Raw genomic sequence first — 72,089 nt, 5'->3', positions numbered from 1 at the left:
CATTAGGTGGGGAAAACCAGCGCTGAAAAAATTTGTTGATGTTCTCGCCAGGATTCGCACCCAGGAATTCAGCGTCATAGGTGGATATGCTAACCTCTGCGCTACGGTGGCCACCATTTGGCTGATATCTCACGCATAAATTCTTCGACGTTGTCTTCCAAAGCGTCAATTAAAGCGTACTTGTTCAACATGAGCTTTAACATAGCCCCACAAAAAATAGTCTAAACGCATTAAATCGCACGATCTAGGCGGCTTGAGAAACCACATGTCATGCAAGTCAAGCTCTTGCATTTTGGGAAAAAAAAATTTTTTGGATATTATCTCATGGTAGCGCTTACCATTCACAGTTACGTTGTGATTCGCATCACCTTTGAAGAAGTACTGTCCAATGATGCCACCAGCCCATAAACCGTAACTTTTCTGGATGGATCTAGCTGCTGTATAGACCGATCTCTCGATTTAAGGTTTTTTGGCCCATAAAAGGCGCATTTATTATCCGGTTTTGCCAAAATTTAGGACAGTAAGTTGTGTTAGGCCCCTTGACATCTTTTTGGAACTTAGCGGAGATCGGTTCAGATTTGGATATAGCTGCCTTATAGACCGATCTCTCGATTTAAAGTTTTGGACCCATAAAAGGAGCATTTATCATCCGATTTTGCAAAAATTTGAGACAGGCCCTTTGACATCCTTCTTCAATTTGGCCCAGATCGGTCCAGGCTTAGATATAACTGCCATATAGACCGATCTCTCGATTAAAGGTTTAGGACCCATAAAAGGCTCATTTATTGTCCGATGTCGCCGAAATTTGCGAAATTGAGTTGCGTAAGGCCTTTAGACAACTTTCTGCAATTTGGCTCAGATCGGTACAGATTTGGATATAGCTGCCATATAGACCGATCTCTCCATTTAAGGTTTTGGGAACATAAAAGGCGGATTTATTCCCCGATTTTGCCAAAATTTGGGACAGTGAGATCTGTTAGGCCCTTTGACATTCTTCTTCAATTTGGGTCAAATCGGTCCATGCTTGGATACAACTGCCATGTAGACCGATCTCCCGATTTAAAGCTTTGAGCCTATTAAAGGCGCATTTATAGCCCGATATCGCCGAAATTTGCGAGAGTGAGTTGCGTTAGGCATTTCGACAGCTTTCTGCAATTTGGTTCAGATCGGAACAGATTTGGATATAGCTGCCATATAGACCGATCTCTCCATTTAAGATTTTGGGAATATAAAAGGCTTATTTACTGTCCAATATCGCTGAAATTTCGGACAGTAAGTTGGGTAAGGTCCTTCGACATCTCTAAGGTCCTTCCGATTATGACGAAAGGTGGTTTACATTTATACCCGAAGTGGTGGGTATTCAAAGTTAGGCCCGGCCTAACTTAACGCCTTTCAAATTGTATTGGGTTGCACAAAAAGTAATTGCGGATTTTTCATATAGTCGGCGTTGACAAATTTTTTCACAGCTTGTGACTCTGTAATTGCATTCTTTCTTCTGTCAGTTATCACCTGTTAATTTTAGCTTGCTTTAGAAAAAAAGTGTAAAAAAAGTATATTTGATTAAAGTTCATTCTAAGTTTTATTAAAAATGCATTTACTTTCTTTTAAAAAATCCGAAGTTACTTTTTGGGCAACCCAATATAACTTTAAACTTGGTAACCGCATGTGGACCTTTGTTGCGGCAAATTTATTGTAAATTTTGTCACTAATCTAACTCATGCATAAACAGTAAGAAAAGGCAAAAGTCTGGCGGAGCCGACTATATAATACCCTACACCACCTAGTCCATGTACTTCTTTTAATATATAGAACTTATTTCCAAATCAGACTAAGTCAGATCAGTCAGACTCTACAGCCTTAGTAGGACATATCGGTTAAAAGATATTTATGGGAGCAATATCTAAATCTTAGACGTCAAATATAATATTGAAGAGATCTGACCAAAATTGTGGCTTCTGCTGCCTTGAAACTCCATATCGGATGAAAGATATATATGGAAACTATATCTAAATGTGGATAGATTTTTTTGAAATTTTGCACAACTAGATCGGACCAAAAGATCGGACCAAAATTGTGCCTGTTACAGCCTTGAATTTTCATATCGGAAGAAAGATATATATGGGAGCTATATCTAAATCTAGACCGATTTTGATGAAATTTTGCACACATTTGTGGACCTCAATTAAAACTCCTCGTGTATAATTTTGTAAGGATTGGACCAAAATTGTGGCTGTTATAGCCTTAAAATTCCGCATCAGATAAAGGATATATATGGGAGCTATATTTAAATCTGGACCGAACGTTTATATACGTCAAATAAAATATCTCTTTGTAAATTTTTTAAAGATCAGACCAAAATTGTTGCTGTTACAGCCTAAATAGGCCATATTGGATGAAAGATGTATATCCAAATCTGAACCAATTTTTTTAAAAATCAATGCGTCCGTCCTTGGGTCAAGGAAATGATATGTGCAAAATTTCATGACAATCAGACCATAAATGCGACCTGATCACAAGAATATATGGACAGAGAGACAGACGGACATAGCTAAATCGAATCATGAAGTGATTCTAAGCCGATCGAAATACTTACCCATGGGTCTAGCTCTTCTCCTTCTTAGCGTTGCATAGAGATTTTGCAGCTCGAGCAGTTTTTCGAAATGCCGACGAGACCAACATTGGGTGCCTTCCAAGAGGACTACCTAGGGATTTGAAATTTTGCACACGATCTCAATAACACCTCAGCTCCAGCCATTTCAAAGATATCTCTAACCGTTCTAACACGGCATATTTTTTACTAGTTTTTTTTCGATTTTCTCCCACTGTGCGTCACTCCGTGTTTTCCCTACCAAAACTCATGAAAAATATTTTAATATAGGCTTCTTTTATTATGAAATTTTAAGTTCCAGTACAACTATTCTATTCAACTACAATCCACATTCTATAAATCCACATTTCCATTAGCCATACCAGCGCACTGCTGCCCCATCCAATGACCAATATCAACCAAATAAAAAATAAATCCTCCATACTTAGCTGTGAAAATTCTTTGACGGGATTGAGATCTTCTATGGAAACCAACTTCAGTCTCAACATATCCAAGAATAATTGGTCATGCCAAACATGCATGAGGCCAACAGCATGTACCTGATGTATGAGTTGATTCAATGGCTCCAGATAGGGTGAGTTGTGTTGCAGCTGAAATCCCCAGGGAATCATGCCATACAGCACGGTTTCAGGGGGAGAATGAAAAGTTGGGCGAGAGGAAAACATCTGCTTTCGCCACAATATGTTGTAGGTCTGTGTGGTGGCACCATAAACGAAGGCAGGATTCAAATTCTGGCGATTCTCATGCACAAAGGATGTATTCGAGCTTATCAATAGAGAGTTTTTGACTGGTGCCAAGATGTCATTGATGCCCATTTCTCGTGCGTCGTCGCTGGGTAACAAAAATTTTAAAGATGAATGCTCCAGATCCTCAAAAGTTCGAATATTCTTGAGTGCTGGAGGTGAAGTGAAAAGCGTTTTGGTCTTGGCCGAATAAAGGGTAGCAAAATTCAAGCCTATAAAACCCACAAAGAAGTAGAGGATTTTCAAACTACTCGTGGTTTTCAGCTTAAGCGTGGGAAAGGACTGACCCAAAATTCCCGGAAATATTTTGTCATTGACTATAAAATCCAAATGATGATATAGGCCATAACGCAGGTATACTACCATGGAATGTAGTGTGGAAAATAGCAGGGAAGCCATTAAAAGGCATCCAAAGAAATAGCCATTCAATAGTACCCCAAAGATCTCTCTTGCCGTAAGAACCTTGCCCAGAGGTATCAAAAGTCTTATCTGATTGATTTCGTAGGTATCTGTAATGCAGCGAAAATAGACGTTGATTAAAGGCACCAAAGTAATGGGTATATCCAGGAGCTCATCAATGACCATTTGATTGATGACACTGAAATGTGTCTTATTGCCCACCTGCAGGGGATAGAACATACTGAGTGTGGCATTATAGTGTTCGGCGGATAAAAGTACGAGCTTGGCCACAAATCCACTCATCTGTAGTTGTCCCTGCGAATCGGCGTAGACAAGGGTACGCGAAGCTGTCTGCTCTACAAAAGTCATCAGTGTTTTATTCTGTAAATTATGCCAATGTTTCGTAAAGAACCCATCAGCCGTAGTTGAAACACTTTGCCAATGATATTCCGGATAAGGTTGAAGTTTAAAGTACAGCCACTGGTCTTGGTATGACAACACCAAGAGGACATTTGTCATTTTTTGCATTTGAAGAAAACCCAAGAGCTTGGTAAAAAATGCCTTTGGGGTGAGGACATTTTCTGCCATTATCAGCATTCTGCTTTGGCGTGTATAATTTAAGGTATTTGCTGTGGTCTCTAACAAGGCCATGTCCAATTTAGAGGACATCTTCATCACCACCAATACTTCAGAGTTGAAGAAATGTTTGAAGTAAAAAGTACCATTCAATGTTAAAAGGACTTTTGGTATAGCAAACTCATGAAATGCCGCCAGATCTTCGCCATATTCTCGATGCACTAAAAGCATGGTTTCATAGGCTTGCTCCTTGTAAATTTCCTTTAGCAGATTTTTGTATATCAAATTCACATCACTTTGCTGAGCTGGGAGTATGGCATCAATGCCAAGGGAACCTTTGCTCCACAAAACCGTAGTGAGAATTACATATAAGACAGTGCTGTGTGAGAGTTTCATTATGACTAGCGTTAAAGCTTATTGTATAGATTTTCATGAGATTATCACAGGCAATGTTAAGGCGCTGTATATAAACATGCCATAGGTATCACCTCGAAATGGCTGGGCTAGGGGATGATGGTTATAAGGTAAAGGTTCTAATTGTCTTTCCCTATGCAAAATGCACAACAATCTTAGTTGCTCCTTCATTATAACCTCCACCATAGGATGGGGATATACCAATATGGTCATTTCGTTTGTAAACAAGCAAAACGACGTTATGTTCGGCCGGACAGAACTTTGGATACCCATCACCTCGGGTATATATATTTAAACCAGTTGTCATCATAATCCGGTGAAAAAATGCATAATTTATGCCCCTACATTCGGCACGGACATTGATTGGTCTAATCAGTACAAGTCATTGTTCAATTTTGTACAACAAATTATTGGTCTTTTAGGTAGCTAAATCCAAATAAAGACCATATACTACACGGATGTCGAAAAGCCTTACATAAGTCACTGAGCCAAATTTCAGCGAAATCGGATTATGAATGCGCCATTTATGGGGCCAAGACTTCAAATTGTGAGGTCGGTCTGTATGGCAGCTATATCCAAATCTGAACCGATTTGGGTCAAATCGAAGGGTCCACCACAACTCACTAAACCAAATTTCGGCGAAATCGGACAATAAATGCGTCTTTTATTGAAATAAGACCTTATACCGAGAGATCGGTGTATATGATAGCAATATCCAAACCTGGACCGATCTGGGTCAAATTGCAGAAAGATGTCCAAGGGCTATACACAACTCTCTGTCCAAAATTTTGTCGAAATCAGACAAAAAATATGCCTTAGATGGGCCCAAGCCCCTTAATCGGCGGATCGGTCTATATGGCAGCTATATCTAAATCAATACCGATTTGGGCCAAATTGAAGAAGGGTATTGAAGGGCCCAACACAACTCACTGCCCCAAGTTTAGGCAAAAATGGACAATAAATGCGCCTTTTATGGGCCCTAGACCTTAAATCGAGAGTTCGATTTATATGGCAGCTATATTCAGATCTGGACCGATCAAGGCCAAATTAAAGAAGAAAGTCGAAGGGCCCAACACAACCCACTGTCCCAAATTTCGGCGACATTGGACAATAAATGCGCCTTTTATGGGCCAAAAACCTTAAATAGAGAGTTTTGTCTATATGGCAATTATATTCAAATCCAGACCGATCTAGGCCAAATTGCAGAAGTATGTCGAAGGGCTTAAGTTAACTCACTGTCCCATATTACGGCAACATCGGACAATAAATGCGTCTTTTATGGGGCCAAGACCTTAAATCGAGAGATCGGTCTATGTGGCAGCTATATCCAAATTTGAACCGATCTGGGCCAAATTGAAGGACGATGTCGAAGGGCCTAACTCAACTCACTGTCCCAAATTTCGGCAACATTGGACAATAAATGCGCCTTTTATGGGCCAAAAACCTTAAATCGAGAGTTCGGTCTATATGGCAGTTATATTCAGATCTGGACCGATCTGGGGTCGAAGGGTCTAACGCAACTCACTGTCCCAAATTTCGGCAACATTTGACAATAAATGCGCCTTTTATGGGCCAAAAACCTTAAATCGAGAGTTCGGTCTATATGGCAGTTATATTCAAATCCAGACCGATCCAGGACAAATTGCAGAAGTATGTCGAAAGGCTTAAGTTAACTCACTGTCCCAAGTTTAGGCAACATTGGACAATAAGTGCGCATTTTATGGGCCAAAAACCTTAAATCGAGAGTTCGGTCTATATGGCAGTTATATTCAGATCTGGACCGATCTGAGTCGAAGGGCCTAACATACACGCCTTTTATGGACGCAAGTCCTTAAATCGAGAGATCGGTCTATATGGCAGCTATATCCAAATCTTGACCGATCTGGGCCAAATTGAAGTAGGATGTCGTAGGGCCTAATGTAACTCACTGTTCTAAATTTCAGCAAAATCGGATAATAATTTTGGCTTTTATGATCGGTCTGTATGGGGGCTATATCAAGACATAGTCCGATATAGTTCATCTTCGAACTTAACCTGCTTATGGACAAAAAAAATAATCTGTGCAAAATATCAGCTCAATATCTCTATTTTTATTCGTCTCTATTCTATTCGTCTAAGACCCCATAACTTATACAAATTCTTGATTGTCATGACATTTTAAGTCGATCTAGCCATTTCCGTCCGTCCGTCTATCGAAAGCACGCTTACTTTCGAAGGAGCAAATCTAGGCGTTTTAAATTTTGCACTAATATTTCTTATTGGTCAAGGTCAGTTGGAATTGTAAATGGGCCATATCGGTTCATGTTTTGATATAACTGCCATATAAACCGTTCATGGGTTTTGAGTTCTTGGGCTTCTAGCGAGCGCAATCTTATCCGATTTGGCTGAAATTTTGCATGACGTGTTTTGTTGTGATATCCAACAACTGTGTCAAGTATGGTTCAAATCGGTCCATAGCCAGATATAGCTGTCATATAAACCGATCTTGGGTCTTGACTTCTTGAGCCTCTAGAGTGCGCAATTCTTATCCGATTGGAATGAAATTTTGCACAACGTGCTTTGTTATGATATCCAATAACTGTGCCAAGTATGGCTCAAATCGGTCCATAACCTGATATAGCTGTCATATAAACCGATCTGGGGTCTTGACTTCTTGAGCCTCTAGAGGGCGCAATTCTTATCCGATTTGAATGAATTTTGGCACGACGTGTTTTGTTATGATATCCAACAACTGTGCCAAGTATGGTACAAATCGGTTCATAACCTGATATAGCTGTCATATAAACCGATCTGGGATCTTGACTTCTTGAGCCTGTAGAGGTCGCAATTATTATCCGATTTGCCTGAAATTTTGTACGACAGATTCTCTCATGACCGTCAACATACGTGTTTATTATGGTCTGAATCGGTCTATAGCCCGATACAGCTCCCATATAAATCGATCTCTCTATTTTACTTCTTGAGCCCCCAAAGGGCGCAATTCTTATTCGAATTGGATGACATTTTACCGATTTGGTAATATATGGTTTTCCAAACCAGACCATATCTTGATATCGCTCTAATAGCAGAGGAAATCTTTTCTTATATCCTATTTTGCCTAAGAAGAGATGCCGGGAAAAGAACTCGATAAATGCGATCCATGGTGGAGGGTATATAAGATTCGGCCCGGCCGAACTTAGCACGCTTTTACTTGTTTTTTCTTGCCTCTATTTCAAAACAAAACAACAAAACATTTGTGGTGTCTAAACTGTATCAAGGGGCGGGCTGCAATGATCGCGATTTCGGCCTTTGCCAAAGGCCTCGTCAGACTGCTATGCCACCAAAAAATTACATGCTTCCACCTACCCACTGATTATTGAGCAGTGCAATGGTAGAAGCATGCCCTCTGAATGATATGTTTGGTCTTCTTATTCAACCTCTTCTTATAGCGCAGTAAGAAAAAGTTAAATTCTAACAGACAACATCTCTTCAAAGAGACATCTAACATCAACAACATACACAAAGTTAAAGACTTGTTATCCAGACAAACTTCGCTTGCCATAGAATAACTTTTCAATATGTGCATATTAAGCCCATATTTCTCGACGAGTTGATAGGGCTTTTATTCATTCTTTTGCGCTTCTTTAGTTTGGTCACAAATTTTCATTTGTGTTTTTATTTCTTGCTTCTATTTCAAAACAAAACAACAAAAACACTTTAAAGAGTCTCAACATTTGTGGTGTGTTAAATGTATCACGGGGCGGGCTGCAATGATCGCGATTTCGGACTTTGCCAAGGGCCTCGTCAGACTGTTATGCCACCAAAAAATTACATGCTTCCACCTACCCACTAATTAGTGAGCAGTGCAATGGTAGAAGCATGCCCTTTGAATGATATGTTGGGTCTTGTTATCTAAAATATGGTCTGAATCGGTTATAGCCTGATACAGCTCCCATATAAACCTATCACCCTTTTTGAGCCCCTAGAGGGCGCAATTCTTATTTGAATTGGCTGAAATTTTACACCATGACTTCTTCTATGATCTCCAACATTCTATTCAGTTCGATTCGGACCATAACTTCATATAGCTCTAATACCATAGCATTTATTTTCTTTTATCCTTTGTTTGCCTAAAAAGAGATACCGGAAAATGAACTCGACAAATGCGATCTGTGGTGGAGGGTATATGAGATTCGGCCCGGTGGAACTAAGCACTCATTTACTTGCTTTTTACTTTATTTTGTCCTTATCTTCCCCCCATGTGGCTTAACAGATCCATACGCATTCTAATCATTTGTGCCAATGTTTACCTAGACAAATTACCTTAGCTAAAGCGTCAACATTATTATCCCAAAAATTTTAATGCTTAGGAAATTGTTTAACATTTGCTTGTCTTTGAGCAATCGGAGGAGATACAGAAGTTATGACTGTAGGCAAGATGCATGTGTTACGGTTCACAAGAGATTTATTTTTGGTGATAGTAAAATTTTCCTTAATTGACATTGACAAGTTTTAGGCTTCTCCATAATAAGAAGTATGGACAAAAACAAGTGAAAATCATTTAACAATGCTCAACATCAAATCAGTTGCTCTATACGGCTGGAAAAGATATCACTAGAGTGGGTTTATACCATAGTTTCTATTTAAACTCACAAAAATGCCACTACTTTTAAAGACTCTGCCGTATATCTGGTTGGCATTTTGTGTAGTTCCCTTATTGGCCTTTAGAAATGTGGAGGATTACCACAAATTATTGCAAAAGATATTCGAAGAGCGTTCCTTCGATACAATTTTGCTGTTGGATAGAAACTCAACAGCTTCATCATGCGACTTAGGGCAGGCCATCCTCCAGTATCCAGTGCCTAAGGTGGTTGTCACTAACAGAAAGGCGACATTTATCTACAAGCAGAAGTTCAATGCAGAAATTTTGGTCACCACCATCATGATGACAACTATGGATCTGGAAGTAATGGAAACCATGGCCCACATTTTGGAATACATGCGACAGACCAGAATTCTCACCCTGGCCATTGATGTACAAATGGAGGACAGTTTTAAAAATCAGCTACTCGAATCCTGTAAGAGTTATAACATGACCAACAATGTTTTACACATCATCAACTCAAATGGTAAGGACGAGGGGAAATTCTTTATACTCAAACCCTATCCTCGGTATCACTGGCACTCAAGTGGTGAGCAACGAGGAACAAAGAATTTCTTATATTACCCTCAACATTGGAGAAACATGCATAAGAAAACCCTGCTGACCTTTGCCGACCAAAGCAACACCAGGGTCATGTACTTCAAAGATCCTCAAGGGAATTTAAAAATGAATGGCATTTGTGGAAGATTGGTGATGCTTTTTGCCGAGCATTACAATGCATCGCTGCAGATGGCTTATCCTTTGAGTTTGACCCAGCCTCCACATTTTACGGTGATTTTGGAGACTATGATTAAGCCAAATTTATTGGATATACCTATGGTGCCCTATACAGCTATTGCTGGCGACTATTGGATAAACTCTTCGGATGTTTTTGAATACGATCAGGGCCTAATTATGGTACCTTGCGCCCAATTGCGAACCCTGTCGGAGGTCTACGATGCCATACTTACAGATGAGTATTTCTGGGGTTACCTCATTACGGGCACCACACTTTTATCATTTGTCCACTCATTAATCGATTATGTGCTGGATGAAATTTTCCCCAGAAGCCGAATTTTGTTCAGTGAACGCATATTTCCCGGCTTATTGGGTCAACCGTTTGTGGCTCGCTGTACCAAGAGGCATAGCTTAAAAATCCTTTATCTTTTACTCTTCATAGCTGGTCTCAACTTTAATTGCCTCTTCTCGGCCGAAGTCAGAAGTCTATTTACCAGTCCGGGCTTTTATCCTGAAATTCGAACCTTGGATGATCTAAGTCGTTCGCCCTACAAGCTGTTGCTCCATGAGGTAGAAGCCAAATACATAATGCCCGAAATTAAACTAAACGAGGATTCCATTGCGACCACCCAGAATTTGACCTATTTGTATCGGCTGAGACAGGAGCTGAATTTAACCTATAGCTATTATTGCTCCTTACTTGGCTGGAAATCAATTGAACGCAAACAAGAAATAATAGGCAAAAAGGTCTTCTGCACCTATGAAAATTTGACTGTAATACCTTCAATACTCTGGAGTATGCCTTTGCAGCATAATTCGCCATATAAGGAGGCCCTGAATTATCTCATCCATTTGGTGCATGATTTTGGTCTAGCGCAAGCTTGGTTTGCGAGCACATTTTCGGATTTGCTAAAGCTACAGGAGAACAACATCAAGCATACGGTTCGTGAACCACAGACCAAGTCCCTGAGTGTAGAGAACATGCAATGGATATGGATATTGATGGCAGGTGGTTTGCTAAACAGTGGACTTGTGTTCCTATTGGAATTGGTATGGGGAGGCAGAAATCGATGCTGGCATTGCAGAAACCGATACTGGCATTCTTTCAAGTTATTTGAAAGAAGAAAAATTACAAAGTTATTTTCACAAGACAAAAAAACGTGAATATATGTCAATGCAAAGAAGTTAAGAGAGGATTAGTTTATTGACACATATACATATCTGAAAATTAAAATATGTATATACCTACATTATCCGTGGCAATATAATGAGTTATAGGCATTGTTTATTTTCTATGCACTTATGTGTCCTTAAGGATACCTCATCTTAGTAATATACCACATGATATAGAAATATTCTTATAATAAACAAGTAAAAAGCATGGATACCCACCACCTCGGGTGTATATGTAAACCCCCTTTCGTCACAATCCGATGAAAATTCGATAACTTATGCACCCAAATTCGGAACGGACATTGAGTGGTCTTATAAATATAAGTGACTGTTGAATTTTGTATATCAAATTTCAACAAAATCGGGTAATAAATACAGATTTTATGAGCTTCAGTCCCTTAACCAGCATATCGGTCTATATGACAGCTATACCTAAATATAGTCCGATCTGAACCACACTCAAGTCAGATGTCGGGAGACTGAAAATAACCCACTGTTTTAAATTTCAGCGAAATTGAACAATAAATAAAGCTTTTATGGGCTTTAGACCCTTTATCGGCAGATCGGTCTATATGGCAGCTATATCTACATATAATCTGATCTGAACCACATTTGGAACAAATGTTTAGAGGCCTAAAACTACTCAGTGTTTCAAATTTTATCAAAATTGGTCAATAAATAAAGTTTTTATGGGCTTCAGACCCTTTATCGGCAGATCGGTATATATGGCAGCTATATCAAAATATTGTCCGATCTGAACCATACTCAAGTCAGATGTCGGGAGACCGAAAATAACCCACCGTTTTAAATTTCAGCGAAATTGGACAATAAATAAAGCTTTTATGGGCTTTAAACCCTTTATCGGCAGATCGGTCTATATGGCAGCTATATCTACATATAATCTGATCTAAACCATATTTGAAACAAATACTGAGAGGCCTAAAACTACTCGCTGTTTCAAATTTCAGCGAAATAGGGCAATAAATAAAGCTTTTATGGGCTTCAGACCCTTTATCGGGAGATCGATCTATAGGACAGCTATATCTGAATATAGTCTGATCTAAACCATACTTAAGTCAGATGTCGAGAGGCTTAAAATAACCCACTGTTTTAAATTTCAGCGAAATTTGGCAACAAATAAAGCTTTTATGGGCTCCAGGCCCTTTGTCGGGAGATCGGTCTATATGGCAGCTATATTTAAATATAGTCCGATATGAACCATATTTGGATCAGATGTGTATAGGCCTAAAACTACTAACAGTTTTAAATTGCAGCGTAATTGGGCAATAATTAAAGCTTTTATGGGCTTCAAACCCTTTATCGGGAGATCGGTCTATATGACAGCTATATCTCAATAAAGTCCGAACTGAACCATACTTAGGTCAGATGCCGGGAGGCTTAAAATAACCCACTGTTTCAAATTTCAGCGAAATAGGGCAATAAATAAAGCTTTTATGGGCCTCAGTCCCTTTATCGGCAGATCGATCTATATGGCAGCTATATCTAAAAATAGTCCGATCTGAACCATACTTGGGTCAGACGCCGGGAGGCTTAAAATAACCCACTGTTTCAAATTTCACCGAAATCGATTAAAAAATAATGCTTTTATGGACTTATGACCCTTTATCGGCAGATCGGTCTATATGGCAGCTATATCCAAATATAGTCCGATCTGAACAATATTTGGGTCATATGTTGGTTCGCCTAAAACTACTCCTTGTTTTAAATATCAGCGAAATTGGGCAATAATTAAAGCTTTTATGGGCTTCAGACCCTTTATCGGGAGATCGGTCTATAGGACAGCTATATCTAAATATAGTCTGATCTGAACCATACTTAGGTCAGATGTCGAGAGGCTTAAAATAACCTACTGTTTTAAATTTCAGCGAAATTGGGCAACAAATAAAGCTTTTATGGGCTTCAGACCCTTTGTCGGGAGATCGGTCTATATGGCAGCTATATCCAAATATAGTCTGATCTGAACTATCTTCGGGTCAGATGTTGGTAGGCTTAAAACTACTCGTTGTTTTAAATTTCAGTAAAATCGGGCAATAAATAAAGCTTTTATGGGCTTCAGACCCTTTATCGGCAGATCGGTCTATATGGCAGCTATATCTAAATATAGTCCGACCTGAACCATACTTAGGTCAGATGCCGGGAGGCTTAAAATAACCCACTGTTTCAAATTTCAGCGAAATAGGGCAATAAATAAAGCTTTTATGGGCTTCAGTCCCTTTATCGGCAGATCGGTCCATATGGCAGCTATATCTAAATATAGTCCGATCTGATCCATACTTGGGTCAGACGCCGGGAGGCTTAAAATAACCCACTGTTTCAAATTTCACCGAAATCGATTAAAAAATAATACTTTTATGGACTTATGACCCTTTATCGGCAGATCGGTCTATATGGCAGCTATATCTAAATATAGTCCGATCTGAACAATATTTGGGTCATATGTTGGTTCGCCTTAAACTACTCCTTGTTTTAAATGTCAGCGAAATTGGGCAATAATTAAAGCTTTTATGGGCTTCAGACCCTTTATCGGGAGATCGGTCTATATGACAGCTATATCTCAATATATTCCGAACTGAACCATACTTAGGTCAGATGCCGGGAGGCTTAAAATAACCCACTCTTTCAAATTTCAGCGAAATTGGGCAATAAATAAAGCTTTTATGGGCTTCAGACCCTATATCTAAGTATAGTCCAAATTTAAACCATATTTGGAACAGATATTGGGATATTGGGAGATATTGGGAGCTTAAACAAAATCGGATGAAAAATTAAGTTTTTATGGGCATTAGACTCTTTATCGGATAATCGGATAATCGGTCTATATAGCAACTTTATGCAAAGATGGTCCGATTTGGCCCGTTTAAGAACTTAACCAGCGTGCATTAAAAAGACGTATCTGTGCCTAATTTCAGCGCAATGTCTTAATTTTTGAAGCCTGTAGAGTGATTACAACAGACGGACGGGCAGACACACGGACATCGTTAAATCGTCTTAGAATTTTACGATTATCCCAAATATATATACTTTGTAGGGTCGGAAATTGATATTTTGATGTGTTGCAAACGAAATGACTAAATGAATATATCCCCTATCCTACGGTGGTGGGTATAAACTCTTGCTGTAGTGCATTGTAAGTGTTGAACAGTTTGTGGCAATTGTTGATCGTATAGAGGGTAAGGCATAGATTTTGAAGAATAAATTATAAATTCAAACCACTTAACACTGTGATATTCCAATAGTCAAAAAATAAGAGCGTGCCAAGTTTGGCCGGGTCGAATCTTATATACCCTCCACCATGCATCGTATTTGTCGAGTTCTTTGAGTGGTATCTCTTTTTAGGCAAACAAAGAATAATGAATAAGAACTGTTGTGCTATTGGAGCAATATCAAGTTATAGTCCGATTCGGACCATAAGTGAAATGAATGTTGAAGACCATCGTATAACTCATTGGGTAATATTTCAATCCATTCAGATGAGAATTGCCCCTTGTAGGTGCTCGGAAGCAAAATAAGGAGACCGGTTTCTATGAGAGCTGTATCAAGCTATAGATTGATTCAGACCACATTGCACAGGTATGTTGAAGGTCATGGGAGAAGTTGTTGCAGAAAAGTTCTGCCAAATCGGATAATATTTGCGCCCTCAAGGAGTCAAGATCCGCGATCGGTTTATATGGCAGCTATACCAGGTTATGAACCGATTTAAACCATACTTAGCACAGTTGTTGGATATCATAACAAAACACGTCGTGCTAAATTTCATTCCAATCGGATAAGAATGGCGCCCTCTAGAAGCTCTAGAAGGCAAGACCCAAGATCGGTTTATATGGCAGCTTTACCAGGTTATGAACCGATTTGAACCATACTTGGCACAGTTGTTGAAAGTGACACTAAAACACCACGAGCAAAATTTCAGCCAAATCGGATCAATTCTTATCCGATTTGGCTGAAATTATCTTATAGAGCCCTCTAGAGGCTCTATAAGTCAAGACCCAAGATCAGTTTATATGGCAGCTATATCCATACATGGACCGATTTGTCCCATTTACAATCCCAACCGACCTACACTAATAAGCTATATATATGCCAAATTTCAAGTATCTTGCTTTACTCCTTCGAGAGTTAGCATGCTGTCGACAGACTGACGGACATAGTCCAAATCGGATGAACACATGTATACGAGCTATATCTTAATTTGAATCGAGTTCTTTAATTTTCAATAGGCTTCGCCTGTAGGCAAAAAAGAGGTCTGTGCTAAATTTCAAGATGATCGGAGGAAAATTACGATCTGTACTTTGATTGCAACTGAACATGGACAGGCAAGCAGGGAGACAGGCGGACATAGATTGAGTCTATTGGTACACCTATCAATGGGTTTAGTTCTCTTCTTCCAGGCTTAACAAACAAATGTACTAAGTTATAATACCTTGTATCTCAGTAGTGGTGTAAGGAATAGATAGAATTAAGCGTTTACCTAGTAATCCCTCCTATTATTTCATCAAAATTACCAATATGTCTTTTTTTAAGCATCCTTCAAAGAAAGTGTTTGAGCGATAATTGGAATGGACATCTTTATTGGAGATTTTTCTGTTTCGGAGATGGTCTATCTGGCAAACCTACTCCAAATATTACAACTCCGTTCTGCAATTGAGATCAACCCGGGATCATGGTGCTTTCCATTGGATAAGAGTAATTTTGTTAAAACTTTCCTTGAATAAAAGTAGTTTTAGAAACCTTTACCTTGGATACGGGTAGTCTTAGTAGTAAAACAACCCTTACCCAAAGGAAACTTACCCATAACAGATCGTTACACCTATCGATGGGTCTAGCTCTCTAATAATAATAATATCCTGTACCACAGAAGTAGTGTCAAGTATAAATAGAATAAAACGTTAACATTTACGTTTATGGGCTTTAAACCCTTTATCGGCAGATCGGTCTATATGGCAGCTATATCTACATATAATCTGATCTAAACCATATTTGAAACAAATACTGAGAGGCCTAAAACTACTCGCTGTTTCAAATTTCAGCGAAATAGGGCAATAAATAAAGCTTTTATGGGCTTCAGACCCTTTATCGGGAGATCGATCTATAGGACAGCTATATCTGAATATAGTCTGATCTAAACCATACTTAAGTCAGATGTCGAGAGGCTTAAAATAACCCACTGTTTTAAATTTCAGCGAAATTTGGCAACAAATAAAGCTTTTATGGGCTCCAGGCCCTTTGTCGGGAGATCGGTCTATATGGCAGCTATATTTAAATATAGTCCGATATGAACCATATTTGGATCAGATGTGTATAGGCCTAAAACTACTAACAGTTTTAAATTGCAGCGTAATTGGGCAATAATTAAAGCTTTTATGGGCTTCAAACCCTTTATCGGGAGATCGGTCTATATGACAGCTATATCTCAATAAAGTCCGAACTGAACCATACTTAGGTCAGATGCCGGGAGGCTTAAAATAACCCACTGTTTCAAATTTCAGCGAAATAGGGCAATAAATAAAGCTTTTATGGGCCTCAGTCCCTTTATCGGCAGATCGATCTATATGGCAGCTATATCTAAAAATAGTCCGATCTGAACCATACTTGGGTCAGACGCCGGGAGGCTTAAAATAACCCACTGTTTCAAATTTCACCGAAATCGATTAAAAAATAATGCTTTTATGGACTTATGACCCTTTATCGGCAGATCGGTCTATATGGCAGCTATATCCAAATATAGTCCGATCTGAACAATATTTGGGTCATATGTTGGTTCGCCTAAAACTACTCCTTGTTTTAAATATCAGCGAAATTGGGCAATAATTAAAGCTTTTATGGGCTTCAGACCCTTTATCGGGAGATCGGTCTATAGGACAGCTATATCTAAATATAGTCTGATCTGAACCATACTTAGGTCAGATGTCGAGAGGCTTAAAATAACCTACTGTTTTAAATTTCAGCGAAATTGGGCAACAAATAAAGCTTTTATGGGCTTCAGACCCTTTGTCGGGAGATCGGTCTATATGGCAGCTATATCCAAATATAGTCTGATCTGAACTATCTTCGGGTCAGATGTTGGTAGGCTTAAAACTACTCGTTGTTTTAAATTTCAGTAAAATCGGGCAATAAATAAAGCTTTTATGGGCTTCAGACCCTTTATCGGCAGATCGGTCTATATGGCAGCTATATCTAAATATAGTCCGACCTGAACCATACTTAGGTCAGATGCCGGGAGGCTTAAAATAACCCACTGTTTCAAATTTCAGCGAAATAGGGCAATAAATAAAGCTTTTATGGGCTTCAGTCCCTTTATCGGCAGATCGGTCCATATGGCAGCTATATCTAAATATAGTCCGATCTGATCCATACTTGGGTCAGACGCCGGGAGGCTTAAAATAACCCACTGTTTCAAATTTCACCGAAATCGATTAAAAAATAATACTTTTATGGACTTATGACCCTTTATCGGCAGATCGGTCTATATGGCAGCTATATCTAAATATAGTCCGATCTGAACAATATTTGGGTCATATGTTGGTTCGCCTTAAACTACTCCTTGTTTTAAATGTCAGCGAAATTGGGCAATAATTAAAGCTTTTATGGGCTTCAGACCCTTTATCGGGAGATCGGTCTATATGACAGCTATATCTCAATATATTCCGAACTGAACCATACTTAGGTCAGATGCCGGGAGGCTTAAAATAACCCACTCTTTCAAATTTCAGCGAAATTGGGCAATAAATAAAGCTTTTATGGGCTTCAGACCCTATATCTAAGTATAGTCCAAATTTAAACCATATTTGGAACAGATATTGGGATATTGGGAGATATTGGGAGCTTAAACAAAATCGGATGAAAAATTAAGTTTTTATGGGCATTAGACTCTTTATCGGATAATCGGATAATCGGTCTATATAGCAACTTTATGCAAAGATGGTCCGATTTGGCCCGTTTAAGAACTTAACCAGCGTGCATTAAAAAGACGTATCTGTGCCTAATTTCAGCGCAATGTCTTAATTTTTGAAGCCTGTAGAGTGATTACAACAGACGGACGGGCAGACACACGGACATCGTTAAATCGTCTTAGAATTTTACGATTATCCCAAATATATATACTTTGTAGGGTCGGAAATTGATATTTTGATGTGTTGCAAACGAAATGACTAAATGAATATATCCCCTATCCTACGGTGGTGGGTATAAACTCTTGCTGTAGTGCATTGTAAGTGTTGAACAGTTTGTGGCAATTGTTGATCGTATAGAGGGTAAGGCATAGATTTTGAAGAATAAATTATAAATTCAAACCACTTAACACTGTGATATTCCAATAGTCAAAAAATAAGAGCGTGCCAAGTTTGGCCGGGTCGAATCTTATATACCCTCCACCATGCATCGTATTTGTCGAGTTCTTTGAGTGGTATCTCTTTTTAGGCAAACAAAGAATAATGAATAAGAACTGTTGTGCTATTGGAGCAATATCAAGTTATAGTCCGATTCGGACCATAAGTGAAATGAATGTTGAAGACCATCGTATAACTCATTGGGTAATATTTCAATCCATTCAGATGAGAATTGCCCCTTGTAGGTGCTCGGAAGCAAAATAAGGAGACCGGTTTCTATGAGAGCTGTATCAAGCTATAGATTGATTCAGACCACATTGCACAGGTATGTTGAAGGTCATGGGAGAAGTTGTTGCAGAAAAGTTCTGCCAAATCGGATAATATTTGCGCCCTCAAGGAGTCAAGATCCGCGATCGGTTTATATGGCAGCTATACCAGGTTATGAACCGATTTAAACCATACTTAGCACAGTTGTTGGATATCATAACAAAACACGTCGTGCTAAATTTCATTCCAATCGGATAAGAATGGCGCCCTCTAGAAGCTCTAGAAGGCAAGACCCAAGATCGGTTTATATGGCAGCTTTACCAGGTTATGAACCGATTTGAACCATACTTGGCACAGTTGTTGAAAGTGACACTAAAACACCACGAGCAAAATTTCAGCCAAATCGGATCAATTCTTATCCGATTTGGCTGAAATTATCTTATAGAGCCCTCTAGAGGCTCTATAAGTCAAGACCCAAGATCAGTTTATATGGCAGCTATATCCATACATGGACCGATTTGTCCCATTTACAATCCCAACCGACCTACACTAATAAGCTATATATATGCCAAATTTCAAGTATCTTGCTTTACTCCTTCGAGAGTTAGCATGCTGTCGACAGACTGACGGACATAGTCCAAATCGGATGAACACATGTATACGAGCTATATCTTAATTTGAATCGAGTTCTTTAATTTTCAATAGGCTTCGCCTGTAGGCAAAAAAGAGGTCTGTGCTAAATTTCAAGATGATCGGAGGAAAATTACGATCTGTACTTTGATTGCAACTGAACATGGACAGGCAAGCAGGGAGACAGGCGGACATAGATTGAGTCTATTGGTACACCTATCAATGGGTTTAGTTCTCTTCTTCCAGGCTTAACAAACAAATGTACTAAGTTATAATACCTTGTATCTCAGTAGTGGTGTAAGGAATAGATAGAATTAAGCGTTTACCTAGTAATCCCTCCTATTATTTCATCAAAATTACCAATATGTCTTTTTTTAAGCATCCTTCAAAGAAAGTGTTTGAGCGATAATTGGAATGGACATCTTTATTGGAGATTTTTCTGTTTCGGAGATGGTCTATCTGGCAAACCTACTCCAAATATTACAACTCCGTTCTGCAATTGAGATCAACCCGGGATCATGGTGCTTTCCATTGGATAAGAGTAATTTTGTTAAAACTTTCCTTGAATAAAAGTAGTTTTAGAAACCTTTACCTTGGATACGGGTAGTCTTAGTAGTAAAACAACCCTTACCCAAAGGAAACTTACCCATAACAGATCGTTACACCTATCGATGGGTCTAGCTCTCTAATAATAATAATATCCTGTACCACAGAAGTAGTGTCAAGTATAAATAGAATAAAACGTTAACATAGTAATCCCTCTAATTATTTTCGCAAAAGAATCAATATGTCCTAATTTTCAGAAAACTTCGGTAGGAAGTGTTTGAGCGATAATTGGAACTTCATTGGATTGGAAGATTTTTCTGTTTCGTGTATATCTGGCACACCTGATCAAAATTTTACAACTCCGATCTGCAATTGAGATCAACCCCTGACCATGGCTCTTTCCTTTGAATAAGGTACAATGGCTAAGGGTAGTTTTGGCACCCTTTGATATGGTAAATATGGCTTTAATACCATTTCCCTTGGGTAAGCGTAGTTTTAGTACTATTTTTATTGGGTAAGCATTGTTTCCATTGAGTAAGGGTAGCTTTACTACATTTTCCCTTGGGTAAAATTCGTTTTACTACCCTTTCCCTTCGCTAAGGGTTGTGTTACTACACTTTTCCTTATATAAGGGTAGTTTTACTACCCTTTCGCTTGGGTAAAGGAAGGTTTATTACCCTTTCCCTTGGATAAGGGAAGATTTACTACCCTCTTTCTTGTGTAAGGAAAATTTTAATACCCTTTCCCTTGAGTAAGGGTGGTTTTAGAACCCTTTCCCGTGGGTAAGGGTAGTTGTAGTACCCTTTTCCTTGGGTAATGGTGGTATTAGTACCCATTTTCTAGGGTAAGGGTTATTTTTGGTACTCTTTTCGTTTGGTAATGGTGGTTTTAGTACCCTTTCTCTTGGGTAAGGGTGGTTTTAGTAGCCTTTCACTTGGGTAAGGGTGGTTTAAGTACCCTTTTCCTTGGGTAATGATGGTTTTAGTACACTTTTCCTTAGAGAATGGTGGTTTAAGTACCCTTTTCCTTGATTAATGGTGGTTTTAGTACCCTTTTTCTTGGGCAAGGGTGGTTTAAGTACCCTCTCCTTGGGTAAAGGTGGTTATAGTTATAGCATTTTCCTAACTAATCATTGTTTTAATACCCTTTCTCTTGGGTAAGGTTGGTTTTAGTAGCCTTTAGCTTGGGTAAAGGTGGATTTTGTACCCTTTCCTTGGGTAAGGATGGTTTTAGTTGCCTTTCCCTTGGTTAATGTGTTTTTAGTAGCCTTTCTCTTGGGAAATGGAGGATTTAGTACTCTTTCTCTTGGGTAAGGGTGGTTTTAGAACGCTTTAATTTGGAGAATGCTGGTTTTAGTACCCTTTTCCTTAGAGAATGATGGTTTTAGTACCCTTTCTCTTGGGTAATGGTGGTTTTAGTACCCATTTTCTTAGCTAAGGGTTATTTTGGTACCCTTTCTCTAAAGTTAGTGTGGTTTTAGTAGCCTTTCCCTTAGACAAGGGTGGTTTAGTACCCTCTTCCATGGCTAAAGGTGGGTTTAGTAGCCTTTCCCTTGGTTAAGGGTGGTTTTAGTACGCTTTTCCTTGGGTAATGTTGGTTTTAGTAACTTTTCTCTTGGGTAAGGGTGGTTTTAGTACCCTTTTCCTTGCGGAATGGTGAATTTAGTACCCTTTTTTTGAGTGAGGGTGGTTTTAGTACTCATTCCTTTGGATATAGGTGGTATTAGTAGCCTTTCCCTCAGATAAGGGTGGTTTTAGTACCCTTTCCCTTGGGTAAGTATAGTTTTAGTACCCTTTCCCTTAAATAAAGGTGGTTTTAGTAGTATTTTTCTTGGTTAATGGTGGTTTTAGTACCCCTTCCCCTGGGTAAGGGTGGTTTTAGTACCCTTTCCTTTGGGTAAGGGCGGTTTTAGTATCTTTTCCTTGAGTAAGTGTGATTTTAGTACCCTTTCTCTTGAGTAAGGGTGGTTTTAGTACCCTTTCCTTTGGGTAAGGGTGGTTTAATACCCCTTTCACTAGAATAAGGGTGGTTTTAGCAACCTTTTCCGTGGGTAAGGATAGTTTTAGTACCCTTTCCCTTAAATAAAGCTGGTTTTAGTAGCCTTTCCCTTGGGTAAGGGTGGTTTTAGTACCCTTTTCCTTGGGTAATGGTGGTTTTAGTACCCCTTCTCTTGGGTAAGGGTGTTTTTTTTTTTTGCCTTTTCCCATGGGTAAGGGTGGTTTTAGTAGACTTTCCCTTGGGTAGTAGTGGTTTAAGTACCATTTTTTCTGGGTAAGGGTGGTTTTCGAACCCTTTTCTTTGGAGAATGATGGGTTTAGTACCCTTTCTCTTGGGTAAGGGTGGTTTAAGTAGCCTTTTTCTTGGGTAAAGATGGTTTCAGTACCCTTTCCCTTGGGTACGGGTGGATTTAGTAGCCTTTCCCTCAGGTAAGGGTAGTTTTAGTACTCTTTCCCTTAAATAAAGGTGGTTTTAGTAGCCTTTCTCTGGGGTAAGTGTGATTTTAGAACCCTTTAACTTGGGTAAGGGTGGTTTTAGTAGTCTTTCCCTTACGTAGGGGTGGTTTAAGCACCCTTTTTCTTCGTTAATGGTGGTTTTAGTACCCTTTTCCTTGGGTAAGGGTGGTTTTAGTATCATTTTCCTTGGGTAGTGGTGGTCTTAGTATCCTTCCTCTTTGGTAAGGATGGTTTTTGTAGCCTTTCCCTTGGATAAGGGTGGTTTTAGCACCCTTTTCCTTAGAGAATGGTGAATTTAGTACCATTTTCCTCGGGTAGTGGTGGATTTAGTACCCTTTCCCATGGGTAAGGGTGGTTTTGTAGCCTTTCCCTTGGGTAAGGGTGGTTTTTTTACCCTGTTCCTTGGGTAATGGTGTTTTTGGTACCCTTTCCTTTTGGTAAGTTTGGTTCTAGTACACTTTTCATTGAGTATGGATAATTTTAGTACCCTTTTCATTGAGTATGGATAATTTTAGTAGCCTTTCCTTGGATAGGGGTGGCTTTAGTACTCTTTACAATGGATAAGGGTAGTTTTAGTACCCTTATCTATAAGGGTAATTATGGTTTCAGTACCCTTTCCCTTGAGTAAGGGTGGTTTAATACCCTTTTCCTTGGGTAAGGATTGTTGTAGTAAATATTCCCTTGAGTAAGTGTGGTTTTAGTATCCTATCCCTTAGACGAGGGTGGTTTTAGTTCCCCTCCCCTTGAGTAAGGATGGATTTAGTACCCTTTGCCATATTGAAGGGTGGTTTTAGTACCCTTTACAATGGATTGAGGTAGATTTAGCACTCTCATCCGTAAAGGTAGTTGTGGTTTCAGTACCCTTTCCATTGAGTAAGTTTGGTTTTAGTACCCTTTCCCTTGGGTAAGGGTGGTTTTAGTAGCCTTTCCCTTGGATAAGGGTGGTTTCCCTTGGGTGAGGATGGATTTAGTATCCTTTCCCATGTTTAAGGGTGGTTTTAGTACCCTTTACCTTTAGTTATGTTGGCTTTATTACCCTTTCCTTTTAGTAAGATTGCTTTTAGTACCCTTTTAATTGAGTATGCATAATTTTAGTACCCATTTTCATTGAGTATGGATAATTTTAGTAGCCTTTCCTTGCATAAGTATAGTTTTAGAACCCTATCATTTGGATAAGGGTGGTTTCGGTACATTTTCATTTGGATATTGGATGTTTTAGTACCCTTTCTCTTGAATTGGGAATGTTTTAGTGCCGTTTCCCTTTTTAAGGGTGGTTTTAGTTATCTTTGCCGTAGGTAGGGATAGTTTTAGTACCTTTTGCATGGTGTAAGGGGTTTTCTTTTAGAAAATAGTACTACTGATAAAAATATGAGAAACAAAGTCTCTAGGAAAGACAATATGGCTACCAAATAAATAAATTCAACATTCCAGCTAATATTCACATATATATTTCATATTTTGTTAATAATTAAAACATAAATCTAACGATGGCGCCCCATCCACAACTCAATCATGAACACAATAGTGCTGCTGGTAAATCCCACAATCGCAATCATCCATATCCCAAATAAATGCATAAACCCAAGAACTTCTACGCCTCGAGAGTTTGGCGGTTTACTAAGGTGAATTTCTTTGGATCTCAGCTGATCATAGAACACCTGACTACGCCAAATGTGTTCCAAGCCTGCTGCATGGATGCGATGCATCAGATAGTTCAGTGCCTCCTTGTATGGTGAGTTGTATTGCAGGTTGTAACACCATGGCATCAAGGGGTGTATGACCATGGCACTGGGGGTATGAAAGGTAAAATAGCATGAGAACTTTTGTTTACGCCACAGAATATCGAAACTGGTTGTGGTGATGGAATATGCATAGGACGTATTCAGTTTTGTACGATGTTCGACCACTATGGTTCTGTTGTCAATGACTTGAACTGAGTTTCTTATGGGCTCTAGAAATTCCTGCAACTCATTGAAATCTTGCTGGGATGTCAGATATTTTAGAGAGGACCTACTCAAATCATCAAAAGTTCTTATGTCTGCATGGAGGGGGGGTCTGGTAAAGAGAGATTTATTATTTGCGGCAAATAAAGTGGTAATGTATAGACCAAAAAATCCCAGCAGCATATAAACCATTTTTAAACTTGTCCTAGGTCGAGATCTGCAGGGGAATGATAGTCCCAGAATTCCTGGTAAAATTCTATTACTTATCATCAAATCCAAACGGTGCCATAAGCCATACTGCAGATATTCCATTATGCTATGGACCATGGAAAACACCAAAGTAGCCATCAATAAGCTGGCAAAAAATTGTCCACTCAAAAGAGCAGCATACAGCTCTTGCACTGTCAGCGGTTTGGCCAGGGGGATCATCATCAATACCTCATTCACCTCATAGGCATCGGAGGTATTACGCGGCGAAATTTGATATAATGGCGTAAGGCCCATGGCAAAATCCAATAACTGGTTCTCAACCATTTGATTAACCACTAGATAGTGAGACTTATTGCCTGGGTTCTGAGGATCCAGCATGCTAAGCGAAGCATTATAGAGTTGGCCAAAAAGCAAAATCATATTAGCCACATATCCACTAAATTTGAAGTTTCCCTGGGAGTCTTTAAATATGAAGGCTCGCGAAGAGGTCACCTCGACAAAAGTCTTTAGGGATTTATTGCCAAAATTTCGCCAATGCTCTGTATAGTAAGGGCTCTGCGCCGCCAACCAATTTCGCCATTGGTATTCGGGATAAGGATAAAGCATCAAATATTTGGATGTCCATACTTCGTCTTCTTGAAGTTGGGCAAGTGTTAAAAAAACATTTGTCATTTTGTATAGCTCAAAAACTTTAAGCAGATGTGCTGTGAGCAACTCCTCTTGCTGGATATTCTCCGCCAGCATTAGAATTCTGGTTTGACGCATATAATTCAAGATATGAGCAGCACTCTCCATTAAATCCAAATCCAAGCCAGAGTGTAATGTGAAAATTACCAAAATTTCCGAGTTGTAGAAATCTTTAAAGCAGAATGATCCATGCGAACTTATGATGACTTTTGGCAGGCTAGGGAGGTATAAATTTTCAAAGGTTTCACTGTTCGTAGCACTTTGTTGGAACAAAAGTATCGAATCAAATTTTTGTTCCCGATATATATCCATAATAAGACTTGCATATCTCAATCCCAGTTGGTCGTTTACTTCAGATGGCAATGGTATTTGATATGGCTGCCTCTCTACTTGGCCTTTCACTATGCCTTGTGTATTTGCCGCCACCAAAAAATAAAGAAAAATGTTGTACAAAAACTTCATGACGACTGCATGTGGAAACTCAAATTGCTATTTGCAATCTCAGTGGGGACATGTTTAATAAGCCTTTGAGTCAGTTAATTACTGGTAAGTTAAGTAAACAAGTCTACAGACTAGTCCCATCTTATTTGATAATCAATTTAATTAAACATGTGGCCAATGAGTAAACATCAATTTGCAGACTATTTTTTATTTGTACGAAAAGTACGATTTTCCATAATGAGGTGAGTTGTTTAAGGTAGACTATTCAAGGGCTTGAAAAGTTGATGGGATAAGGGTTGCTCATAAAAAAATTGTCTATGATGTCACAATTCAATACACTTAGGATGACAGGTAGGTAAGAAGAAAAAATTATTTAGACTGTATGGTGCAAAGCAATAGAAAGACGCCTTACTAAGTAGGAATATTGGACTTGATTATTTAGATGGCCGATGCCGAGCCAACTATTCCATTGACAATAACAACAAGTAAAAGCGTGCTAAGTTCGGTTGCGGAATCTTATATACCCTCCACCAAGGATCGCATTTGTCGAGTTCGTTTTCCGGTATCCCTTTTTTGGCAAACAAAGGATTAAAGAAAACTAGTAAAAAGGCGTTAAGTTCGGCCAGGCCGAACTTTGAATTCCCACCACCTCGGGTATATACGTAAACCACCTTTCGTCAAAATCCGTTGAAAAATGCACACCTTACGCCCCGCAATATGTTCCGATTTGTACCAAATTCTAAAAAGTATAAGTCATTGTTCAATTGTGTATAACAAAATATTGATCTCTTTAGTAGCTATATAAACCGATGTGAACCATATACGACACGGATGTCGAAAAGCCTAACATAAGCCACTGTGTCAAATTTCAGTGAAATCGGATTATAAATGCGCCTTTTGTGGGGCCAAGAACTTAAATCGAGATATCGGTCTATATGGCAGCTATATCCAAATCTGGACCGATTTGGGTCAAGTTTCAGACAAATTTCAAAGAGCCTAACACAACTCACTGTTCCAAATTTCGACGACATTCGACAATAAATGTGCCTTTTATGATCCCAAAATCGTGAATCGAGAGATCGGTCTATATGGCAGCTATATCCAAATCTGGACCGATCCGTGCCAAATTGAAGAAAGATGTGCAAGGGCCTAACACAACTTACTGTCCCAAATTTTTTCCACATCGGACAATAAATGCCTCTTTTATGGGCCCAAAGCCTTAAATCGAGAGATCGGTCTATATGGCAGCTATATCCAAATCTGGACTGATCCGGGCGAAATTGCAGAAAGACGTCGAAGGGCCCAACATAACTCTTTGACCCGAATGTCGGCAAAATCGGACAATAAATGCGCCTTTTATGGGCCCAAAACTTTAAATCGAGAGATCGGTCTATAAGACAGCTATACCCAAATCTGGACCGATCTGAGCTAAATTAAAGAAGGATGTCAAAGGGCCTAACACAACCCACTGTTCCGAACGTCGGCAAAATCGGACAATAAATGTGGCTTTTATGGGCCCAAAATCTTAAATCGAGAGATCGCTCTATATGGAAGCTATATCCATATCTGGACCGATCCGGGCGAAATTGCAGAAAGACGTCGAAGGGCCTAACACAACTCACTGTCCCGAATGTCGGTAAAATCGGACAATAAATGCGCCTTTTATGGGCGCAAGACCTTAAATCGAGTGATCGGTTTATATATCAGCTATATCAAAATCTGAACCGATCTATCCAAACTTGCAAAAGTATGTGGACGGGCTTAACATAACTCACTGTCTCAAATTTCAGCAAAATCGGATAATAAATGTGGCTTTTATGGGCCCAAGACCCTAAATCGGCGGATCGGTCTGTATGACAGCTATATCAAAATCTGGACCTATCTGAGCAGAATAGAAGAAATATGCCGAGAGGCCTAACACAACTCACTGTCCCAAATTTCAGCAAAATCCGATAATAAATGTGATCTTTAATGGCCCAAAAACCCTAAATCGGCGGATCGGTCTATATGGGAGCTATAACCAAATCTCGACCGATCTGAGCCAAATTGAAGAAGGATGTCGAAGGGCCTAATACAACTCACTGTCCCAAACGGAATGACAAAATTAATATAGCCTATCCTTTGGTGGTGGGTATAACTATAAAAGTTCGGCCGTGCACAATTTCTTCCATGGGCTCATGAATTCAAATCGGGAGATCGGTTTATATAGAAGCTATATCATGTTCTTGACTAATTCAGACCGTACCTAGCACAGTTGTTGAGAGTCATAACAGAATACTACATTCAAAATTTTCGTCAAATCGGGGCTCAAGGGCTCAAGAAATCAAATCGGGAGATCGGACCTTCTATAACTCCTTCGCACGCGTCCTCTTCCCTACGGCGTCTTACCATACCAGCGCTCCATAGGCCAGTACTGGTCTCACGATGGCCCTATACAATCAATTTATCATCTTGGGAGTCAAAAAGTCAAAAAGTCAAATCGGGAGATCGGTTCCTGTGGGAGCTATATCAGGTTATCGACCGACTTGGACCGTACTTAGCACAGTTATTGAAAGTCATAAAAGAACACCACATGCACAATTTCAGCCAAATCGGACAAAAATTGCGGCTACCGGCGGCTCAAAAAGTCAAATCGGGAGATCGGTTCTTATAGGAGCTATGTCCAAATCTGAACCGATATGGACCATTTGCAATTCCCTACAACCTACATCAATTATAAGTTTTTGTGCAAAATTTCAAGCGGCTGGCTTTCGAGACGATCCTGAATATATATTCTTTATGGGGTCTCAGATCAATATTTCGAGGTGTTACAAACTGAATGGCTAGATAAGTATACCCCATCCTATGGTGGTGGGTATAATGATTATGGAAAATAAACATTCAGTGGTGAGACACTGAGACACATTTACATGTGTTCTATTTTTTTACCCACCACCATGAGATATGGATACACCAATCTAGTCATTCCGATTGTACTACCTCGAAATATTGATCTGAGACCCCATAAAGTACATATATTCTGGATCGTCTCGACATTCTGATTGGATTTAGCCATGTGTCCATCCGTCCGTCTGTCGAAATCACGATAGCAGTCGAACGCGTAAAGCCAGCCGCTTGAATTTTTGCAAGTATACTTTAAATTGATATAGGTCTGTGAAGTTTGCAAATGGGCCATATCGGTTCAGATTTGGATATAGCTACCATATAACCGATCTCCTTATTCTAACTTCTTGAGCCCCTGGAAGCCGCAATTTTTGCCCGATTTGGCTGAAATTTTGCATGTGGTGTTCTGTTATGACTCCTAATAACTGTGCCAAATACGGTTCAAATCGGTTTGTAGCCTCATATAGCTCCCATAGAAACCGATCTCCCGATTTTACTTCTTGAGCCCCTGGAAGCCACAATTTTTGTCCGATGTGGCTGAAAATTGATACATATTGTTCTGTTATGACTTCCTACAACTGTGTTAAGAATGGTCCGAATCGGTCTATAACCTGATATAGCTCCCATATAAATCGATCTTCCGATTTGACCTCTTGAGCCCCTGGAAGCCGCAATTTTTGTCCGATTTGTCTGAAAATTAGCACATAGTGTTCTGTTATGACTTCTAACAACTGTGCCAAGTACGGCCAAAATCGGTATATAACCTGATATATTGGGTTGCCCAAAAAGTAATTGCGGATTTTTTAAAAGAAAGTAAATGCATTTTTAATAAAACTTAGAATGAACTTTAATCAAATATACTTTTTTTACACTTTTTTTTTTAAGCAAGCTAAAAGTAACAGCTGATAACTGACAGAAGAAAGAATGCAATTACAGAGTCACAAGCTGTGAAAAAATGTGTCTACGCCGACTATATGAAAAATCCGCAATTACTTTTTGGGCAACCATAGCTTTCATATAAATCGATCTCCGGATTTGACTTCTTCAGCCCTTACAAGCTGCACTTTTTGTCCAATTTGGCTAAAATTTTCCATGTGGTGTTCTGTTATGACTCCTAATAACTGTCCCAAATACGGTTCAAATCGGTCAGTAACCTCATATTGTAGCTTCCATATAAACCGATCTCCCGATTTGACTTCTTGAGCCCCTGGAAGCCGCAATTTTTGTCTGATTTGGCTGAAATTTTGCCCATAGTGTTCTATTAGGACTTCCATGTGGTGTTCCGTTATGACTTCCAGCAACTGTGCCAAGCACGGTCCAAATCGGTCTATAACGTAGTATGCCTCCCATGTAAACCGCTCTCTCGTTCATCCATGTTTGGTTCCTAGAAGCTTTAATTTTTGCTGGTTTGACAAAGTTTGGTATGTAGAATAAAATTATGCCCTTCAACTAAATATATTTTGTGGTGGTGATTGGTTCCCAAGATTCGTCCCGGCCGTCTTAGCACGCTTTTACTTGTTCTTTCTAACATCCCCTTCATAATTATGCAGCAGTAATTTTCAGCAAACAACAGACTTTTCAGCAGTAAGCCTGCTATTCTGAAGTTGCAGTACTACTGCTGTGAAGGCCACCGTAGCGCAGAAGTTAGCATGTCCGCCTATGACCTGAACGCCTGGGTTCGAATCCTGGCGAGAACATCAACAAATTTTTTCAGCGCTGGTTTTCCCCTCCTAATGCTGGCGACATTTGTGTGGTACTATGCCATGTAAAACTTCTCTGCAAAGAGGTGTCGCACTGCGGCTCGCCGTTCAGACTCGGTTATAAAAAGGAGGTCCCTTATCATTGAGCTTTAACTTGAATCGGACTGCACTCATTGATATGTGAGAAGTTTGCCCCTGTTCCTTAGTGGAATGTTCATGGGCAAAATTTGCATATTTGCATTGCACTGCTGTAATAGCACAACTACTGCTACGAAAGCAGCAAAATTAACCACTAGTATTCAGCAGACAGTGTTTGCTATTTTCAGCAAACTTTTTTCTATGAGTGTTTCAACAAAGGTAGCAGTGTTACCAATATTAAGTGTTATTAGGTAGTTATTTTTCAAGAATTCTGCCAAGGCTTGGCCCCTCTTATTAATGTTGGTACCACCGCACGAAATGTGGTGAGAGTTTGCATCGCACCCTATTAGTACCTCATGGTGGTGGCTCTAACTAGGCTTTAGTAAGATTATGTTTTCCAGAACGGGATTACTTCAGCGCGAAGGAAACCTCTTGTTTCAGTACCAGTTTAAGGATAGAATCAGTCTGTTGGTCCTCACATTGCTAAAGGTTTCTAAAATGTCCTTGTATACCGACAACGTGTACATCTTGCCATCGAAAGATTACACATGAAGACATAATCATTACCATTGACATTAATCACAGCTCCTTGAGAATTTTGGAAGAAAGGCAGACCAATCCAGCCACTTGCCTAACCAAACAGTGAGGAAAAATTTAATTTTCCATGGGTTAATGTTCATCTAAGCCCCATTGGATGAATCTTACACGTATTGGATGATCTGTGGATTCAGCTCATCTACCATTTATATGCCCTGTGCTTACAATTGGATTAAATAAAGAACACAATGTCAATGTATTTACATTTATTAGATGCAACTATCCAACTAATTGATGTGGTAAAGAATATATGAGTTGCCCAAAAAGTAATTGCGGATTTTTCATATAGTCGGCGTTGACAAATTTTTTCACAGCTTGTGACTCTGTAATTGCATTCTTTCTTCTGTCAGTTATCAACTGTTATTTTTAGCTCGCTTTAGAAAAAAAGTGTAAAAAAAGTACATTTGATTAAAGTTCATTTTAAGTTTTATTAAAAACGCATTTACTTTCTTTTAAAAAAATCCGCAATTACTTTTTGGGCAACCCAATACAAACTCTGTATTCTAATTGAGCGGCGCTATACGATGCTTCCCTTTGTAGCATCCTTAAATTTCAAATTATTACCCTTTGTTTGACAACTCTTTTTTCTCGCATTATTTTCATATTTCGTATCAAAGAACCCAAAATAATTTCCAATAGAAAGACCATACAGCTTGCCACAAAGCCTATTATGACCATTATCCAAATCCAGAAAAGATCATTGACGTTAAGCGCCATGGGACCCCTTTTCACATATGGGTCCCGCAGTGACATCAATCTCAATTTCAGCATATCAGCTAAGGTGCTGTAAACCCAGGCATGCATGAAACCAAAGTCATGGACTTGATGGATGAGATGGTTCAAGGCCTCTTTGTAGGGTGAGTTCGGTTGCAAAGGTATGGCCCAGAGTAGATTTTTAAAGAGAGTTAAATTGTCATAGGTACAGAATGCAGGATGGCTATAGAACTGCTGTTGCTGCATCAATATATCCCACAAACCCGAAGAGGTATAGTAACTGTAGGTGGTATTAAGGTGCAGTATCATATCTCTCATATAGGTGTAATTCTTGGTTGTAATGAATGAGTTCTGGTAATCCCGCATAAAGATTGATAGGATTTCCGTGTTGGCTTCATATAGGAGTACCTTTTTGGGTGATTTGACCACATCTTGCATGCTTTCAATTTGCTGGTGGTAAGGTGGACGGGTGAATAGGGTGTTGACTTTGGCCGAAAACTGGGTATTAATGTACAGACCGACAATGAAAAGCAGAAGATAGATAATTTTCAGACTACCACTTTTGCTGGCACGAACTTTAAAGGCTTGACCCAAAACTCCTGGCAATATACGATCACTTAGCAGCAGACGGGTAAGTTGTAGAAAATCATCATAGACATAGTCGATTAAAGAATGGGCCAGAGATAGCAAAACGGTGCTGCTGATGACACATGCCATGAAGTAAATATTCAACAGTATGCTATAGACTTCCTGGGTGGTAAACTTTTGGGCACAAGGCACCATCAATAGGCCCTGGTCGAATTCATAGACATCTGTCCAGGGTAACAATTCATGACCATCGGTAGTGGTATCCAATATCATGGGAACATCTAACAAATTCTTGCGTACCATTTGCTCCAGAATCACAGAATCATGAGTGGGATTTGTAATGCTCAAGGGAAAGGCCATTTGCAGGGAGGCATTAAAAAGTTGAGCAAAAAGTAACACAAATCTGGCCACATAGCCATTGAGCTGCATATGACCCAGGGCATCTTCATAGTAAAGCGATCTTATGTCACTCTCATCGACATATGTCATCAGGGTTTTGTTGTACATATTTCGCCAATGCTGTTGATAGTAGGACTGCTTATGAGATCTGACTTCATACAAGTCTGCTTCCCAATGATATTGAGGATAAGGTTTAAGCAAGTACAAGCTACTGCTAAGGATTTCTTCTTTGGTTTGCATGAATTGCAGTAAAACATTGGTCATGTTGTATTGCTGACAGATGAAGAGAAATTGTTCCTTATACTCTTCTTGCTATAAGACATCCAGCGCTATGTTGAGTATCCTTGTTTGGCGTACATAATACAGCAAATCAGCCAATAGTTTCAAAAGTTCATAATCAACCAATGAACTCATGACTACAATGGATAAAATTTCTGTATTAAATTTCTTTTTCAATAAAAATTTTGCCTGATTTTTGGTTACTATTAGTTGTGGTATTTGAATCTTTCCAACTGCTTTCAATATAGTGGTTGGTAGTCTTTGTCCATGATGGAGCATGAGTATGGAATTAATTTCTTGCTGCTCATTGATACCTTCCAAGAGTGTGGTATACAGCGGTTCATCATTTGGATGGGCAAGCACGGGTGCTGATATCAGTGATTTTCCTTGCCCGGACACATTCGCAGGTAACATCATTGAAATAAAACTTAAGGCAAGGCAAATTGCCATTTTCTTGTCTTAGGAGAAACTTAAAACCTTTAAATTTGTACTTCAGTTGCTGGCAAAGTACATGCGTTTCTTTGGAAATATGTTACAGAACTGTTTGCCCTATTATGTCATGGAATTCTTTCCAGGCACAAATTTTTTTTTATACAAAAAACTACATAACCTATGAAAGTTTCACTTCTATATTGAGAAGTGGAATTCATGCATCATTGAAAGCACCATTGACAATGACAAAAAACAAATAAACATAATTCAATTAACTCTTTGTTATGTTTGTTTCCCAAGCAGCCAGTGTATGTCTGTAAACCTATCCCATTAGATAGTTAACAAGGCGAATTACACAATCTAGAGTGTCACACCAACGCACAGTGGATCAAAAGGAGAAAAAATTGGAAATGTGTTCACAACTGGTTAACTGTTGTTGTAGACATTTGTAGAGGAGGACAAAGGCTTTCAGGCAAATGACATTGTTTGTGTACATCTTTAATACAGGGTAAGTTACAGGGCTTCCAAGTTGATCACTTTCCCATTCTCTAGCATTCAAGGGCCTATTACTTTTGAACTACTGAAACGATTTACATGATTTAGGATTTTGTAGAGAAAGCCTTGTGAGATCTAAAGAATTTTTCTGAAAAGGTGTGTCCTTCTCCACAAATGTCTAGAACATTTTTTACCGCTCAGCTCAGCAGATAAAAAAAAATTATGGCCTTGTTTCTATTTTCTTTTTGCCGTTTGGCCCTCTCTGCCACGTGAGAGAAGCATTAAGCATAGGCCAACGTAGAGCAGAGGTTAGTATGTCTGCCTATGATGCAAAACGCCTGGGTTTGAATTCTGACGAGAATATTAGAAACAAGTAAAAAGGGGTTAAGTTCGGCCGGGCCGAACTTTGGATACCCACCACCTCGGGTATATAGATAAACCACCTTTCGTCAAATCCGGGGAAAAATGCATACCTTATGACCCCTAGCAGCTATATAGAAATATGTTCCGATTTGGACCAAATACTAATAAGTACAAGTCATTGTTCAACTGTGTAAACAAAATTTTGCTATTTTTAGTAGCTATATCTAAAAATAAACCGCTCTGAACCATAAACGACACGGACGTCGAAAAGCCTAACATACGTCACTGTGTCAAATTTCAGTGAAATCGGATTATAAAAGCGCCTTTTATTGGGCCAAGGCTTTTCATCGAGATATCGGTCTATATGGCAGCTATATCCTAATCTGGACCGATTTCAACCAAGCTGCAGATACATATCGAAGAGCCTAACACAACTCACTGTCCCAAATTTCGGCGAAATCGGACAATAAATGCGCCTTTAATGGCCCCAAAACCTTAAATCAAGAGAAGGGTCTATATTGCAGCTATATCCAAATCTGGACCGATCTGAGCCAAATTGAAAAATAATATCGACAGTTTTATCACAACTCACTGTCCCAAATTTCGGCGACATCGGATAATAAATGCGCCTTTTATGGGCTCAAAACCTTAAATCGAGAGATCGGTCTATATGGCAGCTATATCCAAATCTGAACCGATCTGAGCCAAATTGACAAAGGATGTTGAGGGGCCCAACACAACTCACTGTCCCAAATTTCAGCAAAATCGGATATTTAATGTGGCTTTTATGGGTCTGAGACCTCAATATAATGGGCTATATCTAGATATAGTCCGATTTGGCCCATCTTCGAACTTAACCTGCTTATGGACAAAAAAAGAATCTGTTTCAGAAAAGAAAAGTTTCAGCTCAATATCTCAATTTTTGAAGACTGTAGCGTGATTTCAACACACAGACGGACAGACATGTCTAGATCGTCTTTTTTTTACTGATCTTTTTACGCTGATCAAGAATATATATACTTTATAGGGTCGGAAATGGATATTTCGATGTGTTGCAAACGGAATGACAAAATGAATATACCCCCATCCTTAGGTGGTGGGTATAAAAATTCTCAGCGGTGGCTGCTATCCCACTCCTAATTCTGGCGACATTTGTAAGGTAGTATGCCATGCCAGGTGGCACTGACTCTTACTTAAATACTGAGTGCCAATGATACTCGAGATGACATGGCGAGTTATTGGCGCCTTTAAATAGCCAATGGCCAGCCTCAGCGTCTCTTAGGGGCGGCAGGAGGCGATTGTCGGATCTAGGAGTAAGCGGCTCACGACACCCAGAGATACATGTGTGATCCCACAAAACAAATGCGGGGCGCTGAGCCTGTAACCCACCCCCTTGAAATAACAATTTCTCTGAAACAAAGGAATTTAAACCAATAACAAGTAAAAGCGTGCTAAGTTCGGCCAGAGCGAATCTTATATACCCCCCACCATAGATCGCATTTGTCGAGTTCTTTCCCCGCAATCTCCTTTTGGACAAATAAGAGATAAACGAAAAGAATTACTATGCTTATTGAACTGTATGTCGGAGAACACAGTAGAAGTCTATGTGTAAAGTTTCAGCCAAATCGAATAAGAATTGCGCCTTTTAGGGGCTCAAGAAGTAAAGTCGGGAGATGGGTTTAGAGGAGAGCTGTATCAGGCTATAGACTGATTCAGACCATATTTGACACGAACGATGGAGGTCATGAGGGAAGCCGTTGCACAAAATTTCAACCAAATCGGATAATAATTGCGCCTCCTAGAGGCTCAAGAAGTCAAGATCCCAGATCGGTTTATATGAGAGCTATATCAGGTTATGAACCGATTTACGCCATACTAAGCACAGTAATTGGAAGTCATAACAAAACACCTCATGCTAAATTTCAGCCCAATTGGATAGGAATTGCGTCCTCCAGTGGCTCAAGAAGTCAAGATCCTAGACCGGTTTATATGGCAGCTATATCAGGTTATGAGCCGATTTCAACCATATTTGGCACAATTGGTGGAAGTCATAACAAAACACCTCATGCTAAATTATAGCCCAATCGGATAGGAATTGCGCCCTCTGGAGGCTCAAAAAGTCAAGATCCTAGATCGGTTTGTATGGCAGCTATATCAGGTTATGAATCGATTTGAACTTTATTTGACACAGTTGTTGAAAGTAAGAATAAAATACGTCATGCAAATATCAACCAAATCGGATAGGAATTGCGCCCTCTAGAAGCTCAAGAAGTCAAGTCCCCAGATCTGTTTATATGGCAGCTATATCAGGTTATGAACCGATATTAACCATACTTGGCACAATTGTTGAAAGTCATAACAAAACACCTCATGCTAAATTTCAGCCAAATCGGATAAGAATTGCGCCCTCTGGAGGCTCAAGAAGTCAAGATCCTAGATCGGTTTATATGGCAGCTATATCAGGTTATAGGCCGATTTCAACCATATTTGGTACAATTGTTGGAAGTCATAACAAAACACCTCATGCTAAATTTCAGCCCAATCGGATAAGAATTGCGCCCTCTAGTGGGCCCAAGATCGGTTTATATTGAAGCTATATCAAAACATGAACCGATATGGCCCTTTTACAATCCCTACCGACCTACAATAATAAGAAGTATTTGTGCAAAAATTCAAGCGCTTAGCTTTACTCCTTCGAATGTTAGCGTGCTTTCGACAGACAGACGAACGGACGGAAGGACGGACATGGCTAGATTTTGTAGAACAAAATATTGGTCTTTGTAGTAGCCTTGTCGAAAAAAAGACCACCATATACGACGCGGATGTCGAAGAGCCAAACAGCCTTACTGTGTCAAATTTCAGCTAAATCGGATTTTAAATGTGCCTTTTATGGGGCCAAGCCTCTAAATCGAGAAATCGGTCTATATGGCAGCTATATCCAAATCTAAATCAATCTGGGCCAAATTTAAGAAGATTATCGAAGGGCCTAACACAACTCACTGTCCCAAATTTCGGCAAAATCGAACAATAAATGCGTCTTTTATGGGTTCAAAACTTTATATCGACCCGATGATTGGAACGTCAGCATACTATGTCCCTTACACAAGACGGGATATGCCAACTACAGAGGAATAAGTCTCCTCCTTATCGCATACAAGATACTCCCGAGCATACTGTGTGAAAGATTAAAACCTAAAGTCAGTGCGATAATTGAGGCCCATCAAAGCGGCGTCAGACGTGGTAAATCCAGCATAGACCAGATATTCGCATAGCGCCAAATCTTGGAAAAGACCCGAGTAGGACAAATCAACACCTACCATCTCTTTGTTGACTACAAAGCCGCCTTCGATACTCCTTTACGTTCAAAGGTATTTCAAGCCATGTCTGAGTTTGGTATCCCTGCAAAATTAATAAGACTCTGCAGGATGATAGTTGCTGATACACGTTCCTCAGAAAGAATAGGAAAGAATCTCTCCGGACCATTTAATACTAAAACGAGGCTACAGACAAGGAGACGGCTTATCGTGTTTTATCTCTTTAATATCCTGCTGGAGAAGATTATAAGAGATACAGATGTGAATAGATATGGCAGACTAATCACAAGGAAACACATGCCACTCGCCAATGCCGATGACATCATAGGTCGGTCACCGAAAGTACTAACTGCAGCCTTGGAAAGAATCGAATGAGAGTCAGTGAGAATGGGTCTGACAGTAAATGGAGATACAACGAAATGGATGGTATCAACTTCCAAAACGCCTTGGGTAACCGATTAGATAAAAAAATGGAGAAATTTGGGAACCACAACTTTGAGTTAGTCAGCAACTTTATATACCTCGGGTATCGTAATTCCAATCGGTTCAATCAGGAATAGTGGTACAGTACTTTTTATCAAAAAGCGGCTAAGGTAGGGTATAATCCACAGTGCCTGGAACATCGGATATTGTATCATGGAAAACACAGTGTCCGTAGCTGCCACATGACCAATGAGAGCAGTAGGTGGACTTTTGAAGCGCCGTCCACCAGATCACAACACCATATAGCATTATAGGTCTAAAAACTGCAGTATATACCCAATGCATGACACTCGGTCTAAATCCTCAACTTTTGCCGATGGCTCTCTTTTAGGCGTATAGGAGTAGAGTGGCCTTTATTGACCTATCCAAAATGTTGGATTTGAAGTTAAATTTCCTGTCCAGCAAAACACCCAGGTATTTTGCATTTTCTGTAAATGGAACATTTTCTCCAACCAAGGAGACAGGTTCCACTGTAGGCAACTTGTATCTTCTGCTGAAAAGAACTACTTCTAGACATTGCAAGGTCGACCTAAAATGTCATGGCGATCAAGAATAAATATACTTTGTGGGTTCTTAGACCAATGTTTCCATGTGTTACACACAGAATGACCATCCTATGGTTGGGGGTATTTAAAGACTCATTATTTTAAATGTTTCATTTATTTTTTTTATGGCACAAAGGTTTGCTGTATTGTACATTAACTTAATCAACATGGTAGTTTAACAATGATGTAGTTCTTGGTTCAAGGCAACTGCTCATTTCTGGATAACTTCAGCCCCATATTCAGTAATTTCCTCATCTTTTATTGAGAAATGCCTTCTCGCATTGCCTCCAAATAAGCTCCAGCCAACAGACCAAACAGCTGATAAGTAAACCAATCATCACCATTATCCAAGTCCAGAATAGATCATGCATCGTTATGGCTTTGGGACCCTTCTTCACTTGTATATCAAGAAGAGTCATTATTTTGAGCTTTAACATATCATAAAATGTGCTGGATACCCAGGCAGTTGTCATGCCCATATCATGAACTTGATTGATGAGTTGATTCAAGGCTTCCTTGTATGGCGAGTTCGGTGGTAAGGGTATTGCCCAGGGTAAGCCAGGAAATAGAGTTAGATTTTCAAAGGTGCAAAATGCCTTGTTGGTGTGGAACTGTTGTTGCTTCATTAGAAATTTCCAACGGCCCGATGGGGTGTAATAACTGTAGGTGGTATTAAGCTGTAGCTGCATATCTTCCACAAAGCTAAAGTTTTCCGTTGTTACAACTGAGCTCTTGTAATCGCCTATGAAGGGGGCCATGATATCGGCATCAGCCTTAAAGAGAAGAATCTTCAAAGAGGATTTCACAAGATCATCGATAGTTTCGATTTGCCTATGGCGGGGTGGTTGAGTAAAAAGGGTTTTGACAGTGGCCGAAAATTGGGTATTGATGTGCAGTCCCACTATAAACAATAAAAGATAGACCACTTTCAGACTGCGACTATGGGTGAGGCGGGCTTTGAAGGCTTGACCTAAAACTCCAGGAAATATTCTATTGCTGAAGCATAGATGAGTTAACTGCCATAAGCCATCAAAAGTATAATCGATCAATGAGTGCATCAGAGACAGTAGTATGGTGCTAACAAAGAGACAGCCCATGAAGTATTCATTCAATAGTATGGCATAGACCTCCTGTAGGCTAAGGGCTTGGGCACAAGGTACCATAAACATGCCCTGATCATAATCATAAACATCTGACCAGTCAAGCCATTCATCGCCTTCAGAGCTTGTATCCATTATCATGGGAATATCTATTAGATGAGTTTTCACCATATGCTCATGTATTACCGAATAGTGTGTGGGATTGCTAAGACTCAAAGGATGTGCCATTTGCAAGGAGGCATTATACTTTTGAGCAAACAGTAAAATCAATCTAACCACAAATCCATTGAGTTTTAGGTTACCCTCAATATCTTTGAAATAAAAAGATTTGAGATCGCTTTTATCCACATAGGTCAATAGGGTTTTGTTGTGCATATTTTTCCAGTGTTGCTGATAATATTGATTTGTATAGTTGTGATTCACATTATCTTCAATAAAAGTGTCCCAGTGATAATAAGGATAAGGTTTCAATAGGAAATATTCTGTAGCAGCAGTTTTCTCCTTGGATTTTTTGAAGTATAGCAGAACATTGGTCATATTGAAGCTTTGACAGGACAATAACAAATGTTGCTTGTATACATCTTCATCGCATACATCATAAGCAATACTGAGTATTCTTGTTTGGCGTATATAGTTCAGCATACCAGCTATAAGTTTCATTAGTTCAACATCAAAAGTGTAACTCATTACAATTATGGCCAAAATTTCTGTACTAAAATTTTTTTTCACAATAAAACTGTACTGTGCGTTGGTAATCAGCAAAAGTGGTATTTGAAATCGTTGAACTGCTTGCACTAGGGCTTGTGGAGCATCTTCCTCTTGGTGCACTAGAAGAATGGTGTTGATTATTTGCTCTTGCTCAATATCCTTCAACAATTTCAAGAAGAAATCCTTATGCTGGTTATAGGCAATCTGAATTGAAGAAGTTAGGATTGATTTTCCAAAGGTTTGGCTATAATCCACTGCTGCTATAGCAATATACATAGTCGTAAATATCAGATAAGTTGCCTTAACACTTGTGATGCTTCCATACATTATGCATTGAATTCCCAAATTTGGTAGATTTATTTCGATGAATTCGAGGTATGTGTAAATCTACGTAAAACGCTCTTTCAACTGAGTGCTTCAAAATTCGAAAGAACTTACTTTAGTTTGCTTTAAGTGGAGTGGCTGGCATGACCATTACTTTGTGTTTTCTTTATCAACTTAAAAGTAAACATAATTAAAGGAATTGCTTATGAACTGAATATTTATATATTTAGTAGAACATATTGAACAATATGAGAGTGAAGGTAGGTTAGGTTAGGTAAGAGTGGCAGTCCTTTACCGACTCGCTTAGACAATTTTAAGTCCATTGTGATACCACAGTAGCGACAGAACAAGGCTTCTGGCGGGAATCGAACCCATGACCCCCTGCACTGATAATCCAAGCAAGCTACCAACTCGGCTACCGGGGCGCCCAAAGGTAAGGTAGGGTGTGTCAATGGCAAACTCATGTAGCTGAATGCGATTAGTCCATATATTAAGATCTGAGTATGTAATGTAGGCTAACAGTTTCACTGTCCATAGGCATTTCAGTAGAGATGTAATAAAGAGTGTTCTTTTAAACGTTTGGTTTTCAAACTTCATTTTACCTATCTAGCAATAGCTGGATGAGTATTGGGAATAGGTTGAATTCTGTGCCTGCAAGTAGCCAGCCTAGTTTTACTCTTCAAGGGAGAAGGGCTAAATGGATTCGGAAGTCCAGGTAGATGAAAACCCATTCTCCCTTGAATCCCAGAAAATTGATTGCTCCCAGTGCTGTAGGTAAATTGGTTTACTCGGGCACTTGGCGATACCGTTTTAGCGATACAGTCACTTCCTGGAGGTGTAATAGATGAGACAGGTAAGAGCGTGCTAAGTTCGGCCGGGCCAAATCTTATATACTCTCCACCATGGATCGCATTTGTCGAATTCAATGCGCAGCATCTCTTTGTAGGCAAACAAAGAATATTGAATAAGAACTGTTATGCTATTGGAGTTATATCAAGTTATAGTCCGATTCGGATCATAAATGAATGCTGAACATTATAGAAGCCATATTTTAGTTCATTCGTATAAAAATTGCGCCTTGTAGGGGCTGAAGAATTAAAATCGGGATATCGGTTTATATGGGAGCTGTATCAAGCTATTGATCGATTCTAACCATATTACACACGTATGTTGAAGGTCAAAAGAGAAACCGTTGTACAAAACTTCTTCCAAATCGTATGAGAATTGCGCCCTCTAGAGGCTCAAAAAATCAAAACCCAAAATCGGTTTATATGGCAGCTATATCAATTTATTTACCGATTTGCACCATACTTAAAACAGTTATTGAGAAATATACCAAAAGAAATCACGCAAAATTTCAGCCAAATTGGACAAAAAATTGCACCCTCTAAAGGCTCAAGGAGATGCCAGAAAACCACTTGAAATTTTTCAGCCAAATCGCACAAAACTTGCGCCCTCTAGAGGCTCAAGAAGTCAAGATCCAAGATCGGTTTATATGACAGCTATACCAGATTATGAACCGATTTGAATCATACTGAAAGCAGTTGTTAGAAATGATACCAAAACACCACGTGCAAAAATTCATTCTAATCGGATAAGAATTGCGCCCTCTAGAGGCTCAAGAAGTCAAGACCCAAAATCGGTATATATGGCAGCTTTATCTGGTTATGAACCGATTGAAACCATACTAGACAAAAATGTTGGATATCATAACAAAACACGTCCTGCAAAATTTCATTCCAATCGGATAAGAATTGCGCCCTCTAGAGGCTCAAGAAGTCAAGATGCAAGATCGGTTTATATGACAGCTATATCAAAACGAAGACCGATTTGAACCATACTATTCGCAATTGTTAGAAATGGTACCAAAACACCACGTGCAAAATTTCAGTCAAATCGGATAAGAATTGCTCCCTCTAGAGGCTCAAGAAGTCAAGACCCAAGATCGGTTTATATGGCAGCTTTACCAAAACATGAACCAATTTGAACCATACTTAGCATAGTTGTTAGAAGCGATACCAAAACAACACATGCAAAATTTCAGCCAAATCGGACAAAAATTGCGCCCTCTAGAGTTTCAAGAAGTCATGACCCAAGATCGGTTTATATGGCAGCTTTACCAAAATATGAACCAATTTGAACCATACTTAGCATAGTTTTTAGAAGCGATACCAAAATACCACTTGCAAAATTTCAGCCAAATCGGATAAGAATTGCTCCCTCTAGAGGCTCAAGAAGTCAAGACTCAAGATCGGTAATATGGCAGCTATATCAAAACGTAGACCGATTTGTACCATACTTTGCGCAGTTGTTTGAAGCGATACTAAAACACCACGTGCAAAACTTCAGTCAAATCGGATGAGAATTGCGCCCTCTAGAGGCTCAAGAAGTCAAGACCCAAGATCCGTTTATATGGCAGCTATATCAAAACATAGACCGATTTAAACCATAATAAGTGCACTTATTGTAAGTAATACCAAAACACCACGTCCAAAATTTCAGTCAAATCGGACAAGTATTGGGCCTTGAGAGGCTCAAGAAGTCAAGACCCAAGATCGGTTTATATAGCAGCTATATCAAAACATAGACCGATTTGAACCATTCTTAGCACAGTTATTGGAAGTTATACTAAAACACCACATGCAAAACTCAGACGCATATTTCGAGGTGTTACAAACAGAATGACGAAATTAGTATATAAAAATATAAAAATGATTTGTTCCCCTTACCTGTTTATATATACTAATCTAGCCGTAACCGGATTGTAGTACCATATGGACAATGTGGGTATGGATTATACCCGGTTCCTTAAGGGGCCTAGCCACAAACCCAATTTTCAGACTGCCCGAATTTCTGTGAGAATTTTCATTGGGTTGGGGATTCGGATGGTGTTGGGACAAATTTGCCCGGACTCCGCACTTGGCATTACCGTTCCGGACTGGTTAAGCACCGAACCGGCTAGGTTCGTGTTTGCGAATCGTGAGTTGGATGTTACAAGTTCGATGTAATACTCGTTTTTATACCCACCACCATAGGATGGTGTTGGGACCAATTTGCCCGGCCTCCACACTTGGCACTACCGTTCCGGAATGGCTAAGCACCGAACCGGCTAGGTTTGTGTTTGCGAATCGTGAGTTGGATGTTACAAGTTCGATTTTATACTCGTTTTTATACCCACCACCATGGGATGGGGGTATACTCATCTAGTCATTCCGTTTGTAACACCTCGAAATATTGATCAAGGACCCCATAAGGATATATATACTCTTGATCGTCTCGACGTTTTGAGTCGATCACGTTAGCGGTCGAACGTGTAAAGCTAGCCGTATGAAATTTCGCACAGATACTTCATATTGATGTAGATCAGTGGGACTTGCAAATGGACCCCTCCCATATGAACCGATCTCCCGATTAGACTTCTTGAGCCCTTACAACCCACAATTTTTGTCCGAATTTGCTGAAATTTTTTGCATATAGTATCCCGTTGAGACTTCCAATAACTGTGCTAAGTACAATCCGAATCGGTCCGTAACCTGATATAGCTCCCATGTAAACCGATTTCGGCTAGTGGAACAAATGTTCTGTCATAGCCAATTGAAGTAAAGTAAAGCATTATCTTCCATTTTATGGTAAGCTCATTTTTGGCTATATTCGTACGTAAATAAGCAGAATTGTCGATTGTTGGTCAGCCAGAAGCACTGCAAGAGCTGCCAATGCATCCAGAAAAAGTCACAGTTTGTCGCGGTTTATGGGCTGGTGGCATCATTGGACCGTGCTTCTTAAAAAGCGATGTGAATCGTAACATAACTGTGAATGGTGAGCGCCCAAAATACAAGAGCTTGACTTGCATGACATATGATTTCAACAAGACTATAAAAATCGTGGTGACTATAAAAATCGTAAAAAAAATTTTTATACCCTCCACCATAGTATGGGGGTATACTAAATTCGTCATTCTGTTTGTACCTACTCGAAAAACGCACGATAACTTTCGAAGGAGTAAAGCTAGCCGCTTGAAATTTTGCACAAATACTTCATATCAGTGTAGGTCGGTTGGGATTGTAAATGGACCATATCGGTCCATGTTTTGATATAGCTGCCATATAAACCGATCTTGGGTCTTGACTTCTTGAGCCTCTAGAGGGCGCAATTCTTATCCAATTGGAATAAAATTTTGCACGACGTGTTTTGTTATAATATCCAACAACTGTGCCAATTATGATTCAAATCGGTCTATAACCTGATATAGCTGCCATAAAAACCGATCTTGGATCTTGACTTCTTGAGCCACTAGAGGGCGCAATTCTTATCCGATTTGGCTGAAATTTTGCACGTGGTGTTTTGGTATCACTTCCAATAACTGCGCTAAGTATGGTTCAAATAGGTCCATGTTTCGACATAGCTGTCATATAAACCGATCTTGGGTCTTGACTTCTTGAGCGATCTCGATCTCCCTATTTTAACTTCTTGAGTCCCCAAATTGAGCAATTCTTATACGAATTGGCTGACATTTTACACAGGTCTCCAACATATAATATAATTGTGGTCCGAACCCGACCATATCTTGATATTAGCAAATCTTTTCTTTTATCCTTTTGTTGCCTAAGTAGAGATGCCGGGAAAAGAACTCGACAAATGCGATCTATGGTGGAGGGTACATAAGATTCAACATGGCCTAACATAGCACGCTTTTACTTGTTTTTTATTTCATTTTCTTCATATCCTGTGATTATAATTTTTGATATTTTTTTTTTTTTTTTTGCTACAATACCCTTTTAATGCCTTCGCCAAACCAATTCCAAAAGAAACACAAGTCCACTGCTTAGCAAACCACTTGCCAGCAGCAACCAAATCCAATGCATGTCTGTGAAACTAAGCGGCTTCGTCTCGGGTCCCATTGCCATAGGCATTGTGGTCTTCTGTTGTAGCTTGAGAAAATCTGCAAATGTGCTTGCAGTCCATGCCTCCATTAGGCCAAAGTCATGCACCAAAGAGATGAGATAATTCAAGGCTTCCTTATACGGTGAATTGTGTTGCAGAGGTATAACCCAAGGAATATATGGAAATATAGTCAAATTTTCATGGGTGCAGAATACTTTTTTGCCCATGATATCCTGTTTGCGCATAATGGTTTTCCAGGAAACTAAGGAGCAATAATAGCAGTAGCTTAAATTCAGATTATTACGAAGTCCTTGCAAATAGGTCAAATTGTTTGTGGTCACAACAGAGTCCTTGCTAAGATTAATGTGTGGCATCAAGACACGGGCTTCTGATTCATAAAATAATAACTTTAAAGGTGATTGGCTGAGATCATCAAGGGTTCGAATTTCGGCATGAAAGCCAGGACTGGTAAAAACACTGCTTACTTCTGCCGAAAAGAAGGTATTAAAGTTAAGACCAGCTATGAAGAGTAGAAAATAAAGTATTTTCAAGCTATGCCTTTTGCTGCTGCGAGCCACAAACGATTGGCCCAATAGACCAGGAAATATGCGTTCACTAAAGAAAATTTGGCTTCTGGGGAAAATGTCATCATTTACATAATCTATCAGTGAGTGTATAAACGATAAAACAATGTTGCCCACAATAAGGTAACCCCAGAGATACTTATTCAAGAGTATGGCATCGTAGACCTCCGATAAGGTTCGTAATTGGGCGCAAGGTACCATTATAATGCCCTGATCGTATTCATAAACATCGGAGGAGTTTATCCAATGGTCGACATCAAAGCCTGAATTCGGCACCATAGGTATATCCAATAAATTTCTCTTTACCATAGTTCTCAAAATTTCTCCAAAATGCAGGGGCTGGGTCAAACTTAAAGGATAGGCCATTTGCAGTGATGCATTATAGCGCTCGGCAAAAAGCATCACAAGTCTGGCACAAATGCCATTTATTTTCAAGTTCCCTTTATCGTCTTTGAAGTATATGGCTCTGGTATTGCTTTGGTCGGCAAAGGTCAGCAGGGTTTTCTTGTGCATATTTCTCCAATGTTGAGGGTAATATAAGAACTTCTTTGTTCCTTGAACATAACCACTTGAATGCCAATGATATTGAGGATAGGGTTTGAGTATATAGAAATTTTCCTCGCCATTACCCTTTGAGTTGATGAAATATAAGAAATTCCTTGTGATATTGAAACTTTGGCAGGAGCTGAGAAGTTCTTGTTTAAACTTATGCTCCGTTTCCACATCAATGGCCATGGTGAGAATTCTGGTTTGACGCATATATTCCAAAATGTGGGCCATAGTTGCCATTATTCTTGGGTCAAAAGAAGCCATCATGAGTATAATCACTAAAATTTCCGCATTGAACTGTTGCTTGTAGATAAATGTGGCATTGGTAATAAGCATTTTAGGCACTGAAAACCGATGGATTGCCTGCGTTAGGTCCTGCGATGAAGTTGATGAATTTTCCAACAGCAACATTGTATCAAAACTATGCTCTTCAAAAATCTCCTGCAATAGTTTGTTAAAATCCTTGGGAATACTTCTTGTGGCCAGTAAGGGTATAGCAAAAAAGGCCAACCAGACGAACGGCAAGGTTTTAAAAGTCGATGACATTCTGTTGTCAACTTTTGGGAAGAATATTTGGAATAGAAACAGTCCAATGATGTAATTTTCCAATGCTTACGGCCACGGATTTTATGTTATGTAGCCGAAAATGACTTTCAATTGTTCTTTTTACTGAGATTTATTTTGTTAATTATAACTTCAGCATAACAATGCAATGGTAGGAGCATTGTATTATCACCAAAAAAATCTTTTGTGAACCAAAACATCTGGATTTTTCTTAGCTCATAACATGTATTTGGCTTCGACCTTTTGAGGACAAACAAGTAAAATCGTGCCAAGTTTGGCCGGGACGAATCTTATATACCCTCCATAACATTTATCAAGTTCTTTGGCCGGTTTTGAAGGATCTGAATTGCTCGCATATCAGCTTATGGACCGATTAATGTCACACTTAGTTTAAATTTTGGAAACCATAGTCGAAGTCATTGAGAAATATTTAAGCAAAATCGAATAAGTATTGCGCCCAACAGGCGCTCAAGAAGTTAGATTTTAGATAGATTTTAGATTTTAGATAGATTTTCATTGCAGCTACATATATAAGGTTATACATCGATTCAGACCATATTTGAAACGTATATTGGAAGTCATAGGATAGGTCGTTGGGGAAAATTTTGAGCCAAATCGGACAAGAACTGCCCTCTCTTGGGGCTTAAGAAGTGCAATCGGGAGATTTTTATGGAAGCTACCAGCTGAACCGGGCCCGCTCCGCTGCGCCTTTTTTACTTTATATGGAACAAAATTACCCTTTTAATATTTATTTTCGACAATTAAAGAGCTTTTAGTGAAATACCATGCTACGACAATAATATATGTATATCGCAAAAGTATAACAATAAAATGCTTTTATATGAATCCCATATGATCTTTATTGTTCTATGAATTCGCTCGCAGGGTTTAGGGTCATTATCGTTTGGGTATTAGATATACTCCATTATTAAAAGTCTTTATTACAGCTGGATATTGTCATGATGTCATGTCATAATGTAGGGGATGTTTTCGGGGGTGAGGTGGTCCCTTAGACACTTGGCCCTGAAAAAAATATCAGCATCGTGCTCTTATTTCAAATACCATTTATGAAACCCCATATGGCATTGGTGTAATGGGAGTTTATGGAATGAGGCGTCCTAAAACACTTGGTCACAAAATTTTTACTCTTTGGGTAGTGTTTTGGGAAAAGGGCGGTGCCCCAAATGCATAGTCCCACCCTTAGATATCCGATACGTATTGTACTCCCTACTTCCTTTATTAGAACCCCATATTGCGATGGTCAGTAAATAATTGTTGTTTGTGGGGTGTTTCAGGGAAGGGGTAGATCCCCAAAAAATAAGTCCCGATAGTGGGAATCAATTTCGTACTCTTCTCCCCAATACCTTTCATTTAAGTCCCACATTGAGGTGGTTGGTAAATATGCCCGATTTAGGGAGGTTTTGGGGAGCGGGCTAGTCCCCCAAACACTTAGCCCTGAAAATATATCAGCATCGTGCTCTTCTCTCAAATATAATTTATTTTAACCCCATATTGCCATTGGCCTCAAAATTGAATATCAAATTCGTTTTCCAATCTCAAATACCTTTCAATACCGGACATATTTGCTGCAAAAGTCAGCAAATATGTCCGGTGTGGGGTATATGCGCTTAAAACTATCAATATCGAGATCCACTCCCTTTAAGATTCAAAATTGTCACAGTGAGCAAATACGTCGTATTTGGGCGTTGTTATGGGGGTGGGACGTCCCCTAGGCAGTTGGTCCCGAATGCTGATATCAGATTCGTGGTCTTCTCCCAAATACCTTGCATTTGAGCCACATTTTTTCATAGCCGGCAAACATAAACGATTTCGGTGGTGTTTTGGGGTATAGGGCGGCCGTTCAGTGACTTGGCCCTGAAAATATATATCAGATTCGTGTTCTACTCTGAATTTCTTTTTATTACAGCCCCATATTGGAATGGTCAACAAAAACGTCCTATATCGGTGGAGTTATAGGATATCAGATTCGTGCTTTACTCCCAAAGCCCTTTCATTCGAGCCCCTTATTGCTATTGTAGCAAATTTTCCTCTTCGTGGGAAAATCCAACGAATCTGATATCCAACATTTGGATATCAGATTCGTATTCTACACTTAAATACCTTTTATTTGAGCCTCATATTGTCATGATCAGTAAATAATTCCTGTTTGGGGGTGTTTTGCGGAAAGGGTGCACCCCCAGAAACTTGGTCCCACATTCGGATACCAAAATCGTATTCTACTGGCAAATACTTCTCATTTGAGTCCCATATTGCTAAGGTCGGTGAATATACCCGATACAAGGGTATTTTTGGGGGTTCGGGTGGCCCCCCTTTCGTATCCTTAATATCTTTCCTTTGAGTACCATATTGTCGTGATTGGTCTAAATATATGTTTGGTAGGTTTAGTTAGGTAGGCCCCCTTAGGTATAAGGGGGCCCCCTTAGGTATCCCATCCGAAATTTTGAATACCAAATTTTTATTTTTAGGGTACTATATGAGAGCACACAAAATTTCGCTTAAACCGCACCACTCATCTCTGAGATCTAGCGTTTCTGAAAATAAGGGTAAGGGGAAGGGTCCGCTCCCCCTTCAGATATACAAAAAATTTAGTACCCTATTTTCACCACGGGATCATTATGCACCATCTGTGAAAATTTTAAGAAAATCGGTTCAGCCATTTCTGAGTCTATAAGGAGCACACAAACAAACACAAATTGATTTTTATATATAAGATGGAGTCTTTGACCAATATTTCGTTGTGGTACAAACGGAACAACGAAGTTAGTATACCCCATCCTATGGTGGAGGATATAACAAAGCAAACTATTTCATAAGCTTTATAACCTCAGAGGCGGTTATTATGACACTTTAGCTATGGTGAAGTTGGTTATATTTTTATTGGTATAGATAATAAGAAAACATAGATTTCTATAGTTACAAAATTTTTATGACCAGTAGAGAAATTGTGCCACATTGTATGAAAACTGATATTGAAAATAATCAGTGTACGTCGCCAACTAGCCAAATCCATTAAAGTCAATGTCTTGCTGCCCATGTGCGGTTTGTGTGAGGGTGGTTTATCCATTTGCAATATTTTATATATGTCTCCCAGACCTCTGGGTGAAAGTAAGCCTACCCATACGATAGGCTCAGTGGGACACCGTTACCAACAGACTAGGATTAGATACCCAAACCCCTGGCCTATCCTTATCCAAGGCTATTGGAAATGAGAGAGCTCTCATCGCTCTCAAATACAGCAAACTCACGACCTATCCTTATCCGAAGCCATCGGTAATGAGCGAGGTCTCATCGCTCTCACAAACAGCATTCGCCTCAATCCCTTGTTGCCGGAAAGCAAGTCCTAAAGATCCTATCAGTTATCATTCTCGTTGACTGATAGTTAGAGATCTTTTTAAGCCATCAGAAGTATTAACAAGTATCAGAAGTATTTACAGGTAAAAATGCATAAATTTCGGCCGAGCAGGACTTGGCCCACCCACCACCTTGGATATACGAGGGTTGCCTTTTATATTTCGGAGTTAGAGAACAAAAACAAATATTAAGCATCGAAAAAAGCTTTGTTGTTTTCAACATATTCCCCATTAAGATCTATACACTTTTGCATGCGTTTGAACCAATTGTCGAAGCACTTTTGCCACTCCGATTTGGGTATCTCCGAAACATGCATTCTGAACGCATCAACCGATTCTGCAGTTGTTGAAAATCGTTGCTGCCAAGTCAGAACTATACCATAGTGGAGAAAGGGGAAATGAAAGGGCAGACGATTTGGCGTTGAAGGCTAGAGGACTGCCGTCAATAAACTTGGTTAACCCGAAGCCTTTCGGGTCGACGCAATCCGAGTTAAGGGAGTGGGCGACGAGTGCTCATGCAACATTGTGGAACAGCGAAACGGTCGGTAGGACGGCGAAAATCCTATGGGGGGATCCAGATCGTGAGAAGACGAGGCTATTACCGAAAGGAAGTAAGAAGGAGGTCAGTATAGCTATTGTTATCATAACGGAACACATAGGACTACGAGCTCACTTATGTAAAATCGGTGTGGCAAGTGAACCATAAACGGCGGATGACTCATAAAATGTTTTGAGTGCTCAAAAATGCAGTTGTTTGAGCCGATGTGTGAGAGGTGTCGTGGTGAAGAGTGATGCGTCTTAGGCGGTAGAATTTCCTGATTTCTTGGAAGACAACGAGCAAACAAATGACTGTTCAGCGTTGTTCTAGTGGTACGATTGCGACATATCCAATTTTTCCGAAAAACAGGACATTTTTCCTTTGGAAGTGCTTTGTGCACGAGCAACTTTTATTGGATTTGTCTTATCTTGAAACACCCATAAAGTCGACTGCTATTTACTTTCGGACTCATAGGCGTAAATCCACGATTCATCACCTGCCACGATGTCATAGACGTGTTTCGTATTTTTGGAGCATTTCTTTCGACCAATCGACTAGAGCCGTTTTATACCCTCCACCATAGGAAGGGGGTATACTAATTTCGTCATTCTGTTTGTAACTCCTCGAAATATTCATCTAAGACCCCTTAAGGAATATATATTAGTGATAGTCATGACATTTTAAGTCGATCTAGCCATGTCCGTCCGTCTCTTAGTTTGCCCATCCGTCTATCTCCGCCCGTCTCACGCTAACTTTCGAAAGAGCAAAGCTAGCCGCTTGAAATTTTGCACAAATACTTCCTATTAGTGTAGGTCGGTTGGGATTGCAAATGGGCTATATCGGTCCATGCCTTGATATAGCTCCCATATAAACCGATCTGGGATCTTAACATCTTGAGCCACTGGTGGGCACAATTCTTATCCGATTTGGCTGAAATTTTGCACGAGGTGTTTTATTATGACTTCCAACAACTGTGCTGAGTATGGTTGAAATCGGTCGATAACCTGATATAGCTGTCATATAAACCTATCTGGGGTTTGACTTCATGAGCCTATAGAGGGCGCAATTCCTATTGGATTTGGCTGAAATTTTGCACGACGTGTTAAGTTACGACTAACAACAACAGCGCCAAGTATGGTCTAAATCGGTTCATAACCTGATATAGTTGCATTATAAACCGATCTTGAATCTTGACTTCTCAAGCCACTAGAGGGCGCAGTTCTTATCTGATTTGACTGAAATTTCGCATGAAGTGTTTTATTATAAATTCTAATAACTGTGTCAAATATTGATCAAATCGATCCATAACCTGATATAGCGGCCATATAAACCGATCTGGGATCTTGACTTCTTGAGCCTCCAGAGGGTGTATTTATTATCCGATTTGGCTGAAATTTTATACAACGGCTTCTATCATCTTCTATCATGATCTTCAACATACATGTCAAATATGGTCCGAATCGGTCCATAGCCTGAAACAGCTCCCATATAAACCGATGTCTCTATTTTACTTCTTGAGCCCCTAAATGGGGCAATTTTACACAGTGACTTCTAGTATGGTCTCCAACATTCAATTCATTTACTGACCATAACTTGATATAGCTTCAATATTATAGCAATTCTTTTCTTTTATCCTTTGTTTGCCTAAAAAGAGCTATCGGGAAGAGAACTCGACAAATGCGATCTATAGTGGAAGGTACATAAGATTCGGCCCGGCCGAACTTAGCACGCTTTTACTTGTTTTGAGCTATTGATAAATTGAGTGTGATCCAACGCGAACAAATGGCAAAACGTTCTGAAAACAAATAACCTCAAAAATGTCAAGCTTTACAATAGAGCTGTCAGTTGGCAGATTGCAAAACAAGGGTTGTCCAATCCCGAAATATAAAAGGCAACCCTCGTAAGTTTATAGTAAGGATATTTCGAAAAAACGCGGTGAAAAATCAAATACTTATGAACTCCTAACAGCTTCAAACAATTAAAAGCGCTTTAAGCTCGACCGGGCCAAATCTTATATACCGTCCACCATGCATCGTATTTGACACGTTCCTTGAAAGAATTTTTTAAATATGATGATGATTTCAAATATGGTGTCTTTTTAGCTATTATTTTCATGGCAACATTGGTTTAAGCAGCTTAACAGCTTTCGTGGTTTGTTTCACTGTCAAACATCTTCAGTTTCGTCTATACTTTAAACATAAACCGTCTCACAAACGAACAACGCTGGCAAATTATTGAATTTTATTGTCAAAATGCGTGCTCTTAAGAAAGTTCATCGCGCGCTTCTTCCGTTTTATGGACGAAGCTCATTTTCGGCTCAATGGGTATGTAAATAAGCAGAATTATCGATTTTGGAGTGAAGATCAGCCAGAAGCATTGCAAGAGCTACCAATGCAACCAGAAAAGGTCACCGATTGGTGCGGTTTATGGGCTGGAGGCATCATTGGACCGTACTTCTTCAAACATGATGTGAATCGTAACGTAACTCTGAATGATGAGCTCTATCGTGCGATGATATCCAACATTTTTTGCGCCCAAAATGCAAGAGCTTGACTTGCATGACATGTGGTTTCAACCAGATGGTGCCACATAGCACATGTAACACTGGACTTATTGAGAGGCGGAACCGTTCAATTGTCCGCCTCGATAGTGCGATTTATTGCCTTGAGACTATTTTTTGTGGGGCTATGTTGAAGCTCATATCTATACAGACAAGCCCGCTTCATTGAGCGCGTTGAAAGACAACATTGAAGCATTTATTCGTGAGATACCTATCGAAATGTTGGAAAGAGTATGCTAAAATTGAACATAGCGGATGGACCATTTGAGGCGCAGCACAATTTTCTGTTCTGTTAGCACATATTTCTGTTTTAGTTCAGTTGTGAAGCAGAAGGAAAAAGGAAATGGAAAGACGTGAGTGTGAGCGAATTGAGATGTACAGGAGTCAGAATGAAGTCCGAAATTCTACCAAAGAATTAAACATCAAACTGATGACTTTGGTGCAGGCACATCCTCCTACAGAGACAAAGAAGGAAATCTGGTAGCAGACACAGATAGTGTGCTGAAGATATGGAAAGAACATTTTACCCAACTGCTAGTGTCCGACGTTTGCGATATCCTGCAAAACCAATACCTGATGATGGTATAGAATGTTTTCCTCCTAGTCAGAATGAGATCCAAATAGCAGTGACCCGACTAAAGAACAACAAGGCAGCAGGAGCCGACGGGTTACCCGCTGAACTATTTAATACCGGAGGCAACATGCTGAAAAGGCGTATGCATCAGCTTATCTGCGCAATCTGGCTAGAAGAATGCATACCCGATGATTGGAACCTCAGCATACTATGTCCCGTACTCAAGAAAGGAGACAAGACGGAATGTGCCAACTACAGAGGAATAAGTCTACTCCCCATCGCATAAAAGATACACTCGAGCGTACTGTGTGAAAGATGAAAAGCTAAACTCAATGAGATAATTGGGCCCTATCAATGCGGCTTTAGACCTGGTAAATCCACCCTAGACCAGATATTCACACTGCGCCAAATCCTGAAAAAGACCCAAGAAGGACAATTCAACTCCTCAACATCTCTTGGTTGACTACAAAGCCGCCTTCGATACTCCTTTACGTTCAAAGGTATTTCAAGTCATGTCTGAGCTTGGTATCCCTGCAAAATTAATAATACTCTGTAAGATGACACTTGCTGTTACACGTTCCTCAGTAAGATTAGGAAAGAATCTCTCCAAACCATTTAATACCAAACGAGGTTTCAGACAAGGAGACAGCCTATCGTGTTATCTCTTTAATATCCTGCTGGAGAAGATTATACGAGTTGCAGATGTGAATAGATATGGCAAACTAATCACAAGAGAACACATCATAGGTCATCGGTCACCGGAAGTAGAAACTGCAGCCTTTGAAAGAATCGAAAGAGAGTCAGTGAAAATGGGTTTGGCAGTAAATGAAGAACAAACGAAATGGATGGTTTCAACTCCCAAAAAGCCTTGCACAACCGAGCAGATAAAGACAAGTAAAAGCGTGCTAAGTTCGACCGGGCCGAATCTTATATACCCTCCACCATGGATCGCATTTGTCGAGTTTTTTTTTCCCGGCATCTCTTCTTAGGCAAAACGGAATATAAGAAAAGATTAGCTCTGCTATTACAGCGATATCAAGATATGGTCCGGTTTGGACCACAATTAAATTATATGTTGGAGGCCTGTGTAAAATTTCAGCCAATTCGAATAAGAATTGCGCCCTTTGGGGGCTCAAAAAGTAAAATAGAGAGATCGATTAATATGGGAGCTGTATCGGGCTATAGACCGATTTGGACCATAATAAACACGTATGTTGATGGTCATGAGAGAATCAGTCGTACAAAATTTCAGGCAAATCGGATAATAATTGCGACCTCTACAGGCTCAAGAAGTCAAGATCCCAGATCGGTTTATATGACAGCTATATCAGGTTATGAACCGATTTGAACCATACTTGGCACAGTTGTTGGATATCATAGCAAAACACGTCGTGCCAAAATTCATTCAAATTGGATAAGAATTGCGCCCTCTAGAGGCTCAAGCGGTCAAGACCCAAGATCGGTTTATATGACAGCTATATCAGGTTATAGACCGATTTGAACCATTCTTGGCACAGTTGTTGGATATCATGACAAAACACGTCGTGCGAAATTTCATTCCAATCGGAAAAGAATTACGCACTCTAGAGGCTCTAGAAGTCAAAACCTAAGATCGGTTTATATGGCAGCTATATCAGGTTATGAACCGATTTGAACCATACTTCGCACAGTTGTTGGATATTATAACAAAACACGTCGTGCAAAATTTCATTCCAATCGGACAAGAATTGCACACTCTAGAGGCTCAAGAAGTCAAGACCCAAGATCGGTTTATATGGCAGCTATATCAGGTTATGGACCGATTTGAACCATACTTAGCACAGTTGTTGGATATCATAACAAAACACGTAGTGCCAAAATTCATTCAAATCGGATAAGAATTGCGCACTCTAGAGGCTCAAGAAGTCAAGACCCAAGATCGGTTTATATGGCAGCTATATCAAAACATGGACCGATATGGCCCATTTACAATACCGACCGACCTACACTAATAAGAAGTATTTGTGCAAAATTTCATGCGGCTAGCTTTACTCCTTTGGAAGTTAGCGTGCCTTCTACAGACAGACGGACGGACGGACAGACGGACCGACATGGCTAGATCGACATAAAATGTCACGACGATCAAGAATATATATACTTTATGGGGTCTCAGACGTTTATTTCGAGTAGTTACAAACAGAATGACGAAATTAGTATACCCCCCATCTTATGGTGGAGGGTATAAAAATAGAGAAAGTTGGGAACCACAACTTTGAGACAGTCAGTAACTTTATCTACCTCGGCACCGCTGTAACCGAAACGAACGACACCAGTTTTGAGATAAAGCGAAGAATAATACTGGCAAACAGATGCTACTTTGGACTATGTTAGCAGTTTATAAACAAGGCGACCTCTCGACAGATGAAGATTACACTAAACAAGACAGTGACACTACCCGTCGTGCTGTTGTATGGTTCTGAAGCATGGGTACTAGTGAAAGCAGATGAGGCAGTGCTTGGAGTATTTGAGAGAAAGATTCTTCGTAAAATATATGGATCAGTTTGCGTTAATGGAGAATATAGGCGACGTATGAACCACGAGGTGTATGATGACAATAGCATAGTTACATGTTTCAAAATACAACGGCTGCGTTGGCTAGGTCATGTTGTCAGAATGGACGAAGAAGCTCCAGCAAAGATGTCTTTTGAAGACAAATACGGTGGTATACGCAAACCGGGAAGACCAAAAGCGCGATGAAAAGATGAAGTTGTGTGAGACACCTCGAAACTAAGTGTCAGTAATTTTAGAATGAGCGCAGAAGATCGAGCCCCTTGGAATGATTTTTCATAGCCAATTGAAGTAAAAAGTGAGAGAAGGAAGAGTGAATAAAACTGGGGGAGACTTCCTGCACGAAAGGGGGCCTCTCCAACGAGAGTATGTGGATGGTTTGGATGTCATCCAAGCTATTCCATCAACTGGTTGTGGACTGTATTGTGGAAACACAGAATCGCAGTTCACACCAATATACCAAGGTGAAAAAGGTTACCCGTAGAGCGGTATAAAAAGAGAGGCGGGAAGTAAAACAAGGAGTTAGGCTGATTTTACTATATGATTTTTTGTTATATGATTCTGAAGCATGGGTACTTTTGAAGGCAGATGAGGCAGTGCTTGGAGTATTTGAGAGAAAGATTCTTCGTAAAATATATGGACCAGTTTGCGTTAACGGAGAATATAGGCGACGTATGAACCACGAGCTCTATGAGCTGTATGACGACGATACGGCTGCGTTGGCTAGGTCATGTTGTCAGAATAGATGAAGAAGCTCCAGCAAAGTAGTCCTTTGAAGGCAAACACGGTGGTACACGCAAACCGGGAAGACCAAAAACGCGATGAAAAGATTAAGTTGTGTGAAACACCTCGAAACTTGGTGTCAGAGATTTGAGAATGAGCGCAGAAGATCGAGGCGCTTGGAACGCTATTCTACGTCCGGCTAGTGGAACATATTTTCTGTCATAGCCAATTAAAGTAAAGTAAGTTCAGTTGTGACAATTTTGGTGCTGGAAAATGGGAAAAGGTACACAAGCAGCATGGAATTGAATGACTGTTCTTGGCAGACATCGCCTTGTAGATTATCATAGTTGGTGTCATGCAACTTTCTTTGAAATGTCATAGACGCTCTGCTGGCAACTTTTGAGGCAAGCTTGAAAAGAAATAAAACTGTACGATATGAGGAACTCATTGCTATCTCCTACCAATAAATTACCTCAAAAGTTGTTTGGTTTTATTTTCCTTAACTTGAAATTTTGTGTTTTTTTCCAATTCTTGTGGTCATCGCTTTTCTGAAACTCATGCATTTAGTTGTTCTCTATAATTATATTTACTCCTAAACTTCGGAACAGGGTATGAGAACATGAGGAATCGCTTTGTAATATCATGGAAAAAAGGGAGGGTGAAATTGGCTTGGGGCTGTTCATCCACCTTTAAAATATGGCATGTGGCTATGGGGGAGGTTACACATCTTCTTCATATTCTTCTTTCAGGACCTTCTCCTCCTACCAAGCTTTGTTATACCTATATGATTATGGGGCCCATCAATTTGGTTGGTAGCTTCGCTTTTATTCGTATTTCAACCACGTTTTGCAGCATGATTTAATGAAATAACAGTTATGTCATTGACATGTCAATCATCTAGACAAACTGGTATTTAGTATACATCAACATTGAATAATTGGTCAAAATGCAAATATTGGGTTGCCCAAAAAGTAATTGCGGATTTTTTAAAAGAAAGTAAATGCATTTTTAATAAAGCCTTAAATGAACTTTAGTCAAATATACTTTTTTTACACTTTTTTTCTAAAGCAAGCTAAAAGTAACAGCTGATAACTGACAGAGGAAAGAATGCAATTACAGAGTCACAAGCTGTGAAAAAATTTGTCAACGCCGACTATATGAAAAATCCGCAATTACTTTTTGGGCAACCCAATAGTATGGTTGTTAATTCGTCTAAGTTTGGAGAATTTTTTTCCAGGAATAACAGGGTGGCATTTGGCTCTATTAAAGGTAAGAATGATACTCTAACTGAAAGCGCAAAATACCTGTCTGTTGTGCTGGGTAGGAATTTTCGCTCCAAATCTAAATTTTATAGAGAACGAAAAAGGCAGCACTTGCATTATGCCCCTGCTCTTCTTTAGAGCAGGCAATAATCTCCGTCCTACATTCCAAGAAAGTTAGGCAGTTGCTAAAGTCCTGATGTTCATGTAACTATCAGTAAATTTGTTCATTCTAGGCGTCCTCGTATTAACACCATACCATCAAACGCGTCGGAGCATAGCTCAGTCCCAGGTTCCTCAATATGTCCTCTAGTTTTTATTCATCCCTGTAGTATGAGTTTCCAGATGATACTACCATAGTTCTGTCCATCCAAAACTGTGGCGCTGACTGCAGTGCCTCGCTCTTCAACTTAGGTGTTGTCTCAGGCATCCTATTCAAAATTTCTTCCATTCCATTCAGGTTTCCTAACGTAGCCTGGATTATACCACGATGGTATGACGTGCTCTGCTATAACCTATTGCCTTGAGTCACATAACCTCAGTGTCTCAAGGGTCGGATTTCTAGAATAGTCTCCAGTACCCTAGTGGGCGTGGTCCTCATCGCTCCGCCTATGTCTTAATGTTGCACTTCTTCCTATAGGCCGTCCATCAAACTACTGAGTCAATAGTTTGAATTTCGCCAAGTACACTTACTTTCTGAAAAATTTTGGGATTTTATTACGATAAAAATACTGTGCCACTATTCTTGAGAGAACCGATTGGAACTACGATATCCCTGGTAACAGAAGTTACATAGACTTCTATACGGGGATGGTTGCACACTAAACGACCAAAACGGCGTATTTGCTGACCCTTACAATATGGGGAGGGAGAGGTATTTTAGATTGATACACTCCCTAAAACACCTCTTAAACCGGATATTTTTGCAGACTATGCGACTATGACAGGTATTTGGTAGTAGACCACGAATCTGATATCAAAATTCCGAACGACCCACCCTCATAACAACCTCCAAATAGGACGTATTTGCTCACCATAAAATTTGGGGCCTTAAAGAAAGTGGGGTTCGATATTGATAGTTTTTAGAGCCCATACCTCAAACCGGACATATTTGCTGACTTTGCAATGAGGAGTTTAAGAAAGATATTTCAAATTAGAAGACAAAATTTGGTACCCAATTTTGAGGCCAAGGGCAACATGGGGTTCAAATAAATAATATGTCAGAGTAGAGCACGAGGCTGATATATTTTCAGGACTAAGTGTTTGGGGGACCACCCCACTCCTAAAAACACCCCTAAATCGGACATATTTACCTACCATGTCAATTTGGAGCTCAAATGAAAGGTACTGGGGAGTGGAGCACGAAATTGATACCCACTTTGGAACCAATATTTCTCCTCAAAACACCCCAAAAACACCAATTATTTACTGACCATCGCAATATAGGGCTGAAATAAAGGTATTTAGGAGTTCCATACGAATCTGATATCCAAATGTGGAATCATGTATTTGGCGCTGAACCCCTTCCCCAAGACACCCCCCAAAGAATAAAAATTTACCGATCATGGCAATATGTGACTCAAATGGAAGGAATTTTAGATTAGAAAACGAATTTGTTAACCAATTTTGGAGCCAAGTGTTTTGGGGGACGAAAATAAGTTTGCAAAGGATTGGTTTTGTTCCATATAAAGTAAAAGACGGCGCAGCGGAGGGGGCCCGGGTCAGCTAGTAAGATATACAGAACGATTCGGATCATACTCAGCACGTATGTTGGAAGTTATAGTCGAAATTTCAGCCAAATTCGATGAACATTTGAGGTTTTTGGATTTCAAGAAGTTAAATTCTGGAATTGGTTTATATGGGAGGTAAAAATGCAAATATTGCCCATAAACATTCCACTAAGAAACAGGGGCAAATCCTATCAGTTTGTTGACCGATTCAGATGTTGGAAAACAGAACAAAAAATTGCCCCACTTTTCCCAAATATTTATATCAGATTCATACTTTACTCCCAAAGACCTTTCATTTGAGCCCCCCCTATGGTCGTAAAATTGTCCCCTTTGGGGGATGTTTTTGGGGAGAGGCGGCCCCCCAGCACTTGGACCCCTATTTGGATATCAGATTCGTATTCTATATTCAAATACCTTTTATTTAAGCCCCATATTCCCATGGTCAGTAAATAAGTCCTGTTTGGGGGGTGTTTTGGGGAAGGGGTGGCCCCCAGAAACGTGGTTCCTCATTTGGATATCAGATTCGTATTGTATTCGCAAATACCTTTAATTTGAGTCCCATATTGCCATGATCGGTAAATATGTCCGATTTAGGGGTGTTTTGGGGGTTGGGTGATGTTGTGGGGGTGGGGTAGTGTTGTGGGGGTGGGGTGGCCCCATAGACTCTTTTCCCGAATATTGATATCAGATTTGTGCTTTACTCCCAAAGACCTTTCATTTGAGCCCTATGTGGCTATGGTCGTAAATGTGTCCCCTTTGGGGGAGGTTTTTGGGGAGAGGCGGCCCCCCAGCACTTGGTCCCATATTTTGATATCAGATTCTAATTCTACACTCAAATTCCTTTTATTTAAGCCCCATATTCCCATGGTCAGTAAATAAGTCCTGTTTGGGGGGTGTTTTGGGGAAGGGGTGGACCTCCAGAAACGTGGTCCCACATTTGGATATCATATTCGTATTCTACTCGCAAATATCTTTAATTTGAGTCCCATATTGCCATGATCGGTAAATATGTCCGATTAAGGGGTGTTTTGGGGGTTGGGTGGTGTTGTGAGGGTGGGGTGGTGTTGTGGAGGTGGGGTGGTCCCATAGACACTTTTCCCGAATATTGATATCAGATTTCTGCTTTACTCCCAAAGACCTTTCATTTGAGCCCCATATTGCTACGGTCGTAAAATTGTCCCCTTTGGGGGATTTTTTTGGGGAGAAGCGGCCCCCAAACACTTGCTCCCATATTTGGATATCAGATTCGAATTCTACACTCAAATACCTTTATTTAAGCCCCATATTCCCATGGTCAGTAAAAAAGTCTTGTTTGGGGGGTGTTTTGGGGAAAGATTGGACCCCCAGAAACGTGGTCCCACATTTGGATATCTGATTCGTATTCTACTCGCAAATACCTTTAATTTGAGTCCCATATTGCCATGATCGGTAAATATATCCGTTTTAGGGGTGTTTTGGGGGTTGGGGTGGTCCCCCTAGATATTGGATATCAGATACGTTTTCTTATCCTAAATACCTTTCATTTGAGTCCCATATTGTCGTGATTGGTCTAAATGTATGTTTGGTAGGTTTTAGGGTGGGGCGGCCCCCCTAGGTACCCCATCCGAAATTTGGATACCAAATTTTTATTTTTAGGATACTATATGAGAGCACACAAAATTTCGCTTAAATCGCATCACCCATCTCCGAGATTTGGCGTTTCTGAAAATTAGGGTAAAGGGGAGGGTCCGCCCCCCCTTTAGATATCAAAAAATGTAGAACCCTATTTTCACCATGGGATCTTTATGCACCATCTGAAATTTCAAGAAAATTGGTTCAGCCGTTTCTGAGTCTATAAGGAACACACAAACAAACAAATTTTTATATATAAGATATAGCCTCTATATAACCGATTCCCGTATTTGATTTCTTGAGTCCCTGCAGACCTCAATTTGGTCAACCTCATTGTTGCTAAATTTCGATGTCTCAGTGATCCCGTGCTGGAGAATGCATGGAAATGTCTTTTCATCAAAGGACTCAACATGCCTTCCATTGCCTCCGCTAGCAATCACATTTTCTTGTCTACATGGTAATGACAATCCAAAATTCGGCCTGAATGAACTCAACGCCTTGCCGCCGCTTCTTCTTACACAATAAGGCATATTAGTCCTTTGTATTAAAATAAGCACATGCAGTTCCATTGAGAGTAGCCCTTTATATTCTTTGGATTAGTAATTTTAGGAGTTATTATTTTTCAGTGATTAATAGTTTGGAATAATTTATGCATACTGGTATTCATATTTGGCAAAGAGCATCGGTAGTCGTTGAAAGATTAGTCATAAAAATAAATTCAAAGCATGTGGAAGTAGCATTGGGCAAAAATAAACTTAAATTGGAATACCAGGCGAATATGTTGCTGAAAAAAATTCTAGTGATCATAGGTGTGTTGTCTTTAGCATGGCCTTCGGTATATGCTACTCAGTGCATGGTAGCTCAAGATGTACCCAAGACCAACTATAGCCAATTATTGCTTGCCATTAACGAGGAGCAAAAGTTTGAATCAATTCTCATGGTCTACCAAAAATCAACTGAGGTCGATACCTTACATCAAGCGCTGCAAAAGCTGCATGTTCCTAAGATTTCTTTAATCGAACAGCAAGCAGCATTTTTCTACAGAGGTTTCCACAATGTGAACATCTGGCCCATATTGGTTTTGAACACATCCTTGGATTTTGAAATCTTCAAAGCTCTGGCCACAACTTTGGATTATATGCGTCAAACAAAGATACTCACCATAGCAATGGAGGTGCAGGATAAACAGCATTTCAAAATGCAGTTATTGGAATGCTGCAAAAGTTACAACATGACAAATGTCTTATTGCAGTTCGTTTGCCATGAGAGAGAGACTGAATGTGGTTTGCTGCATATGCTAAAGCCCTATCCTCAATATCACTGGAGTCTAATTACCCAAGCAGATGTACAAACCAAAAGCCAATACTATCCGCAACATTGGAAGAATATGCATAATAAAACCCTCTTGACCTATACGGATCAAAGCCAAACCAGATCTTTCTATTTTAAGGATACTCAAGGCGAATTGCGAATGAATGGCTATGTGGCTAGGCTTATTCTGCTGTTTGCTGAGCGCTTTAATGCCTCCCTACGCATGGCCTACCCCTTGAGCGTGGAAAGTCCCACACACTTTGACGCAATTTTGATAAATATGGTAAGGAAAAATTTGCTTGATTTGCCCATGGTAATGGATGCAGGATATGTGGGAGAATTGTGGATGAATTGGACTGATGCCTACGATTATGATATGGCCGTTTTCATGGTGCCCTGTGCCCAGGTTCTAAGCACTCGTGAAGTGTATGCCATACTCTTGAATGAGTATTTCTTGGGTTGTATCATCGCCAGCACTATGCTGCTATCTGTTTTACATTCTCTGATCGATTATGTTTTTGATGATTTATGGCAACCTTCACGCCTACTCTTCAGTGACAGAATATTTCCCGGAATTCTGGGTCAGTCTTTTGCCGGCCGCTCTTCACACAGTCGCAGCCTGCGAATAGTCTATGTGTTACTCTTCATTGTAGGTCTTTACTTCAATACTAAGTTTTCGGTAAATGTCAGTACCTTTTTCACCAGTCCTCCTTACCACAAACAACTCGAGACCACAGAGGACATTAAGAAATCATCCCTAAAATTGCTGCTATACGAGACCGAGGCCGATCACTTGAGTGTTTTCACCGTAAACGTTGTCAAATCAATTATCACCACCAACAACTACACTTACCTCAGGGAACTTCGTCAAAATCTGAATACCACCTATGGCTATGTAAGTACATTGGGGGTATGGCAAATGCTGAACCGGCAACAACAGTTCTATACCTATAAAACTTTTTGCACCTTTGACAATCTCACCCTGCTGCCAAGTCTAAACTGGGCCATACCATTGCAACAAAATTCGCCCTACCTCGAAGCCCTGAATTACCTCATTCATCAGGTGCATGCCTTTGGGCTAAAAGAAGCCTGGATTTATAGCACATTTGGGGATTTGTTGAAGTTAAAACAGATAACCCTGCGTGACCCCTATATCGACCAAGGTCCAAAAGCCCTTATTATAAATGATTTATTTTGGACATGGATATTGCTGCTTTGTGGCTTGTTGGCTAGTACTTTAGTGTTTTTGTCAGAACTTGTGTGCAGTCGTATCAATCAAAGAAAGTGAAAGTCTATGCAGATTTTATTGTCAACATTGGGAGGTGTCACATGGAATTTGAAATTCATAGAAGTCAAAGAAGGAAAACCACTTTATACAACAGCTGCGATCAAAACATTTAAGTATTGGGTTGCCCAAAAAGTAATTGCGGATTTTTCATATAGTCGGCGTTGACAAATTTTTTCACAGCTTGTGACTCTGTAATTGCATTCTTTCTTCTGTCAGTTATCAGCTGTTACTTTTAGCTTGCTTTTGAAAAAAATTGTAAAAAAAGTATATTTGATTAAACTTCATTCTAAGTTGTACTAAAAATGCATTTACTTTCTTTTAAAAAAATCCGCAATTACTTTTTGGGCAACTCAATATTTTTTTTTTTTGTTTGAGCTTCACCCAAGGGGCTTTTTTGTAAATTTAGTAGCAATACATTTTTATTATTGTATCATATTTGAAAAAATAAAATCGTTACTATAGTTTCTAGCTGTAACCAGTAAAAGCGTGCTAAGTTCGGCCGGCCCGAATCCTATATACCACCACCATGGATCGAATTTCTCTAGCTTTTTGGCTAGTATCTCTTTAAAGGCAAACAAAGGATAATGGATAAGAATTGCTATGCTATTGAAGCTATTTCAGATTATAAACCGATACAAGCCATATTTGGCTTGGATGTTGGGGATCATTTCAGTCAAATCGAATAAGGGCGTGTTGAGGGCGTACTACAAACTCAAGAAGTATAATAGGGAGATATGTTTATATGGGAGCTACTTTAGATTATAGGCTAATTCAGAGCATATTTGGCAGGTATGTGAAAAGCCATAGAAAAAGTCACTATGCAAAATTTCAGTCAAGTCGGACAAGAATTACGCCCCCTAGAGGCTCAAGAAGTATAATCGGGAGATGGGTTTATATGGAAGCTATGTCATGTTATGAACCTATTAAGATCATATTTGGCACGTATGTTAGAAGTCATAGCAAAAGTCACTGTTCCAAATTTCAGCCAAATCGTATAAGAACTACGCCTTCTAGAGGCTCGTGAAGTAAAATCGTGAGATCGGTTTATATAGTTATGGACCGATTCAGGTTATGGACCGATTCAGATTCTGGACCGATTAAGGTTATGGACCGATTCAGAACATATTTGACATGTGCAATGGAAGTCATAGAGGCGGCCACTGTGCTAAGTTTCAGCCAAATCAGATAAGAATTAAGCCCTCTACAGGCTTATGAAGTATATAGGGGAACCCGTTTTATATGAGATCTACATCCGATTATGGACCTCCTCAGATCGTACTTGGCACGTATATTAAAGGTCGCATATACCGTGACTGTGAACAAATTCAGCAAAATAGGGTAGCTAATACGCCCTCTAGAAGCTCAAGAAAAACAATCGAAAGATCAGGCTATATCAGGTTATGGACCGATTAAGACCATATTTGACACGTATGTTGGATATCATAGAAAAAGTCACTGTGCAAAATTTCAGCCAAATCGAATAAAAATTATGCCCTCTAGAGGCTCACGAAGTAGAATGGGGAGATCAGTGTACATGTTCCAAATTTCAGTCAAATCGAATAAAAACTACGCCCTCTAGAGGCTTAAGAAGTAAAATGGAGGGATCGGTTTATATGTTTATGGACCGCTTTAGGTTATGGATCGATTCAGGTTATGGACCGATTGAGACCTTACTTGACATGTACATTGGAAGTCATAGAGGCGGTCACTGTGCCGCCTCTATAAGAATAAAAATTACGCCCTCTATAGGCTAAAGAAATATGGGATCTACATCAGATTATGGACCTACTCAGATCGTACTTGGCACGTTCAAGGTCAAAGGTCGCACATACAGTGACTATGCACCTATTCAGACCATATTTAACAAGTATGTTGGAAATCATAGAAAAAGTCACTGTGCAAAATTTCAGCCAAATCGAATAAGAAATACGCCCTCTAGAGGCTAAAAAGTATAATAAGGATATGGGTTTATATGGGAGCTATGTCATGTTATGAACCGATTAAGACCATATTTGGCACGTATGTTAGAAGTCATAGAAAAAGTCACTGTGCAAAATTTCAGCCAAGTCAGATAAGAACTACGCCCTCTAGAGGCTGAAGAAATAAAATCGGGAGTTCGGTTGATGTGGGAGCTATATCAGGTTATGGTCCAATTCACGCCATATTTGGCACGTAACTTTTGAGGTCGTAGATACAGTGACTGTGAAAATATTAAGCAAAATGGGATATGCATTGCGCCCTCTAGAGGCTCAAGAAGTAATATCGAATGAACTGTTTAAAAGGAAGCTATACCAGGTTATGAACCGATTAAGACCATATTTGGCACGTATGTTAGAAAATCATAGAAAAAGTCACTGTGCAAAATTTCTACCAAATCGAATAAGAACTACACCCTCAAGAGGCTCAAGAAATAAAATCGGGAGATCGGTTTATGTGGGAGCTATATCAGGTTATGGACCGATTCACACCATATTTGGGGCACGTAAATTTAAGGTCGTAGATATAGTGACTGTAAAAATATTCAGCGAAATCGGATAAGAATTGCGCCCTCTAGAGGCTCAATAAGTAATATCGAATGATCTGTTTATAACGGAGCTATATCATGTTTTGGATGGATGTTGAAGATCATAGAAGAAGTCACTGTGCAAAATTTCAGGCAAATCGAATAAGAAATACGCCCTCTAGAGGCTCAAGAAATAAAATCGTTAAATCGGTTTATGTTGGAGCTCTATCAAGTTATGGACCGATTCGAAACATATTTAAGACGTTTATTGAATGTCATAAAAGCAATCACTGTGCCAAATATCAGCCAAGTCAAATAAGTACTACGCCCTCTAGAGGCTGAAGAAATAAAATCAGGAGATCGTTTTATGTAGGAGCTATCAGGTTATGAACCGATTCAGACCATATTTAGCACAGTTGTTGGAAGCCATATCAAAACATCACGTCACCAAATCGGATAAGAACTACGCCATCTAGAGGCTCAAGGAGTCTAACTGGGAGATCGGTTTATATGGCAGCTATAACAGGTTGTGAACCGTTTTGAACCATATTTAGCAAAGTTGTTGGAAGCCATATCAAAACACCACGTGGAAAATTTCAGCGAAATCGGATAAGAAAAGTGGTCTAGTTATAAATCCGTGTAAGACAGAAGTAGTTCTTTTTAACAGGAGATACAATTTCCTAACAATGCAACCTGTCTCCTTGGGAGGAGAGAATTTTCCATTTACAGAAAGCGCAAAATTCCTGGGTGTTTTGCTGGACAGGAAATTGAAATTCCAATCCAACATTTAGCAAAGGGCAAAAAAGGCAACTCTTGGCCCATACACCTGGAAGAGGGCCATTGGCAAAAGTTGGGGCCTTAGACGTGTCATGCATTGGGTATATACTGCAGTGATCTGACCTATAATGCTATATGGTGTTGTGGTCTGGTGGACGGCGTTTCAAAAGTTCACCTACTCCTCAATACTTAACCGGATCCAAAGGATGGCTTTTTTGCGCATCACAGCCGCCCTAAACACCTGCAAGAGAGACATTGGCAAAAGTTGGAGGTTTAGACCGCGTGTCATGCATTGGATATATACTACAGTTGTCAGACCTATAATGCTATATGGTGTTGTGGTCTGGTGGACGGCGCTTCAAAAATCCACCAACTGCTCAATACTTAACAGGATACAAAAGATGACTTGTTTGTGCATCACAGCCGCACTGAGGACGACATCATCTGATGCACTGAATTTAATTGCAGCCACCATTGCCGTGCGGTTAAGGGAGTTTTCTCATTGGTCATGTGGCGGCTACAGACACTGTATTTTCCTTGATACAATATTCAATGTTCCAGGCAGTGTGGATTACACCCTACCTGAGCCGCTTTTTGACAAATGGTACTGTTCAACTATTCCTGATAGAACCGATTGGAACTACGATATCCCTAGTTACAGATGTTACACAAACTTCTATATGGATGGTTCCAAACTAAACGACCAGGTGGGCTTTAGGGGTACTCGAGAACTGGTCATATCGAAAAGGTTACCCGAACACTGCAGTGTGTATCAAACGGAGATATTTGCAATTAAGGAAGTGATGGAATGGCTAAGATATAATGTCATAAAGACGATTGGCATAAATATCTTCTCAGATTTATATTTCATATGGCTGGTGGTGGAGGTGAGGCGGCTCCCTAAGTAAGGTTAGAAATTTATGTATTTAAGTTATTATAAACAAACTAAATTTCGCTTAAATCGGCCCACCAATCGCCGAGTTTGGAAATAGGGTAAGGGGAGTTTGGAAATAGGGTAAGGGGAGGGTCAGCCCATTCAAGTCTGGATGTTAGATCTACTTCATTCTCTTAGATTTGGTGGTGTATTGGAGTAGCCAAACTCTTTGCCCCAAAAGTGGATATCAGATCCATACTCCACTGCCAAAAATCATATTGGAGCTACATATTGCTATAGTCGGTATATATGTGTGGTTTAGGGGGTGTTTATGAGGTGAGGCATTCCTCAATCACTTGGCCATGAAACAGTTGCAGATTTGAGCCCCTTTTTGCCATAATCCACGTATTTACAAACAAACAACAAATTTTGAACATGATCATTCCATTAAGGAAAAGGGGCAAACTTCTCACATATCAATGAGTGCAGTCGGATTCAAGTTTTAGGTTCAATAATAAGAAGCCTCCTTTTTTTTCTTTCCGAGCGGCGTGCCGCAGTGCCACCCCTCTCTGGAGGGAAGTTTTGCATGACATTGTACCTCACAAATTTTGCCAGCATTAGCCCGTACTTAGCCCTGAAAAAATATTAGCATCGTGCAGTACTCTCAAATTTCTTTAATTTGAGCCCCAATTGCCACTGGTTTAGGGGTATTTTATGGGTTGGCACGACCCCCAAAACATTTATCCTCAAACTTGGTTATCAAATTCGTTTTCTACTATCAAATACCTATTATTTATGGCCATAGTAGGCAATCACGACGGGTTTAAAGGGAGTTTAGAGGCGGACCCTGAAGTAATATCAGCATCGTGCGAGAGCATTTTTTTGTTTGAGCCCCATAATGTCAAGCATTTTGAAGGAGGCAATCAAGATATTCAGAGCTAAGGGGTCTCGTTCAGATTCACACTAATTAATTTTTTTTTTTGTATTGGTTACCTATTGGGTTGCCCAAAAAGTAATTGCGGATTTTTTAAAAGAAAGTAAATGAATTTTTAATAAAACTTAGAATGAACTTTAATCAAATATACTTTTTTTACACTTTTTTTCTAAAGCAAGCTAAAAGTAACAGCTGATAACTGACAGAAGAAAGAATGCAATTACAGAGTCACAAGCTGTGAAAAAATTTGTCATCGCCGACTATATGAAAAATCCGCAATTACTTTTTGGGCAACCCAATGTATTCAAAATCATATTTCAAAGCGACCACTTGGGATACTACATTCTTAAAGATCCGCAGGTAATCCTGTGTCCATCCCAATTTGAGGGTAAAATGTGTACTCTACTGCCAAAGACCTTTTATTTCTGTCTATTCGTATATCATTTTTAATTCCTTTTTGTTTTGGATAGGATTGGGTGAGGGGAATTTCCCTCGGACACATCCTTTAATTTGAGTCATCCTACATGACAATTTGGCGTTGCATTTACACCCTACACTTAGGGTAACATTTAAATGCCAAGTTCGTACTCTACTCTTAGATACCTTTCATTTGATGCCCATATTGCCAAAAGCGGTGAAAGAGTCCTGTTGAACGGTTTTTTTTTGGGGGGGTGGGGAACCCCCCGAAACTTAAGAGTGAAATTTGTATACCAAATTCGTACTCTTCTCTTAAATACCTTTCATTTGATATCCATATTGCCCCAATGGGTGCACATGTCCGTTCGGGTAGGTTTTGGGAGGGGACGTCCCCCCAGATTATTTGACCCTAAAATTTTATTACCAATTTCGAGTTTTTATGGTACCATAAGGTGGCATACATAATTTCTCCGAGATCTGGCGTTTTTGAAAATTGGGGTATGGGGGAGGGTCCGCCCCCCCTTCACCGGGGGCCCAAACTCTGCCATCTGTTAAAATTTCATGAAAATCGGTTCAACCCTTTTTGAGTCTATACGGAACAGACAAACAAACAAAACGCAACAATTTCATTTTTATATATGGAATATAGCCTCCTCCATATAAACCGATCTCCAAAATTGATTTCTAGAGCACCTACTGACCTCAATTTGATCAACCTCATTGTTGCTAGATTTCGATGTCAAAATGGCCCCTTGGATAATGCGTGGAAAATGTCTTTTCATCAAATGCCTCAACACGCGCCCCATTGTCTCTGCTCCCATTACCATTTTCTTGTATACATGGTAATGGGTATTCAAAATTCGTCCTGAATAAAAACAAGGCCTATTAGCCTTTTGTATTAAAATAAGTATAGACAGTTCCATTGAGTGCAGCCATTTATGTTCTATGAACTATAGTTATTTTAGGAGTTATTATATTTCGGTGATTGATAGTTTGGAATATTTTATACATTTTCATATTTAGCAAGGAGCATCCGTAGTCGTTGAAGGACTAGTCAGAAAAATAAATTCAAAGCATGTGGAAGTAGCATTGGGCAAAAATAAACTTAATTTGGAATACAAGACGAATATGTTGCTGAAATTAATTCTAGTGATCATAGATGTGTTGGCTTTAGCATTGCCGCCAGTGTATGGTACTCAGTACATGGTAGCTCAAGATGTACCCAAGACCAACTATAGTCAATTATTGCTTGCCATTAACGAGGAGCAAAAGTTTGATTCAATTCTTATGATCTACCAAAAATCAACTGAGGTGGATACCTTACATCAAGCGCTGCAAAAACTGCATGTTCCTAAGATTTCTTTAATCGAACAGCAAGCAGCATTTTTCTACAGAGGTTTCCACAATGTGAACATCTGGCCCATATTGGTTTTGAACACATCCTTGGATTTTGAAATCTTCAAAGCTCTGGCCACAACTTTGGATTATATGCGTCAAACAAAGATACTCACCATAGCAATGGAGGTGCAGGATAAACAGCATTTCAAAATGCAGTTGTTGGAATGCTGCAAAAGTTACAACATGACAAATGTCTTATTGCAGTTCGTTTGCCATGAGAGAGAGACTGAATTTGATGT

The 72,089-nt window shown here is 39.6% G+C and overlaps 4 protein-coding genes across 4 annotated transcripts; 1 reads left to right on the top strand and 3 right to left on the bottom strand.

Moving 5' to 3' along the window:
* Window positions 1-2,919: 2,919 nt before the first annotated feature.
* Window positions 2,920-4,722, bottom strand: LOC106087521 (uncharacterized). Its single transcript, XM_013252579.2, has one exon. The coding sequence runs from the start codon at window positions 4,720-4,722 to the stop codon at window positions 2,920-2,922; it is 1,803 nt and encodes a 600-aa protein (XP_013108033.2).
* Window positions 4,723-9,376: 4,654 nt separating this feature from the next.
* LOC106087522 (uncharacterized) lies at window positions 9,377-11,263 on the top strand. Its single transcript, XM_013252580.2, has one exon. It carries the CDS (start codon window positions 9,377-9,379, stop codon window positions 11,261-11,263), a length of 1,887 nt encoding a protein of 628 aa, XP_013108034.2.
* Window positions 11,264-38,976: 27,713 nt separating this feature from the next.
* LOC131996231 (uncharacterized) lies at window positions 38,977-40,860 on the bottom strand. The gene has a single exon (XM_059365719.1). It carries the CDS (start codon window positions 40,858-40,860, stop codon window positions 38,977-38,979), a length of 1,884 nt encoding a protein of 627 aa, XP_059221702.1.
* Window positions 40,861-45,632: 4,772 nt separating this feature from the next.
* LOC106087524 (uncharacterized) lies at window positions 45,633-47,417 on the bottom strand. Its single transcript, XM_013252582.2, has one exon. The coding sequence runs from the start codon at window positions 47,415-47,417 to the stop codon at window positions 45,633-45,635; it is 1,785 nt and encodes a 594-aa protein (XP_013108036.2).
* Between the last annotated feature and the right edge of the window lie 24,672 nt (window positions 47,418-72,089).

The sequence above is a fragment of the Stomoxys calcitrans genome, chromosome 3 (genome assembly GCF_963082655.1).
Source record: "Stomoxys calcitrans chromosome 3, idStoCalc2.1, whole genome shotgun sequence".
NCBI lineage: Eukaryota > Metazoa > Arthropoda > Insecta > Diptera > Muscidae > Stomoxys > Stomoxys calcitrans.
The sequence above is the reverse complement of the archived record's forward strand: the minus strand, read 5'-3'. Positions and strand labels throughout refer to the sequence as shown.

Coding starts and splice junctions, on each gene's coding strand:
- LOC106087521 (XM_013252579.2), bottom strand. CDS start 4,722: ATGAAACTCTCACACAGCACTGTCTTATATGTAATTCTCACTACGGTT.
- LOC106087522 (XM_013252580.2), top strand. CDS start 9,377: ATGCCACTACTTTTAAAGACTCTGCCGTATATCTGGTTGGCATTTTGT.
- LOC131996231 (XM_059365719.1), bottom strand. CDS start 40,860: ATGTATGGAAGCATCACAAGTGTTAAGGCAACTTATCTGATATTTACG.
- LOC106087524 (XM_013252582.2), bottom strand. CDS start 47,417: ATGTCATCGACTTTTAAAACCTTGCCGTTCGTCTGGTTGGCCTTTTTT.